General features: G+C 44.6%; 1 long non-coding RNA gene across 2 annotated transcripts; it reads left to right on the top strand.

Annotated features, from left to right (window-relative positions):
• The first annotated feature begins 18,368 nt into the window (after window positions 1–18,368).
• LOC115200405 (uncharacterized) lies at window positions 18,369–71,349 on the top strand. Of its 2 annotated transcripts, XR_003879510.1 has the most exons (4): window positions 18,369–18,486; window positions 20,085–20,168; window positions 55,480–55,603; window positions 71,164–71,349. It is a non-coding gene; the product is annotated as an uncharacterized LOC115200405 (long non-coding RNA). The 2 variants fall into 2 exon arrangements; XR_003879511.1 differs by lacking the exons at window positions 55,480–55,603; window positions 71,164–71,349 and adding an exon at window positions 31,540–31,641.
• The last annotated feature ends 740 nt before the right edge of the window (window positions 71,350–72,089 follow it).

Genomic DNA, 72,089 nt, shown 5'->3' with positions numbered 1-72,089 from the left:
CTCTGCTAGTCACAGCCCTCCAACTCTCAGCTCTCTGCTAGTCACAGCCCTCCAACTCTCAGCTCTCTGCTAGTCACAGCACTTCAAATCGAACCAACTCTCAGCTCTCTGCTAGTCACAGCCCTCCAAGTCTCAGCGAGTCCCAGCCATTCAAATCAAATCAAACCAACTCTCAGTTCTCTGCTAGTCACAGCCCTCCAACTCTCAGCTCTCTGCAAGTCACAGCCCTCCAACTTTCAGCTCTCTGCTAGTCACAGCCCTCCAACTCTCAGCTCTCTGCAAGTCACAGCCCTCCAACTCTCAGCTCTCTGATAGTCACAGCCCTCCAACTCTCAGCTCTCTGCTAGTCACAAATCTCCATCTCTCAGCTCTCTTCTAGTCACAGCCCTCCAACTCTCAGCTCTCTGCTAGTCACAGCCCTCCAAATCAAACTAACTCTCTGCTCTCTGGTAGTCAAAGCTCTCCAACTTTCTCCAACTCTCTCCAGCTCTGCAACTCTCAGCTTTCTGCTAGTCACAGCCCTCCAACTCTCAGCTATCTGCTAGTCACAGCCCTCCAAGTCTCAGCTCTCTGCTAGTCACAGCCCTCCAACTCTCAGCTATCTGCTAGTCACAGCCCTCCAACTCTCAGCTCTCTCTACTTGTCACAGCCTTCTAACTCTCAGCGCTCTGTTAGTCACAGCCATCCAAATCAAATCAAACTAACTCTCAGCTCTCTGCTAGTCAAAGCTCTCCAACTCTCCCCAGCTCTGCAGCTTTCTGCTAGTCACAGCCCTCTAACTCTCAGCTCTCTGCTAGTCACAGCCCTCCAACTCTCAGCTCTCTGCTAGTCACAGCCCTCCAAATCAAACTAACTCTCAGCTCTCTGGTAGTCAAAGCTCTCCAACTTTCTCCAACTCTCTCCAGCTCTGCAACTCTCAGCTTTCTGCTAGTCACAGCCCTCCAACTCTCAGCTATCTGCTAGTCACAGCCCTCCAACTCTCAGCTCTCTGCTAGTCACAGCACTCCAAATCGAACCAACTCTCAGCTCTCTGCTAGTCACAGCCCTCCAAGTCTCAGCCAGTCCCAGCCATTCAAATCAAATCAAACCAACTCTCAGTTCTCTGCTAGTCACAGCCCTCCAACTCTCAGCTCTCTGCAAGTCACAGCCCTCCAACTTTCAGCTCTCTGCTAGTCACAGCCCTCCAACTCTCAGCTCTCTGCAAGTCACAGCCCTCCAACTCTCAGCTCTCTGATAGTCACAGCCCTCCAACTCTCAGCTCTCTGCTAGTCACAGCTCTCCATCTCTCAGCTCTCTGTGAGTCACAGCCCTCCAACTCTCAGCTCTCTGCTAGTCACATCCCTCCAACTCTCAGCTCTCTGCAATTCACAGCCCTCCAACTCTCATCTCTCTGCTAGTCACATCCCTCCAACTCTCAGCTCTCTGCTAGTCACAGCCATCGAAATCAAATCGAACCAACTCTCAGCTCTCTGCTAGTCAAAGCTCTCCAACTCTCTCCAACTCTCTCCAGCTCTCCAACTCTCAGCTTTCTGCTAGTCACAGCCCTCCAACTCTCAGATCTCTGCTAGTCACAGCCCTCCAACTCTCAGCTCTCTGCTAGTCACAGCCCTCCAACTCTCAGCTCTCTGCTAGTTACCGCCCTCCAACTCTCAGCTCTCTGCTAGTCACAGCCCTCCAACTCAGCTCTCTGCTAGTCACAGCCCTCCAACTCTCAGCTCTCTGCTAGTCACAGCCATCGAAATCAAATCGAACCAACTCTCAGCTCTCTGCTAGTCAAAGCTCTCCAACTCTCTCCAACTCTCTCCAGCGCTCCAACTCTCAGCTCTCTGCTAGTCACAGCCCTCCAACTCTCAGCTCTCAGCTAGTCACAGCCCTCCAACTCTCACCTCTCTGCTAGTCACAGCCCTCCAACTCTCAGCTCTTTGCTAGTCACAGCCATCGAAATCAAATCGAACCAACTCTTAGCTCTCTGCTAGTCACAGCTCTCCAACTCTCTCCAACTCTCTCCAGCGCTCCAACTCTCAGATCTCTGCTAGTCACAGCCCTCCAACTCTCACCTCTCTGCAATTCACAGCCCTCCAACTCTCACCTCTCTGCTAGTCACAGCCTTCCAATGTTCAGTTCTCTGCTGTCACAGGTCTCCTACTCCCCCAACCACCTCACAATCAATCTACTCTAATGACTATTCCTAATCACCATGATAACTGATCTTAATTACCTTGTAGTGTTCCATTGTCTGGCAATCCTTACCTCCAGGAATATTCACTTATATGTTGTCTTCATCCCAACCTCGGAATGCGTGACGGTCAGTTGATCAGAGAGTTGTGTTTTCTGACACTCGATTGGCGTGTTTTTTCTGTGTATGATATGTTGGTAACATTGGCAGAATCTGGATCAATCTGAACCTTTTAGATATAGTGTTTTTGCAGTCCTTCACTTGATCCATTACTCTAAGGTTAACAATACATTGTAGTTGAACATGGCTGGAAATAGAAAATGGCAGGCAACAGTTTGGAGACATAATAATAAACAATGACATCCCCACACATCCCAGGAAGGCCAAATGGAATGGGAACTGAGCTGCTGTCTATTTTAGATCACTGTTAGTATGGGTAAGCAGCAAGGTTGTTATAGTAAACTGAAGTTAAAATTAAAAACTAATCCTAAATACAGAATTTAGTAAACAAATAGAAATACAACTAATATAAAAACACAAAACTATAATAACCTTTGTAAGCAATTTAAAAATGTATACAAATAAAAACAAATACAAAAACACAAACTATAATAACCTTGGTAAGCATGCAGTTTGGGGATGAATCTAGGGTGTCATAACAATTCGATAAGGGCCACCCTCGAGAGCCACCCTCCAGATCCACCCTCCAGAGCCACCCTCCAGACCCACCATACAGAGCCACCATACAGAGCCACCATACAGAGCCACCCTCCAGAGCCACCTTACAGAGTCACCATACAGAGCCACCATACAGAGCCACCCTCCAGAGCCACCATACAGAGCCACCATACAGAGCCACCATACAGAGCCACCATACAGAGCCACCCTCCAGAGCCACCCTACAGAGTCACCATACAGAGCCACCATACAGAGCCACCCTCCAGAGCCACCATACAGAGCCACCATACAGAGCCACCATACAGAGCCCCCATACAGAGCCACCATACAGAGCCACCCTCCAGAGCCACCATACAGAGCCACCCTCCAGAGCCACCATACAGAGCCACCCTCCAGAGCCACCATACAGAGCCACCCTCCAGAGCCACGCTCCAGAGCCACCATACAGAGCCACCATACAGAGCCACCATACAGAGCCACCATACAGAGCCCCCATACAGAGCCACCATACAGAGCCACCCTCCAGAGCCACCATACAGAGCCACCCTCCAGAGCCACCATACAGAGCCACCCTCCAGAGCCACGCTCCAGAGCCACCATACAGAGCCACCATACAGAGCCAACCTCCAGAGCCACCATACAGAGCCACCATACAGAGCCACCCTCCAGAGCCACCCTCCAGAGCCACCATACAGAGCCACCCTCCAGAGCCACCCTCCAGAGCCACCCTCCAGAGCCACCATACAGAGCCACCATACAGAGCCACCCTCCAGAGCATTGAATGGACAGCTCATATCCAACGCATTGAGTTCACCTGTGTATTTCACCTATGATTAGATGTGAAAGCTGTTAGATGTGTGCTTGTGAAGGGAAAGGGAACTCACCTCATCAAATGTGTATTATTGTGTTTTCCATAAGCTTTAACTGTCCATCAAATAGCTGAAATTCTAACCCCAAGGCCGGTAACTTAGTTGACTTTAACAAATTGGGGATGCATCAAATTACATCAAATTCAATTTTGAAGGGGGAAAAAAATGCTGGGGGCAAGCCACCATAGATGGATACTTTTTACATTACACTGGCTATTTCTGACTTTTCACCATAAGGCTCAATACACAGAGCTTTAATGTCTAGTATGCACACAATATATACAAAAGTATGTGATACGCCTTCAAATTAGTGGATTCGTCTATTTCAGTCACACACGTTGCTGACGTGTACAAAATCGAGCACACAGCCATGCAATCTCCATAGACAAACATTGGCAATAGAATGGCCTTACTGAAGAGGTCAGTGATTTTCAATGTGGCACCATCGTTTCCAACAAGTCAAATGTTCCAACATCTAGTGGGAATACTTCCCAGAAGAGTAGAGGAAGTTATAGCAGCAAAGGAGGGACCTTCTCCATATCAGTGCCCATGATTTTGGAATGACATGTTTGACGAGCAAGCGTCCACATACGTTTGGACATGTAGTGTATGTGTGTGTTTGAGCTTGTAGCGTGCATCTCTAGTGTCTTTGAGAACTTGGAGTGTTTTTACAAGTGGGGCCAAGGCTATGAAAGGGTTGTGTGTGTGTGTGTGTCTATCTCTCAGGAGTACAAAAGCCTTGCTATGCAGGGAATGGCAGCAGTTATCTAGGCTGTAAAACAGCTATGTGTGGTATCCTCCAACACAATGGCACTTTACTGCCTCAACGCTCACTACATTCTACCCTTCTCTCTCTCTCTCTCTCTCTCTCTCTCTCTCTCTCTCTCTCTCTCTCTCTCTCTCTCTCTCTCTCTCTCTCTCATAATCACCATGGCAAACACATTAACACACAATACTAGATTAATTCGTACACATAAACACACAAACACACTGGCAGACAACGTTAGTATTGAACTAGGAATGCTGACATCTTTTGACAGGTCCACAAACAAAGCAGCACGTTTCATTTCAGTGTCTAAAGCATTGACAAGATCATAACAACTAAAGTGGTTGCTGTAATAGTGCTATCTCCAGACCTAAACCCTGATCGGTCTAACTTCAAAATACATTTCTCAGATAAAAAAAGAGCAAAGTTGTACATTTACCAAGGATTCAAGAATCTTAGCAAGACAAGGACGCCTTGAAATGGGGCGGTAATTATGATCACAAATATCCATGCCTGCACAAGAGCTGATTTATTTTTCTGTAAATAGCCTTAAAGAAAATCATTGACTATAATTCCTATGATCATTCAGCAAGTTTCCCCAATCAGCATCCAGACCATTATCAAGAGATAGCCCGCTGAAATAAAATGGGGATTAAATGTATCAATGATGGCATATTTTTCTGTAATGAGGCCAGTGTCTGCATTAATGTGTTGTGGGAGAGAGGAGGAAGTAGAGCCCTTCAGGGATTTGAAGGTTTTTCAGAATTTAGAGGGGTTCCCATTAAAATCCAAAAGAGCGGTTACATAATAATCAGATTTAGCCTTTGTGATTTGTCTTAAACAATGATTCCTCAGTTGCTTATTAAAAGCTTGCCAGTCCAGGCCTAAGCCTGTGTTGCTGGCCTTGACCCGAGGATCATCTCTTTTATGAATGACTTCTGATAATTCCGGAGTGCAACAGGCATTCGACTCACCTTTAACCCTTCGTTTTTTTTAAAGGAGCATGATTATCCACAATAGTATTGAAGACATCTGAATAAAGGCTGAAAGCTAAGTTAGGTTCAGGGATAGCTGAAGTACAGTCAAGGTCACTAAAATAAAGATCATGTAAAAAATCCTGTTCACTGAAGTTTTCAAAGTTCCTCTTTCTGATGACACGAGGCTGACAGAAACAACTGTGTAATGGTCACTAATATCTTGGGCGAAGCCACCAGTAGAAACATATTTCTCTGGTGTATTCGTTAGAATAAATCAATCTAGAGTTGACTTTGAAGGATCTTTAGGGTTCGGCCGTGTAGGCTTAGTCACCAGCTGGGTTAGGTTTAGATCATTACACATGTATTTTAGATTGTCTGAAGCCTGCATTTTCCACTCATAATTTAGGTCACCCAGGATAACAACTTCTGATTTAGTAAAAGAAGACAACAAACTATACTGAACAAAAATATAAATGCAACATGTAAAGTGTTGGTCCTATTTCATGAGCTGAAATAAAATATCCCAGAAATGTTCCATATGCACACAAAAAACATATTTCTCTCAAATGTTGTGCACACATTTGTTTTCATCCCTGTTAGTGAGCATTTCTCATTTGCCAAGATAATCCATCCACCTGACAGGTGTGTCATATCAAGAAGCTGATTAAACAGCATGATCATTACACAGGTGCATCTTGTGCTGGGGACATTAAAAGGCCACTGTAAAATGTGCAATTTTGTCACACAACACAATGCCACAGGTGTCTCGATGCGTGTAACACAATGCGTGCAATTTCAAAATCAAATCAAATCAAATTGTATTTGTCACATGCTACGAATACAACAGATGTAGACCTTTGTCACGTCCTGACCAGTAAAGGGGTCATTTTGTTATTGTAGTTTGGTCAGGACATGGCAGGGGTGTGTTTGTTTTGTGTGTTTCGGGGGTTTTATGTATGTTCTATATTTTCTATTTCTATGTTCCTGTCTATGTTGTGTATTTCTTGTGTTGGCCTGGTATGGCTTTCAATCAGGGACAGCTGTACATCGTTGTCGCTGATTGGGAGCCATACTTAGGTAGCCCTTTTTCCACCTGTCTTTTGTGGGAAGTTGTTTTTGCATTGCTGTGTGTTGGCCTGCAAAACTGTCTAGCTGTCGTTAGTTTTTTTGTTTAAGTGTTCAATAAAAGTAAAAAATGAGCACTCAACCCGCTGCGCCTTGGTCCATTCACTACGACGGCCATTACAACCTTACAGTGAAATGCTTACTTACAAGCCCCTAACCAACAATGCAGTTTAAAAAATATGAATAAGAATAAGAAATAAAAGGAACAAGTAATTAAAGAGCAGCAGTAAAATAACAATAGCTAGACTATATGTATGCAGGGGGTACCGGTACAGAGTCAATGTGTGGGAGTACCGGTTAGTCGAGGTAACATGTACATGTAAGTAGAGTTATTAAAGTGACTATGCATAGATAATAACAGAGAGCAGCAGCGGCGTAAAAGAGGGGGGCAAATAGTCTGGGTAGCCATTTGATTACATGTTCAGGAGTCTTATGGCTTGGGGGTAGAAGCTGTTTAGAAGCCTCTTGGACCTAGACTTGGTGCTACGGTACCGCTTGCTGTGTGGTAGCAGAGAGAACAGTCTATGACTAGGATGGCTGGAGTCTTTGCCAATTTGTAGGGCCTTCCTCTCGCACCGCCTGGTATAGAGGTCCTGGATGGCAGGAAGTTTGGCCCCAGTGATGTACTGGGCCGTACGCACTACCCTCTGTAGTGCCTTGCGGTCGGATGCTGAGCAGTTGCCATACCAGGCAGTGATGCAACCAGTCAGGATGTTCTCGATGGTGCAGCTGTAGAACCTTTTGAGGATCTGAGGACCATGCCAAATTTTTTCAGTCTCCTGAGGGGGAATAGGTTTTGTCGTGCCCTCTTCACAACTGTCTTGGTGTGCTTGGACCATGTTAGTTTGGTGATGTGAACACCAAGGAACTTGAAGCTCTCAACCTGCTCCAATATAGCCCTGTCGATGAGAATGGGGGGCGTGCTCAGTCCTCCTTTTCCTGTAGTCCACAATCGTCTCCTTTATCTTGATCACATCAAGGGAGAGGTTGTTGTCCTGGCACCACATGGCCAAGTCTCTGACCTCCTCCCTATAGGCAGTTTCGTCGTTGTCGATGATTAGGCCTACCACTGTTGTGCCATCGGCAAACTTAATGATGGTGTTGGAGTCGTGCCTGGCCGTGCAGTCATGAGTGAACAGGGAGTACAGGAGGGGACTGAGCATGCACCCTTGAGGGGCACCTGTGTTGAGGATCAGTGTGGCGGATGTGTTGTTACCTACCCTTACCACCTGGGGGTGGCCTGTCAGGAAGTCCAGGATCCAGCTGCAGAGGGAGGAGTTTAGTCCCAGGATCCTTAGCTTATTGATGAGCTTTGAGGGCACTATGGGGTTGAACGCTGAAATGTAGTCAATGAATAGCATTCTCACATAGGTGTTCCTTTTGTCCAGGTGGGAAATGTGTATGCTGACTGCAGGAATGTCCCCCAGAGCTGTTGCCAGAGAAGTGAATGTGTATTTCTCTACCATATGCCGCTTATAGTGTTGTTTTGGAGAATTTGGCAGTACGTCCAACAGGCCGTAGGGGCGAGGAGAGGGACGGAAGCTAAACTGTTACATATGCATACAATCAAAGTGGTTGAGCAGCAGGATAAAAAAATCAATAGTAGCAGCAACGTATGGTGTGTGTGTTAGGAGAGAGTCATGTGAATGTGCATAGAGGCACTGTAGATAGTCTGGATGACTGGGAACTCGCCCCTAGTGATGAACTGCTCTGTCCTCCCACCATGCATGAACAAGGGAATCTACTATATTCAGAAAGGAGCCCGTTTCTGTCCTGCCCTTGTCTTTGGTGATGTCCATGCCCTCTTTGTTGCAAAACTCCCTGATCTTCTCAAAAATATATGTTTGTCCAGTTGTATCCAGTCTAGGTGGTGATTGTACAGGCAGACCATCTATGGGAGGAAGGACATCAGCGTTGCGCAGCAGCTGAAACCTGGTCCCGAGTGAGTCAAAACGCTCCTTGGCAACAACACCATGCTCCAGAGCATCGCAGCTGTAAAACATGAAAATAGAACAATTACTGAAAATACACATCTAGCTAAGTGGATGGGTCTCTATTGTCTAGACCTGTTCATATGTTCATGAAATACAATAGATGGGTCATGGAATTATCTGGCGAAGTGGAGTCTTTTGTTTACACATGTAAATTAGTTAGCTAGCTAGTTAAACAATGGAAGATAATCCAAACCCATACAGTACTAGCAATACAAACCGATTGTCATAGCTAGCCATCATGCATGAAATGCTGTATTACGAATCTGCAGGTAGCTAAAGCTAATCAACTAAGTTAACATTAGGCTATAACTAGTAATGCAAATTGCTTTCTGAGATACAAATAATATTACTACACAGATCATGTAATCATATGGTGAAGTGAAGTCTTTTGTTTTGACATGTAAGTTATCTAGCTAGCTAAACAATGAACCATAATCCCACCCCATAAAGTACTCGCAATACAAACCGATTGTCATAGCTAGTCACCATGCATGCAATGCTGTAGTATGCTGTAGTATGAATCTGCAGGTAGCTCAAGCTAACCAACTAGGTTCAGTGTTAGCTAACTAGCTAACATTAGACTATAACTAGCCATGCAAATGGATTTCTGCGATACAAATAATATTACTACACAGATTATACACATAACATTAGCTAGCTAGCTAACAGTACGCTTTAACTTTCTGACAAAATTAGAAACGTATAATATCTGAAAATGTAGCTACACTCTTACCTGTATACATGGATGAACGCTTCTCTCTCTGTCACGGATGCCATGGTTGCCCTTAGTTTGAAGATGTAATCCGGAGAGAGGTGTTTTATACAACAGCCTTTTTTTATATCTCTTTTCGACCCCCTCCGCATATTGCAATCAAACTCCAGAATTTTCATACTCTGCTTCGATCGGGCATTCCACTGATTTCAAAACTCTGCCAACTTCTTCTGTGACAACACTGTTGATTGTAGTTTCTTCGCCCATCACTGTCAACAGAAGACTCTACAATGTCTGGTTCACTTAAAATGTTTTTACCTAAATCAGGGATTTCCTTATTGTCTGATTCACTTTCAGAGTCAGAGAGAGTCAGCATGGCACGACCATCCTCCAGAAAATAGTCCATCACAACTTTTTCCCACTGATCTTTGTCGATAGTGCCTGCTAAATTCAGAGCAGCAATGTTGTTGAGAGCAATAGCATCACTTTTGCAGTTCTCCATGATATCTTTCAAAAAAGCCATGGTAACAAGGATAATCAACACATACTGAGCAGCTCATGTTATAGACAGAAGTGTGCTACATGGCAGACCAATCTGAACTCATCTCTTGGCATGTCCAGGCCATCTTTTATCTCAGCCAATCATGGCTAGCGGGAAGGTTTCTGACTTTTCCGTGTTTAAACCAACTAGGCTCGTAATTGAACAATTGTATTCGTACTTAGAGATGGAAAACAAGTTTGTTATTAATGCCCGTGAATGTTCACATGTTCCAAAAGGCATTTCAGCCGCAAAAAAATGCATTTAGATGTTTTTTTAAATGTTTACCTTCAAATGCCTCTCCCGTGAAGTAGTGACGTGCAACATATGACTAGCTTCCTGAAACGGGTCACAAACCGGTCACAGTCAAAGGGAGTCTCCAATTCAAAAAAGCTACATTCAATAGGCAGTTGCAGGCCTTGTCTGATGGTTGATATTGACATAGTTGGTATGGCTATAAGATTGCATAGAACTGCACCATTTGGTCTATCCCTATTTGTAATGAAGAAGAGAGTAGAAATTGGAATTACTTTTCCAAGGTTGGCACCATAGAGCCTGAGGCCACAGCGAATGTCAGTATGAGGAACTCTCAGAGTAACCAATGGTGGGATGTTATAAACTTACCTACATGGGTTTTGGTTGCCATCGTGCACGGGGTATGGTCGTAGGCAGTGGTGGAAAAAGTACCCAACTGTCATAGTTGAGTAAAAGTAAAGATACCTTAATAAAAAATGAGTCAAGTAAAAGTAAGTCAACCAGTAAATATTAATTGAGTAAAACTCTAAAAGTATTTGGTTTAAAATATACTTAAGTATCAAAAGTAAAAGTATAATCATTTCAAATTCCTTATATTAAGCAAACCAGATGTTTTTTATTTATTTACGGAAAGCCAGGGGCACTCTCCAACAATTCAATTAAATTCAAGGGGCTTTACTGGCATGGTAAACATATGTTAACGTTGCCAAAGCAAGTGAAGTAGATAATATACAAAAGTTAAATAAACAATAAAAATGAACAGTAAACATTACACTCACAGTTGTTCCAAAATAATATAGACATTACAAATGTCATTATGTTTACACTCAGACATCACTTACACACGAAGCATTTGTGTTTAGTGAGTACGCCAGATCAGAGGCAGTAGGCATGACCGGGGATGTTCTGTTGATAAGAGCGTGAATTAGACCATTTTCCTGTCCTGCTAAGCATTCAAAATGTAAAGAGTACTTTTGGGTGTCTAGGAAAATTGATGCAGTAAAAAGTACACTATTTTCTTAAAACCTCTTTGGGATCAGTGTCCCTTCCACGGGACGGTTGAGCTAACGTAGGCTAATGCGATTAGCATGAGGTTGTAAGTAACAAGAACATTTCCCAGGACATAGACATATCTGATATTGGCAGAAAGCTTAAATTCTTGTTAGTTTAACTGCACTGTCCAATTTACAGTAGCTATTACAGTAAATAATACCATGCTATTGTTTAAGGAGAGTTCACCATTTTGAATTAGGCACATTTGGGCAGTCTTGATACAACATTCTGAACAGAAATGCAATGGTTCATTGGATAAGTCTAAAGTTTTGCACATACACTGATGCCATCTAGTGTCCAAAATCTAAATTACACCTGGGCTGGAAAAATACATTATGGCCTTTCTCTTGCATTTCAAAGATGATGGATTATCTTTTACCAGATATATTTTGTTATATTCTACCACATTCCTTTCACATTTCCATAAACTTCAAAGTGTTTCCTTTCAAATGGTATCAAGAATATGCATATCCTTGCTTCAGGGCCTGAGCTGCAGGCAGTTAGATTTGGGTATGTCATTTTAGGCGAAAATTGAAAAAAAGGGGCTTATCCTTAAGAGCTTTTTAAGGAATGTAGTGAAGTAAAAGTAAAAGTAGTCAAAAATATACATGGTAAAGTAAAATACAGATACCCCCAAAAAACGTCTTAAGTAGTACTTTCAAGTATTTTTACTTAAGTACTTTACAGTACTGGTAGTAGTAACTGGATATCTTAAGGTGAATGCACCAATTTGTAAGTCGCTCTGGATAAGAGCGTCTGCTAAATGACTTAAATGTAAATGTAAATGTACCAGGCTCATTGGTTTGAATGTCAAGAACAGCAGCGATGCTGGGTTTTTCACTCTCAACAGTTTCCCATGTGTATCAAGAATGGTCCACCGCCCGATGGACATCCAGCCAACTTGACACAACTGTGGGAGTCAACATGGGCCAGCATCCCTGTGGAACGCTTTCAACACCTTGTAAAGTCTATTCCCCGACAAATTGAGGCTGTTCTGAGGGCAAAAGGGGGTGTCACTACAATATTAGGAAGGTGTTCCTTGTTTTGTACACTCGGTGTGTTAGTCTCCAGCATTATTAAGTTATGTGAAAAAATACATCAACTTACAGCGCAGTAAAACCGGAGTTTAAGTTGTTAGAATGTCAGCTTCTATTGCAGTGACCCACCTTCCTGGACAGGTGAGTTTGAATGGGTATAATGGTTTAAAGTGAGTCCAGGGGTTAAATAACAGGTGTTAAAATGTTAAAATATCAGCGGAAGAGTGGATAAAATCAGAAAATGATCGAGGTATACTACAGTGTGTAGTATAGTATTATACAACAGTGTGTAGTATAGTAATCTACAGTATACTACAGTTTACTACAGTGAGGGGAAAAAGTATTTGATCCCCTGATGATTTTGTACTTTTGCCTACTGACAAAGAAATGATCAGTCTATAATTTTAATGCTAGGTTTATTTGAACAGTGAGAGACAAAATAACAACAAAAGAATCCAGAAAAACGCATGTCAAAAATGTTATATATTGATTTGCATTTTAATGAGGGAAATAAGTATTTGACCCCCTCTCAATCAGAATGATTTCTGTCTCCCAGGTGTCTTTTATACAGGTAATGAGCTGAGATTAGGAGCACACTCTTAAAGGGAGAGCTCCTAATCTCAGTTTGTTACCTGTATAAAAGACACCTGTTGTCACGCCCTGACCAGGTGAACTCTGCTATTTTGGTCAGGGTGTGGCATTTCTATGGTTTATTTTCTATGTTTTGGTTATAGCCTTTCTTTGTGTTTTATTTCTATGTTGGGCTCGGGGTGATTTCCCAATCAGACAGCTGTCGCTTGTAAAGTCTGATTGGGAATCACATTTAAGTTCCTTTTCCCCCACGATGTTTGTGGGTTGTTGTCTCTTTGTTTTGAGCACGTAACATATCGACAGTTTTCTTGATTTTGTGTACATGTTTAATTCCAGTGTGTTCAATAAACATGTGTTCGCTCCCAGCTGCGTTTTGGTCCGCTTCTTCGTCACCAGGCGACGATCGTTACAGAACAACCCACCGAACCAGGACCAAGCAGCGGGAGGAAAAGGAGCGCGAGAGATGGGCTCGCGAGGGAAAGGTGTTCTGGACCTGGGAGGAGATCATGTCGGGGAAAGGACCCTGGCGGACGGATTCCCAGGTCGAGGAGGAAAAGCCAGCCGGTAGACGGAGTCGCAGGCGGCGGTCGAGGAGGCCCGGAAAACAGCCCCAAGAAATTTTTTTTGGGGGGCTAATGGGGTGGTCCGGAAGGGCAGAGGAAGAGCCCAGACCACTGCTCTCGTGGGGGATGACGGCGGAGGAAGAGAAGGAGATGAGGCGTTTGATTGAGGACCTGCAGAGGGAAGATCTGGAGGAGGAGCCATGGTATGCGGAGTTGCGCGCTGTGTCGCCAGTGCGCCCGCACAGCCCGGTGCGTCTGGTGGACATGCCCAGCACATGCCGTGCTAGGATGGGTATCCAGCCAGGACGAGTGGCTAAACCGGCTCCACGCTTCAGGTCACCAGTGCGTGTTCACAGTCCTGTCTGGCCCGTTCCTGTTCCCCGCACCAAGCCCACGGTGCATGTCCCCAGTCCTGTCCGGCCCGTCCCTGCTCCCCGCACCAAGCCATGGGAAGCGGAGTTGCGCGCTGTGTCGCCAGTGCGCCCGCACAGCCCGGTGCGTCTGGTGGACATGCCCAGCACATGCCGTGCTAGGATGGGTATCCAGCCAGGACGAGTGGCTAAACCGGCTCCACGCTTCAGGTCACCAGTGCGTGTTCACAGTCCTGTCTGGCCCGTTCCTGTTCCCCGCACCAAGCCCACGGTGCATGTCCCCAGTCCTGTCCGGCCCGTCCCTGCTCCCCGCACCAAGCCATGGGAAGCGGAGTTGCGCGCTGTGTCGCCAGTGCGCCCGCACAGCCCGGTGCGTCCGGTGGACATGCCCAGCACATGCCGTGCTAGGATGGGCATCCAGCCAGGACGAGTGGCTAAACCAGCTCCACGCTTCAGGTCACCAGTACGTGTTCACAGTCCTGTCTGGCCCGTCCCTGCTCCCCGCACCAGGTTAGTGGTGCGTGTCCCCAGTCCTGTCCGGCCCGTCCCTGCTCCCCGCACCAAGCCAGTGGTGCGTGTCCCCAGTCCAGCCCGGCACGTCCCTGCTCCCCGCACCAAGCTAGTGGTGCGTGTCCCCAGTCCTGTCCGGCCCGTCCTTGCTCCCTGCACCAGGTTGGTGGTGCGTGTCCCCAGTCCGGCCCGGCCCGTCCCTGCTCCCCGCACCAGGTTAGTGGTGCGTGTCCCCAGTCCTGTCCGGCCCGTCCCTGCTCCCCGCACCAGGTTAGTGGTGCGTGTCCCCAGTCCGGCCCGGCCCGTCCCTGCTCCCCGCACCAGGTTAGTGGTGCGTGTCCCCAGTCCAGTCCGGCCCGTCCCTGCTCCCCGCACCAGGCCAGTGGTGCGTGTCCCCAGTCCAGTCCGGCCTGTCCCGGCTCCCCGCACCAGGTTAGTGGTGCGTGTCCCCAGTCCTGTCCGGCCCATTCCTGCTCCCCGCACCAAGCCAGTGGTGCGTGTCCCCAGTCCAGTCCGGCCCGTCCCTGCTCCCCGCACCTAGCCAGTTGTGCGTGTCCCCAGTCCAGTCCGGCCCATCCCTGCTCCCCGCACCAGGTTAGTGGTGCGTGTCCCCAGTCCTGTCCGGCCCATTCCTGCTCCCCGCACCAGGTTAGTGGTGCGTGTCCCCAGTCCAGTCCGGCCCGTCCCTGCTCCCCGCACCAAGCCAGTGGTGCGTGTCCCCAGTCCAGTCCGGCCCGTCCCTGCTCCCCACACCAGGTTGGTGGTGCGTGTCCCCAGGCCAGTCCGGCCCGTCCCTGCTCCCCGCACCAGGTTGGTGGTGCGTGTCCCCGGTCCTGTCCGGCCCGTCCCTGTTCCCCGCACCAGGCCCACGGCGCGTGTCCACAGTCCGGCACGGCCTGTGTCCGGTCCACCGGTGACCAGTCCTGTTCCGGTCGGCGGCTCCGCTCCGGAGCCTGAGCATGCCGCTCCACCGTGGTCCAGTCCGGGCCAGAGGGGTAGGGCTAGGGTGGAGGCAGGGGGAGAAACACGCCCGGGGCCAGAGCCTCCACCGAGGGTGAGGCTCCCACCCGGGTCCCCCCCCTAATAGACTTTAGGTTGGTGCGCCGGGAGTACGCACCGTTGGAGGGGGGGTACTGTCACGCCCTGACCAGGTGAACTCTGCTATTTTGGTCAGGGTGTGGCATTTCTATGGTTTATTTTCTATGTTTTGGTTATAGCCTTTCTTTGTGTTTTATTTCTATGTTGGGCTCGTGGTGATTTCCCAATCAGACAGCTGTCGCTTGTGAAGTCTGATTGGGAATCACATTTAAGTTCCTTTTCCCCCACGATGTTTGTGGGTTGTTGTCTCTTTGTTTTGAGCACGTAACATATCGACAGTTTTCTTGATTTTGTGTACATGTTTAATTCCAGTGTGTTCAATAAACATGTGTTGGCTCCCAGCTGCATTTTGGTCCGCTTCTTCGTCACCAGGCGACGATCGTTACACCTGTCCACAGTAGCAATCAATCAGATTCCAAACTCTCCACCATGGCCAAGACCAAAGAGCTCTCCAAGGATGTCAGGGACAAGATTGTAGACCTACACAAGGCTGGAATGGGCTACAAGACCATCGCCAAGCAGCTTGGTGAGAAGGTGACAACAGTTGGTGCGATTATTCGCAAATGGAAGAAACACAAAATAACTGTCAATCTCCATCGGCCTGGGGCTCCATGCAAGATCTCACCTCGTGGAGTTGCAATGATCATGAGAACGGTGAGGAATCAGCCCAGAACTACACGGGAGGATCTTGTCAATTATCTCAAGGCAGCTGGGACCATAGTCACCAAGAAAACAATTCAAATCAAATTTTTTCTTTTCTTTTTTCAAATTTCAAATTTATTTTTTATATAGTCCTTCGTATATCAGCTGAAATCTCAAAGTGCTGTACAGAAACCCAGCCTAAAACCCCAAACAGCAAGCAATGCATGTGAAAGAAGCACGGTGGCTAGGAAAAACTCCCTAGGAAAAACTCCCTAGAAAGGCCAAAAACCTAGGAAGAAACCTAGAGAGGAACCAGGCTATGAGGGGTGGCCAGTCCTCTTCTGGCTGTGCCGGGTGGATATTATAACAGAACATGGCCAAGATGTTAAAATGTTCATAAATGACCAGCATGGTCAAATAATAATAATCATTGTAGTTGTCGAGGGTGCAACAAGCACGTCCGGTGAACAGGTCAGGGTTCCGTAGCCGCAGGCAGAACAGTTGAAACTGGAGCAGCAGCATGGCCAGGTGGACTGGGGACAGCAAGGAGTCATCATGCCAGGTAGTCCCGAGGCATGGTCCTAGGGCTCAGGTCCTCCGAGAGAAAGAAAGAAAGAGAGAAAGAGAGAATTAGAGAGAGCATATTTAAATTCACACAGGACACCGGATAAGACAAGAGAATACTACAGATGTAACAGACTGACCCTAGCCCCCCGGCACATAAACTACTGCAGCATAAATACTGGAGGCTGAGACAGGAGGGATCAGAAGACACTGTGGCCCCATCCGATGATACCCCCAGACAGGGCCAAACAGGCAGGATATAACCCCACCCACTTTGCCAAAGCACAGCCCCCACACCACTAGAGGGATGTCTACAAGAGGGATGTCTACCAAGAAAACAATTGGTAACACATACTCTATTGCTTGCGGGCACCCATACAAAAAATACGCTTTTGTCTACGTGTTCGTCCTCTTTCTTGAACTTTTTTACATTTGTTCTGCTTTGAAGGACTGAAATCCTGCAGCACCCGCAAGGTCCCCCTGCTCAAGAAAGCACATAGACATGCCCGTCTGAAGTTTGCCAATGAACATCTGAATGATTCAGAGGACAACTGGGTGAAAGTGTTGTTGTCACATAAGACCAAAATGGATCTCTTTGGCATCAACTCAACTCGCCGTGTTTGGAGGAGGAGGAATGTTGCCTATGGCCCCAAGAACACCATCCCCACCGTCAAACATGGAGGTGGAAACATTATGCTTTGGGGGTGTTTTTCTGCTAAGGGGATAGGGCAACTTCACCGCATCAAAGGGACGATGGACGGGGCCATGTACTGTCAAATCTTGGGTGAGAACCTCCTTCCCTCAGCCAGGGCATTGAAAATGGGTCGTGGATGGGTATTCCAGCATGACAATGACCCAAAACACACGGCCAAGGCAGCAAAGGAGTGGCTCAAGAAGAAGCACATTAAGGTCCTGGAGTGGCCTAACCAGTCTCCAGACCTTAATCCCATAGAAAATCTGTGGAGGGAGCTGAAGGTTCGAGTTGCCAAACGTCAGCCTCGAAACCTTAATGACTTGGAGAAGATCTGCAAAGAGGAGTGGGACAAAATCCCTCCTGAGATGTGTGCAAACCTGGTAGCCAACTACAAGAAACATCTGACCTCTGTGATTGCCAACAGTCATGTTTTGCAGAGGGGGTCAAATACTTATCTCCCTCATTAAAATGCAAATAATTGTATAATATTTTTGACATGTGTTTTTCAGGATTTATTTGTTGTTATTTTGTCTCACACTGTTCAAATAAACCTACCATTAAAATTATAGACTGATTATTTATTTGTCAGTGGACAAATGTACAAAATCGGCAGGGGATCAAATACTTTTTCCCCTCACTGTACATAATGATATAGTAAATACTGCAGTATTCTATTCTAAACTGTAGCATTTTTTATGTGTGTTTGTGAATACCTTGAGTGTGTGTGTGTGCGTGTGTGTTTGTGGGTGTTAGTGACTTAGTCCTATGTGACGCTCTACACACTGCTTTACGTAATGAGGGGATTTTGCCTCTCCTCCATCTCCTCCTCTAATTTCTTCCTCCCTCCCTTCCTCTTTTTTCTCATTGCTGCTCTCATCCTCTTCTTCCTTCTCCTCCTCCTCTCTCTCACTCCTGTATCTCCGAAGTCAAGCCGTGAGTTTTTGTCAGAAAGGAACAAGTGATCTAGCTTTCTCCTTTCCTCCCTTTCTCTCTGTCTCCCTCCCCTTCCATCTCTCTCTCTCTCGCTCTCTCTCCCTCCCTCTACCTCTCTCTCTCCCTCCCTATCTCTCTCCCTCCCTCCCTCCCTCTCCCTCTCTCTCTCCCTCCCTCTGCTCAACATTCCTCTTTCTCCTGTCCGATCACCCCCCCCCCCTCTCTCTCTCTCTCTCTCTCTCTCTCTGGTTCACACCCTCCTCTCCTCTCCCGATCAGTCTCTATGTGAAGGGAGTTCCGTATGGTTACAGACTCGGCTGGTGGAAGAAGTCAAAGCAAGGTAGGGGCACACACCTCCCCCTCTCTCTTTTCCTCTCTATTTCTTCCCCTATCTCTAGTTACGTCTTTCTTTCTCTCTCTGTCATGTGTCTTTGAGAAACTCAGAGATTAAGTTGTTTCCTCAGCTGTTTGAAAGACATTCTCACACTCTCTCAGCTCAGTTTATTCTCCCTCTCTCTCTCCCTATTGCTATTTCAGCCTTTCTCTCTCTCTTTCTCTCTCTCCCACTTGCTCACTCTCTCTGTCTCTCTTAGTCACCATGCATACATCTGCTGCATGTTATGAGGTGGTGTCTACTGTAGTATATGAGGGGTCAAACCCTGTCTTTATTATCAAGTAATTTGTGATTGTGGTTTGGGTTAAATAGAGATTGTCTGTGATACAGATAGATATACTGTTGCGTGTGTATGAAAGTGTGTGTGAGAGATAGAGCGTGGTAGAGAGGAAGATCTGAATCTTTATCTGGTTTTCTCTTACAGACAGAACACTCCTTACTGAAGGAAAAACTAAATAACTGTCGAAAAAATTTGTCAGTAGGTGTGTATGTGCGCGTTCTGGCGTGTGTGTGTGCGCATGCACTATGAGATATTGATAGATAGAGCTGGCAGTGTGGTAGTTTTAGGTGCTCTTGTCTAAGGCAGTGTGGAAGTATTTAGGTGCTCTTATCTAAGGCAGTGTGGTAGTATTTAGGTGCTCTTGTCTATGGCAGTGTGGCAGTTTTTAGATGCTCTTGTCTAAAGCAGTGTGGTAGTTTTTAGGTGCTCTTGTCTAAGGCAGTATGGTCATTTAGGTGCTCTTGTCTAAGGCAGTGTGGTAAGTTTTAGGTGCTCTTGTCTAAGGCAGTGTGGCAGTATTTATTTGCTATTGTCTTGCTCTTGTCTAAGGCAGTGTGGTAGTTTTAGGTGCTCTTGTCTAAGGCAATGTGGTAGTTTTAGGTGCTCTTGTCTAAGGCAGTGTGGTAGTATTTAGGTGCTCTTGTATATGGCAGTGTGGCAGTTATAGGTGCTCGTCTAAAGCAGTGTGGTAGTTTTTAGGTGTTCTTGTCTAAGGCAGTGTGGTAGTTTTAGGTGCTCTTGTCTAAAGCAGTGTGGAACTTTTTATGTGCTCTTGCCTAAGGCAGTGTGGTAGTTTTTAGGTGTTCTTGTCTAAGGCAGTGTGGTAGTATTAGGTGCTCTTGTCTAAGGCAGTGTGGGAGTTTTTATGTACTCTTGTCTAAGGCAGTGTGGTAGTTTTTCTGTACTCTTGTCTAAGGCGGTGCGGTAGTTTTTAGATGCTCTTGTCTAAGGCAGTGTGGTAGTAGAGCCATGATGTGACCACACTCTGTAGGGACTGATAGGGTTACTTCTGTGGCAAGGACGTCTCGCTGTGCGCCTATACCTCCACCGCTGACTCGCTGTTGGGGCTTGCATGTAAGCAGCCGTGTAGATGTCTGTGTTTGTGCTTGCGTGCAAGTCTGTGTATGTGTGTGTGTGTGTGTGTGTGTGTGTGTGTGTGTGTGTGTCTTTCCACTTAAGCAATGGAAAGTGCGTCTAAAATCTGTTTATAGGTACTAACTCATATCCCTCCCTCCCTCCCATTCTTCCTCCTTTCCCTGGGCAGGTAGTAAAATGGATTGGTGTCAGTCCGAGCGATGGAAAGAGCAGAAAGCGGAAGAGAGCAGAACCCAAAGAAAACTTCAAAGAGGTAGGAGCCCCTTTAAATAGACCTCTATCTCACACTCTCATGGTCTCAGTGTGTTCTGTCTGTCAGACACACTGCTTCCCAGTGGACTCTCTCTCTAAGGCTGTCTGCTCTCTCTCTCTCTCTCTTTCTCTGTCCCTCTCTCTGTGCATGTGTACGTGCGAACATGTGTGCATGCTTGCATATGTGCATGTCTTTACCTAATCTGCATGTCACTGGGTTTTGGGTCAAGGTCAGGTATCAGGATCAGGGATTAGAGGTCAGAGATTAGCTGAGGTCAGAGTGCGTGTTAATGAGGAATTCCCCAAGGACAACACACACACACCTGCATCACTAATGAGCAAGAACCAATCTATAACCCACCGAGGGTTAGAAACCTTCAGCCTATATTTCCTGCCTGAGATAATGAACCTCATGGGTTAGCTGCTACTGACCATTTTAAATGGAGGTTTTAGCTTGTCACAATATAGTATAAAACAATATAGTTTAAAAACGTGTAGCCCTGGTTGTCCTGAAAAGAAAATGGTAAAACTCTTCATTGTGAGGCTAAATACACTGAGTGTACAAAACATTATGAACTGCTCTTTCCATGACAGACTGACCAGGTGAATCCAGATGAAAACTATGATCACTTATTGATGTCACCTATTAAATCCACTTCAATCAGTGTAGATGAAGGAGAGGAGACAGGTTAAAGAAGGATTTTTAAGCCTTGAGACAATTGAGACATGGATGGTGTATGTGTGGAATTCAGAAAGTGAATGGGCAAGACAAAACATGTAAGTGCCTTTGAACGGGGTATGGTAGTAGGTACCAGGCACACAGGTTTGAGTGTGTCAAGAACTGCAATGCTGCTGGGTCAATAGTTTCCTGTTTGTGTCAAGAATGTTCCACCACCCAAAGGACATCCAGCCAACTTGACACAACTGTGGGAAGCATTGGAGTCAACATGAGCCTGCATCCCTGTGGAACACTTTTGACACCTTGTAGAGACCATTCCCCGACAAATTGAGGCTGTTCTGAGGGCAAAAATAAGTGCAACTCAATAGTAGGAAGGTGTTCCTAATGTTTGTACACTCAGTGTTTGTCAATGTGTGTCAAATTTGGACATTGTAAGTTAAAGTCACTTTGTGTGTGTTTAATTAGTTCCACAGCCATTTTTGCAGGTAAGATGCCCAAATAATAATTTATAGTTGAATGAACATATGAGACAATTTGAGCAAACGCATGATTTTAAGTTGACTGAATTTCTGCCTAGGTTTTCTCATGTTGGAGCTAACGTTGGGCCAACTAAAAATGTTAAGTTCAGGTAGCACTTTGACCGAAAAGTTGAGTAAACAAAAAAGAAGCTGTGGAACCAGTTAATTAACAATATTTACAGTTGAAGACAGAAGTTTACATACGCTTAGGTTGGAGTCATTAAAACTCGTTTTTCAACCACTCCACAAATTTCTTGTTAACAAACTATAGTTTTGGCAAGTCAGTTAGGACATCTACTTTGTGTATGACAAGTAATATTTCCAACAATTGTTTACAGACCGATTATTTCACTTATAATTCACTGTATCACAATCCCAGTGGGTAAGAAGTTTACATACACTAAGTTGACTGTGAATTTAAACAGCTTGGACAATTCCAGAAAATGATGTCATGGCTTTAGAAGCTTCTGATAGGCTAATTGACATCATTTAAATCAATTGGAGGTGTACCTGTGGATGTATTTCAAGGCCTACCTTCAAACTCAGTGCCTCTTTGCTTGACATTATGGGAAAATCAAAAGAAATCAGCCAAGACCTCAGAAAATAAAATTGTCGACCTCCACAAGTCTGGTTCATCCTTGGGAACAATTTCCAAATGCCTGAAGGTACCACGTTCATCTGTACAAACAAGTACGCAAGTATAAACACCATGGGACCACGCAGCCCTCATACCCCTCAGGAAGGAGATGTGTTCTGTCTCCTAGAGATGAACGTACTTTGGTGCAAAAAGTGCAAATCAATCCCAGAACAACAGCAAAGGACCTTGTGAAGATGCTGTAGGAAACAAGTAAAAAGTATCTATATCCACAGTAAAACGAGTCCTATATCGAAGTAACCTGAAAGTCCGCTCAGCAAGGAAGAAGCAACTATTGGATATAAGAGCAACGTCAACTTACCAACATTATGACCAGGAATACGACTTTCCCGAAGCGGATCCTCTGTTTGGTCCACCACCCAGGACAATAGATCGGATCCCAGGCAAACCAAAACAACAGCGCCGCAGAAGGGGCAGACGGAGTGGTCTTCTGGTCAGGCTCCATAGATGGGCACATTTCCCACCGCTCCCGAGTATACTACTAGCCAATATCCAGTCTCTTGACAACAAGGTAGACGAAATCCGAGCAAGGGTTGCCTGCCAGAGAGACGTCAGAGATTGTAACGTTCTCTGTTTCACGGAAACATGGCTCACTCGGGATACATTATCAGAGTTGGTACAGCCACCTGGTTTCTTCACGCATCGCGCCGACAGAAACAAACATCTCTCTGGTAAGAAGAAGGGCGGGGGTGTATGCCTTATGATTAATGAGTCGTGGTGTGATCATAACAACATACAGGAACTCAAGTCCTTTTGTTCACTTGACCTAGAATTCCTTACAATCAAATGCCGTCCGCATACAAAGCCCTCTCTTGCCCTCCTTTCGGCAAATCTGACCACTACTCCATTTTGTTGCTCCCAGGCTACAGACAGAAACTAAAACAGGAAACGACCGTGCTCAGGTCTGTTCAACGCTGGTCTGACCAATCTGATTCCACGCTTCAAGATTGCTGCGATCACGTGGACTGGGATATGTTCCAGATAGCGTCAAACAACAACATTGATGTATATGCTGATTCGGTGAGCGAGTTTATTGGCAAGTGCATCGGTGATGTTGTACCCATGGCGACAATTAAAACCTTCCCCAACCAGAAACTGTGGATTGATGGCAGCATTCGCGCAAAACTGAAAGCGCGAACCACCGCTTTTAATCAGGGCAAGGCGACCGGAAACATGACCGAATACAAACAGTGTAGCTATTCCCTCCGCAAAGCAATCAAACATCCTAAGTGTCAGTATAGAGACAAAGTAGAGTCGCAATGCATTGGCTCGGACATGAGAGGTATGTGGCTGGGTCTACAGTCAATCGTGGACTACAAAAAGAAACCAGCCCCGTCGCGGACCCGATGCCTTGCTCCCATACAAACTAAACAACTTCTTTGCTCGCTTTGAGGACAATACAGTGCCACCGACACGGCCCGCTACCAAAACCTGAGGACTCTTCTTGACCACAGCCAACATGAGTAAAACATTTAATTGTGTTAACCCTCGCAAGGCTGCCGGCCCAGACGGCATCAATAGCCGCATCCTCAGAGCATGCGCAGACCAGCTGGCTGGTGTGGTTACGGACATTTTCAATCAATCCCTATCCCAGTCTGCTGTTCCCACATGCTTCAAGAGGGCCACCATTGTTCCTGTTCCCAAGAAAGCTAAGGTAACTGAGCTAAACAACTTTCGCCCCGTAGCACTCACTTCTGTCATCATGAAGTGCTTTGAGAGACTAGTCAAGGATCATATCACCTCCACCCTACCTGACACCCTAGACCCACTCCGATTTGCTTACCGCCCCAATAGGTCCATAGGCGACGCAATAACAATCACACTGCCCTATCCCATCTAGACAAGAGGAATACCTATGTAAGAATGCTGTTCATTGACTACAGCTCAGCATTCAACACCATAGTACCCTCCAAACTCGTCATTAAGCTTGAGACCCTGGGTCTTGATCCCGCCCTGTGCAACTGGGTCCTGGACTTTCTGACGGGCTGCCCCCAAGTGGTGAGGGTAGGAAACAACATCTCCACCCCGCTGATCCTCAATATTGGGGCCCCACAAGGGTGCATTCTCAGCCCTCTCCTGTACTCCTTGTTCACCCATGACTGCGTGGCCATGCACACCTCCAACTCAATGATCAAGTTTGCAGACGCCGCTACAGTGGTAGGCTTGATTACCAACAACGATGAGACGACCTACAGGGAGGAGGTGAGGGCCCTCGGAGTGGGGTGTCAGGAAAATAACCTCACACTCAACAAAACAAAGGAAATGATCATGGACTTCAGGAAACAGCAGAGGGAGCACCCCCCTAGGCACATCGATAGGACAGTAGTGGAGAAGGTGGAAAGCTTTAAGTTCCTCTGCGTGCACATCACGGACAAACTGAAATGGTCCACCCACACAGACAGCTTGGTGAAGAAGGCGCAACAGCGCCTCTTCAACCTCAGGAGGCTGATGAAATGTGGCTTGTCACCAAAAACACTCACAAACCTTTACAGATGCACAATTGAGAGCATCCTGTCGGGCTGTATCACCGCCTGGTACGGCAACTGCTCCGCCCACAACCGCAAGGCTCTCCAAAGGGGCGTGCAATCTGCACAACGCATCACCGGGGGCAAACTACCTGCCCTCCAGGACACCTACACCACCTGGTGTCATAGGAAGGCCAAAAAGATCATCAAGGACAACAACCATCTGAGCCACTGCCTGTTCACCCTGCTATCATCCAGAAGGCGAGGTCAGTACAGGTGCATCAAAGCTTCTATCTCAAGGCCATCAGACTGTTAAACAGCCATCACTAACACTGAGTGGCTGCTGCCAACATACTGACTCAAATCTCTAGCCACTTTAAATAATTAAAAATTGGATGTAATAAATGTATCACTAGTCACTTTAAACAATGCCACTTTATATAATGTTTTCATACCCTACATTACTCTTCACATATGTATATACTGTACTCTATACCATCTACTGCATCTTGCCTATGCCGTTCGGCCTTTGCTCATCAATATATTTATATGTACATATTCTTATTCATTCCTTTACACTTGTGTGTATAAGGTAGTTGAGAAATTATTTGATTATTTGTTAGATATTACTGCATTGTCGGAACTAGAAGCACAAGCATTTCGCTACACTCACATTAACATCTGCTAACCATGTGTATGTGACCAATATAATTTGATTTGAGAAGCCACTGCTCCAATACCGCCATAAAAAAGCCAGACTATGGTTAACAACTGCACATGAAGACAAAGATCTTACTTTTTGGAGAAATGCCCTCTGGTCTGATGAACCAAAAATAGAACTGTTTGGCCATAATTACCATCGTTATGTTTGGAGGAAAAAGGGGAGGCTTGCAAGCCGAAGAACACCATCCCAACAGTGATGCATGGGGGCGGCAGCATCATGTTGTGGGGGTGCTTTGCTGCAGGAGGGACTGGTGCACTTCACAAAATAGATGGCATCATGAGTGAGGAAAATGATGTGGATATATTGAAGCAGCATCTCAAGACATCAGTCAAGAAGTTAAAGCTTGGTCGCAAATGGGTCTTCCAAATGGACAATGGCCCCAAGCATACTTCCAAAGATGTGGCAAAATGACTTAAGGACAACAAAGTCAAGGTATTGGAGTGGCCTCAATCCTATAGAAAATGTGTGGGCAGAACTGAAAAAGCATGTGTTAAAGGAGTGTGCAAGGAGTCCTACAAACCTGACTCAGTTACAGCAGGTCTGTCAGGAGGAATGTGCCAATGTCACGTCCTGACCAGTATAGAGGATATTTTGTTATTGTAGTTTGGTCAGGATGTGGCAGAGGGTAGTTGATTTATGTATTACGGGGTTTGTTGGTCACTGATTTATGTTTGCATTTCTATGGGTATGTCCTAGGTTAGTTTTTCTATGTGTAGGTTGGGTGCTGGACTCTCAATTGGAGGCAGGTGTTTCTAGTTGCCTCTGATTGGGAGTCCTATAAGTAGGTGTGTGTTTTGTTTGTCACTTGTGGGTAGTTATTTGTTAGCACTGCTTTTGTTGAGCCTGCTACTCTGTTCCTGTCGTTAGTTTGTTTATTGTTATTTTGTGGTGTTCTCATTTTTACAATAAAGATGTTGAGCACGCAACCCGCTGCGCCTTGGTCCCATTCTATCTTCCACGACAGCTGTGACAGAACTACCCACCACAACAGGACCAAGCAGCGGAGGAAATCTGGCGAGGACCGGGGAACACGGCTGGTAAGGGAGCCCGAGAGGCAGCCCCAATCATTTTTTGGGGGGGGGGGCACAAGGGCAGTTTGGCGGGGCGAGGATGGAGCCCCAGGCCAGCTCCCCGTACCATTTTTGGGCAGAGACGAACTGGACAGGTCCCTTGCTTTGGGGTGATGGGTACTGTGCGAGGCTGAGCATTTTCAGGCCGGTACGCGCAGTGCCAGCGCCCCGCATGTGTCAGGGGAAAGTGAGCAACCAGCCAGTAGGGGTGATGCCAGTCTTGCGCTCAAGACCGCCAGTGCGCCTCTACGGTCCAGTGCGTCAACCCAGTCCGACTCGGCCTGTTCCCGCTCCCCGCACTAGCCCTGAGGTGCATGTGCCCAGGCTGGCACATCCTGTACCAGCCCCACGCATCAGGCTTCTAGTGAGTCAGACCAGCCTCGCCAGTCTGGTGCCGCCAGAGCCGCCCGCCAGTCAGGAGCCGCCTGAGCCGCCCGCCAGTCAGGAGCCGCCAGAGCCGCCCGCCAGTCAGGAGCCGCCAGAGCCGCCCGCCAGTCGGGAGCCGCCAGTGCCGCCCGCCAGTCGGGAGCCGCCAGAGCCGCCCGCCAGTCGGGAGCCGCCAGAGCCGCCCGCCAGCCGGGCGCAGCCAGAGCCGCCCACCAGCCGGGCACAGCCATCGCCGCCCGCCAGCCGGGCGCAGCCATCGCCGCCCGCCAGCCGGGCGCAGCCAGAGACACCTGCCAGCCGGGCGCAGCAAGAATCGCCCGCCAGCCGGGCGAAGTCAGGGTCAGCCACCAGTCCTCCGACGCGGCCAGGGGCGCCACCTAAGTGGGCGACGCCGAGGGTGGAGTGGGGTCCACGTCCCGCACCTGAGCCGCCTCCGATATAGGTGGGTTGGGGAGGGGGGTGTAGCACAGTGCCGTCGTTGACGGCAGCCACCCTCCCTTCCCTCCCTGTAGTTTAGGGGGATTTTTCTGTTTGTTTTGGGGTTTTGTGTAGGTGCATCCGGAGTCTGCACCTTTGGGGGGGGGGTACTGTCACGTCCTGACCAGTATAGAGGATATTTTGTTATTGTAGTTTGGTCAGGATGTGGCAGAGGGTAGTTGATTTATGTATTACGGGGTTTGTTGGTCACTGGTTTATGTTTGTATTTCTATGGGTATGTTCTAGGTTAGTTTTTCTATGTGTAGGTTGGGTGCTGGACTCTCAATTGGAGGCAGGTGTTTCTAGTTGCCTCTGATTGGGAGTCCTATAAGTAGGTGTGTGTTTTGTTTGTCACTTGTGGGTAGTTATTTGTTAGCACTGCTTTTGTTGAGCCTGCTACTCTGTTCCTGTCGTTAGTTTGTTTATTGTTTTTTTGTGGTGTTCTCATTTTTACAATAAAGATGTTGAGCACGCAACCCGCTGCGCCTTGGTCCCATTCAATCTTCCACGACAGCTGTGACAGAACTACCCACCACAACAGGACCAAGCAGCGGAGGAAATCTGACGAGGACCGGGGAACACGGCTGGTAAGGGAGCCCGAGAGGCAGCCCCAATCATTTTTTTGGGGGGGGGCACAAGGGCAGTTTGGCGGGGCGAGGATGGAGCCCCAGGCCAGCTCCCCGTACCATTTTTGGGCAGAGACGAACTGGACAGGTCCCTTGCTTTGGGGTGATGGGTACTGTGCGAGGCTGAGCGTTTTCAGGCCGGTACGCGCAGTGCCAGCGCCCCGCATGTGCCAGGGAAAAGTGAGCAACCAGCCAGTAGGGGTGATGCCAGTCTTGCGCTCGAGACCGCCAGTGCGCCTCTACGGTCCAGTGCGTCAACCCAGTCCGACTCGGCCTGTTCCCGCTCCCCGCACTAGCCCTGAGGTGCATGTGCCCAGACTGGCACATCCTGTACCAGCCCCACGCATCAGGCTTCTAGTGAGTCAGACCAGCCTCGCCAGTCTGGTGCCGCCAGAGCCGCCCGCCAGTCAGGAGCCGCCTGAGCTGCCCGCCAGTCAGGAGCCGCCAGAGCCGCCCGCCAGTCAGGAGCCGCCAGAGCCGCCTGCCAGTCAGGAGCCGCCAGAGCCGCCCGCCAGTCGGGAGCCGCCAGAGCCGCCCACCAGTCGGGAGCCGCCAGAGCCGCCCGCCAGCCGGGCGCAGCCAGAGCCGCCCGCCAGCCGGGCACAGCCATCGCCGCCCGCCAGCCGGGCGCAGCCATCGCCGCCCACCAGCCGTGCGCAGCCAGAGACACCTGCCAGCCGGGCGCAGCAAGAATCGCCCGCCAGCCGGGCGAAGTCAGGGTCAGCCACCAGTCCTCCGACGCGGCCAGGGGCGCCACCTAAGTGGGCGACGCCGAGGGTGGAGTGGGGTCCACGTCCCACACCTGAGCAGCCTCCGATATAGGTGGGTTGGGGAGGGGGGTGTAGGACAGTGCCATCGTTGACGGCAGCCACCCTCCCTTCCCTCCCTGTAGTTTAGGGGGATTTTTCTGTTTGTTTTGGGGTTTTGTGTAGGTGCATCCGGAGTCTGCACCTTTGGGGGGGGGGTACTGTCACGTCCTGACCAGTATAGAGGATATTTTGTTATTGTAGTTTGGTCAGGATGTGGCAGAGGGTAGTTGATTTATGTATTACGGGGTTTGTTGGTCACTGGTTTATGTTTGTATTTCTATGGGTATGTTCTAGGTTAGTTTTTCTATGTGTAGGTTGGGTGCTGGACTCTCAATTGGAGGCAGGTGTTTCTAGTTGCCTCTGATTGGGAGTCCTATAAGTAGGTGTGTGTTTTGTTTGTCACTTGTGGGTAGTTATTTGTTAGCACTGCTTTTGTTGAGCCTGCTACTCTGTTCCTGTCGTTAGTTTGTTTATTGTTATTTTGTGGTGTTCTCATTTTTACAATAAAGATGTTGAGCATGCAACCCGCTGCGCCTTGGTCCCATTCTATCTTCCACGACAGCTGTGACAGAACTACCCACCACAACAGGACCAAGCAGCGGAGGAAATCTGGCGAGGACCGGGGAACACGGCTGGTAAGGGAGCCCGAGAGGCAGCCCCATACCATCTTGGTCCCATTCTATCTTCCACGACAGCTGTGACAGCCAAATTTCACCCAACTTATTGTGGGAAGCTTGTGAAAGGCTACGTGAAACGTTTGGCCTAAGTTAAACAATTTAAAGGCAATGCTACCAAATACTAATTGAGTGTATGTAAAGTTCTCACCCACTGGGAATGTGATAAAATAAATAATTCTCTCTACTATTATTCTGACATTTCGAATTCTTAAAATAAAGTGGTGATCCTAACTGACCTAAGACAGGGACATTTTACTAGGATTAAATGTCAAGAATTGTGAAAAACTGAGATTAAATATATTTGGCTAAGGTGTATGTAAACTTCTGACTTCAACTGTAGTTGAAACAACTAGATTTGTATTTTTTACAGTGCATACTGAGGGGCAGCGAAAGGGTCTCTTCCTGTGGGAGGGAGAGTGTGGAAATGAGGCCCATGAAAGAATAGCCAATTACTGCCTGCTTGGCAATGCACCTCAGCCCACCCCTTACCACCTCCCTCCCCAGGCCTCTTCCCTGTGGCCCATCATCCCTCCATCCCTGCCTCCCTCTCTTTATCTTTTTGTTTCTGTGTACAGAGGGAGCCCCTGGATGGGCCAGGTGTATTTAATATTAGTCCTTCATGTACTTCAAACGCGCCTGCCCCCATCCTCCATCCTCTCCTCCCCCCATCTGTCTGTCACAGGTTTATAAATCACCAAGCAGACCAGCTCTGAAAAACAGAGGATGATAGGAGAGACGGAGAGGGGGAGGAGGGGAGAAAAAAGGTAGAGGAGAGCAGGAAGTGTAGAGAAGACAGGTGATGAAAGATGGGGAGAGGTGATATTAGAGAGGGTGGTCGAGAAGGAAGAGAAAGGTGAAGGGGCAGAGAAGATAGGAGAGGAGAAGACAGTGGAGAGGAGAGAAGGGGTGTGTGAGAAGTGCCTGGATGGTAGTGGAGTAGGAGGAGAAAAGGATGAGAGAATATTTGACTAGAGGATGACGACAAAGGATGAGAGACAAGAGAATGGAAGAGACAAGATGAGACGAGACATTGGATGTCTATCCATGTCCTGCTAGAGGCAACCGTGAGCTCTATTACCATCAAGTAGGGTTGGGCTTTGCAAGGGGGTTGTGGACAGGGGTTGTAAACAGGGGTTGTAGACAGGGGTGGTGAATGGATGGAATCCGTGACTCCAGATCAGAAGGTTGTGTGTTTGATCCAGTGGTGAACACTTGTTTTGTATTTTTTGGGTTTTAACCCTATTCCAAACCTTAACCCTTACCTTAACCATTCAGAATGAGTGCCTAAATGTAATGTTTTAACCATATCCAAAACCGTAACCCTTAATTTGGAGCTACTTCACAATTTGACATTTTTAGAAATGGAATGAAACTGTGCAGGAGGAGTCAACCCAGGGAGACAAAAATACTTTGGAGCAACTTAGAAATTTTACATTTGAAGAAATGTAGATAAGTGTCTAATTCTGTAGTGAGAGCCTGTTGATTACGTCATAGATGATTAGTAGTCTACACACACACACACACACACACACACACACACACACACACACACACACACACACACACACACACACACACACACACACACACACACAGAGCGTATAGAGAGAGACCTTAAATAAGGGTTGTTTTAATAGAGCCAGAATGCATTACCTCTTTACTTGCTTTTATGTGCTTTTATGTGCCGCGTGTGTGTGTGTGTGTGCATACGTGTGTGTGTACTTATATATGTGTTTGTGTGTCTGTTTCTGTCTGTATGTGTGGGTGTGGGTGTGTGTATCAGGGGTCTGCAGAAGGATATTAGTCATGCTCTCATGGTAATGGGCTTCATTTTGTTCTCATTTTCATCTGTGGTCGCTGTAATGAGGGTCTGTCTGCCCTGCTAATCAGCCCAGGAAACCCTGTAGGCAAAGGCAGTCTGGGTCCGGAGGGCAGCGGCTTTTTTGGCCGTCATCCCAGTCACATACATTCTCCAGATGCTGTGCAGGATTTTGTACTAGCCCAACACTAAAACACCTGACTCAACTTATAGACGGATAGATTATAATCACCAAGCCCTTGATTAGTGAAATCAGGTGTGTGAGAGCTGGGCTGGAACAAAAGCCTGTATCCCATGAATTGGGATGTTCTATTTTGCTTGTCTGTGGAGCGTCTCCTTGCTTACACTGCATGGGGAAATGGGGAAAAAGGGTGAAATGAGTCTCCAAGCAGCACAATATCACACAATATCACCTGATTCACACCAAGGTGATGGCATGTCCTATAACTCACATCACTAATCACAGTTTACAGGTTGCCATAGCAACAGGCACAACGCATATCGGTCCCCTCCCTCGGCTGCCTCCTGAAGTCAAGTCAACAGTGACTGTACCACTTCCTGGGTCTAAAAGTACCAAATTAATGTAAGCCTACCTCTCACTCTGATAGTCTTTCTGGAATTGCCGCATATTGCTTACATCTGTCCAATACAGAGCTACACAGGTGCCTAGGAGGTAGTTGGGGGAATGGGGAGGGGCGTTACACAGTTAAGATGAAATTGGCATGATTTTTTGATAATCAAAGAAAAAAGTGTGACTTGTCATGTCTTCATTCTTGTTGTTGTTTACTTTGACTGCTGATAACCTATATATGACCAAACCCCACCTCTGTAGACTAGGAAATTCCGCCCCCCCCCACCTCATTGCAATTGAGATGCCTGAGAGCAGTCCATCAAACATCTGTTATTCCTTTACTCGTCACCCCCCTCTCTCTTTTCCTCTCAGTCCATCCTAGCTCACCAGGGTCTGGATTAGAGTGTGATTTATTGGGGGGGGGGGGGGGGGAGAGAGTTGCGAGAGAGAGGGGAGCATTTAAGGAAATGGCTGTTTCCGTTCAGACCTCATCACAGATAATGTGGAAGCAGTGGTAGGATTTGGAAATGGAATAGGAGCGAGTGTGTGTGCGAGCGCGTGTGTGCTCCATTAGTCTAACATTGATTCGCCTCTGCATCAGGCAGTGCGGAAGCCTAGTAAAGTGTATGTGGTCTGCTGCTAGGGCCAGTTAGGACCGCTTTCTGGCTAGAAACCTCTGATTAAAATCACTATGATGTCTGCTGGACCTGCAAAAACACACACACACACACACACACACACACACACACTCACTCACACACACACACACACACACACACACAGTTTTATTGGGTTGTGTTGTCAAGGATACATATACCATCTTCATCAACCTGGCCAAGGCAATCAACGTATTCTTATCGGCAGACTCAACAGCCTTGGTTTCTCAAATGACTGCCTCGCCTGGTTCACCAACGACTTCTCAGATAGAGTTCAGTGTGTCAAATCGGAGGGCCTGTTGTCCGAACCTCTGGCAGTCTCTATGGGGTACCACAGGGTTCAATTCTCGGGCCGACTCTCTTCTCTGTATATATCATCGATGTTGCTCTTGCTGCGGGTGATTCCTTGATCCACCTCTACGCAGACGACACCATTCTGTATACATCTGACTCTTCTTTGGACACTGTGTTAACAAACCTCCAAACGAGCTTCAATGCCATACAACTCTCCTTCCGTGGCATCCAACTGCTCTTAAACGGTAGTAAAACTAAATGCATGCTCTTCATTCGATCGCTGCCCACACCCGCCCGCCCGACTAGCATCACTACTCTGGAGAGTTCTGACTTAGAATATGTGGACAACTACAAATACATAGGTCTCTGGTTAGACTGTAAACTCTCCTTCCGGACTCATATTAAGCATCTCCAATCCAAAATTAAATCTAGAATCGACTTCCTATTTCGCAAAACAAAGCCTCCTTCACTCACGCTGCCAAACATACCCTCGTAAAATTGACTATCCTACCGATCCTCGACTTCGGCGATGTCATTTACAAAATAGCCTCCAACACTCTACTCAGCAAACCGGATGCAGTCTATCACAGTGCCATTTTGCCACCAAAGCCCCATATACCACCCACCACTGCGACCTGTATGCTCTCGTCGGCTGGCCCTCGCTACATATTCGACGCCAGGCCCACTGCTCCAGGTCATCTATAAGTCTTTGCTAGGTAAAGCTCCGCGTTATCTCAGCTCACTGGTCATGATATCAACACCCACTCGTAGCACGCGCTCCAGCAGGTATATTTCACTAGTCATCCCCAAAGCCAACACCCCCTTTGGTCGCCTTTCCTTCCAGTTCTCTGCTGCCAATGACTGGAACGTATTGCAAAAATCACTGAAGTTGGAGACTTATATCTCCCTCACTAACTTTAAGCTATCTGAGCAGCTTACCGATTGCTGCAGCTGTACACAGCCCATCTGTAAATAGCCCATCTAACTACCTACCTCATCCCCATATTGTTTTAATTTATTTTTTTTGCTCTTTTGCACACCAGTATTTCTACTTGCACATCATCATCTGCACATCTATCACTCCAGTGTTAATTTGCTAAATTGTAATTACTTCGCTACTATGGCCTATTTATTGCCTTATCTCCTTACTCCATTTGCACACACTGTATATTGATTTTTCTATTGTGTTATTGACTGTACTTTTGTTTATCCCACGTGTAACTCTGTGTTGTTGTTTTTTGTCGTACTGCTTTGCTGTATCTTGGCCAGTTCGCAGTTGTAAATGAGAACTTGTTCTCAACTGGCCTACCTGGTTAAATAAAGATGAAATAAAAAAAATTAAATAAGCATTTACTGGCTTTGGTGGATATCAGTTAAAGCCTGGTGTGTGATTTGGACAATAGAAGCGCAACTTCAACTTCCATACATTACTGTATCATTGTCTCATGTCAGATGGCGTCACTCCTCCCGATGCTCCTCCCTCAACCAATCTGTCTTGTAGGACGTGGAACTCCTATTCAAATTTCAATGTTGAGTATGCTCCATTCAAAAAATGTAAACATAGTTCCTAATTTTGGATATCACTGCGCTCTCGTATGACTCTCAATGAAATTGGCAGAATGACCATCTAACTAAATTATTACAAACATTGTGAAAGTGATTTAATAGTTTACAATTGTGAGAAAATAAAAACAAACCAGTGGCTATCTCCTGCACAAATTCCGTGCCAAGACGTTGGTCGCCAGTGCAGTGACTTAATCAGCTGTTTAGCTAACTGTTATAGCTAGCTAGCTTACTGAGATAACTAGCTAGCTAGTAGGCTAGCTCTTCCTTCATTGACATAAAAAGCATGCTTAGCCCGTTTAAATTACCCTGAAGTTGTAGACATGCGCCCCACAATTAAGAGAAACTGACTGCTATCAGAAATCAGTCCATAGATCAGCATGTTTCTCCATGATCTTATCATTTGGTCAGCTGAGCACAGCAGCTGACTGAGGAGGCTACTGCAATGACTCGTGGGAGAACAGCTGCTTCAGGAAAACTCATAATGTAAGCTTTAGGGGTAGGGGTACTAGCTACAGTAGCTTGCTATATATATTGTTGGAAGATTCAACATTGTGTGCAGCACTAAGTAGGTAGCTGGTTGTTTAGCAGCATCGTTTCAGTCAAAATGCTTTCAGTGACTGGCTCAATGTTCAGCAAATTTATGCTAGCTTTCGTGCTCATAATCAAACTTCAGAAATATAGCTAATTGAAGCACAATAATCCTTAGCTAGATGTAAAATGGTGCGACTAAGACTTCCTCATCAAAAAAAACATACGTTGTTTTAGCTTAGATTAATTCAGACAGTTTTGAAATGGAAATTGACAATTTCACTTAGGGAATATTTTCAGAATGCTACAGCAGCCCATTGTAGCCTGACAACTTTTGAATTATCCCATGACCATTTGGGAGATACGAGAGATCAGTGCAGGTGGAATCGACAAACTATCTGACGTAAGACAATGTTACTGTATATACTGTATCTTGTAGAGGGAAGGTCAAACATCTATGTGTATGTCTGAAAGACAAAGACTAAATCTATTACTAGACATGTTGACCTCTGCATTACCAGACACTGGGTTATCAGACTGGTCTCTGATGGCGTGAGGTAAAGAATTAAAGAATTACATAAAGAATTAAAGAATTACAACTCTACAGTAATTCAGTGGCATGAGGTACGTCCTGACCTTGTCCTTGGTTGGTAGACAGGTCGTGGTATATGGCACGTGGCGTGCCTGCCTCTGTGATCCCATGTTGAATTTCCATGTACACACAGTAGTCTCCAGACTGCACCGTGACCCACCTGACCAGAGCATGTGAAGTGTTACAGTTAGGAGGAGAGGGGGGACACCACCATGAAGTCATGAGCTTTCAATTATACACATGCACACACACACACACACACACACACACACACACACACACACACACAAATACCCTTGCACACACAACCACAAAAGAGTGGATTATCACATTCCACAAAACACTCTAGAGGGAAAGATTCCTCTCAGCTTAGAATCATGAGGTACAGAGCAAGAGAGAGACAAAACAAAGAGAGAATACTACATCTCTTGCCATTGCAGGTATAGTGAAATACACCCACCTTATTAAACATATCAACTCGTCTTTCAGTTCCTCTATACACAGAGCTGTATGGAAACAGATATCGGTCTCGCCTCTCCTTTTAGTTGTCTCTTTCCATTGTAGCAGTGGCCAAAACACTGGCCTATTGACTAGAGAAAACTGTTGTATGAGAAAGAGGGGACAGACGTGTTTCCCTAATGTTAAAACAAGGTCTGTTTCACTCACCTCTCATATATATAATACTGCTAACCAGTAAGTATCTGTTGATTTGACCAAACAATTGATTCCCATTCAAAATCCTATTTTCACTAAACCCTAACCTTAACCTTTACCGCTAACCCTAACCCTAATTCTAACCCTAACCCTAATTCTAACCCTAACCCTCAACCTAACCCCTAAGCCTAAAATAGCCTTTTTTATTGTGGGGACCAGTGAAATTGTCAGAATTGTCCTAGTTTTACTATGCTTGTGAGATATTCTGGTCCCCACAAGGATAGCAAAACCAAAAACACAAACGTACACACACAAACTGTAATCAAACTGTATAGACATATGCTTTATGTAAGCTGGTCATTGGCACCACACTTTCCTCGTTATCACACTCCAGTTAGTTCAGAGTTTGTTCAGAGTTTGTTTTGATATTTTAACCTGCGTGTTGTGATCGCGTTTGGTGTAGGGGTCAAAATAAATTAATGCACGATAAGGCACGATGGCGCACGTGCGCAGTCTGTTTGGGTTCCGTGTAAGTTGACTGTGCCTTTAAGCAGCTTGGAAAATTCCAGAAAATTATGTCATGGCTTTAGAAGCTTCTGATAGGCTAATTGACATCATTTGAGTCAATTGGAGGTGTACCTGTGGATGTATTTCAAGGCCTACCTTCAAACTCAGTGCCTCTTTGCTTGACATCATGGGAAAATGTAAAGAAATCGTCCAAGCTCCTTGGGAGCAATTTCTAAACGCCTGAAGGTACCACGTTCATTTGTACAAACAATAGTATGCAAGTATAAACACCATGGGACCACGCGGCCGCCATACCGCTTAGGAAGGAGACGCGTTCCGTCTCCTAGAGATGAATGTGTAAATCAATCTCAGAACAACAGCAAAGGACCTTGAAGATGCTGGAGGAAACAGGTACAAAAGTGTCTATATCCACAGATAAACGAGTCCTATATCGACATAACCTGAAAGGCCACTCAGCAAGGAAGAAGCCACTGCTCCAATACCGCCATGAAAATGTCAGACTACGGTTTGCAGCTGCACATGGGGACAAAGATCATACTTTTTGGAGAAATGTCCTCTGGTCTGATGAAACAGAAATAGAACTGTTTGGCCATAATGACTATCGTTATGTTTGGAGGAAAAAGGGGGAGGCATGCAAGCCGAAGAACACCATCCCAACCGTGAAGCACGGGGGTGTCAGCATCATGTTGTGGGGGTGCTTTGCTGCAGGAGGGACTGGTGCACTTCACAAAATAGATGGCATCATGAGTGAGGAAAATTATGTGGAGATATTGAAGCAACATCTCAAGACATCAGTCAGGAAGTTAAAGCTTGGTTGCAAATGGGTCTTCCAAATGGACAATGAACCCAAGCATACTTCCAAAGTTGTGGCAAAATGGCTTAAAGATAACAAAGTGAAGGTATTGGAGTGGCCATCACAAAGCCCTGACATCAATCCCATAGAAAATTTGTGGGCAGAACTGAAAAAGCATGTGTGAGCAAGGAGGCCTACAAACCTGACTCAGTTACACCAGCTCTGTCAGGAGGAATGGGCCAAAATTCACACAACTTATTGTGGGAAGCTTGTGGAAGGCTCCAGCGAAACATTTGGCCCAAGTTAAACAATTTAAAGGCAATGCTACCAAATACTAATTGAGTGTATGTAAACTTCTGACCCACTGGGAATGTGATGAAAGAAATAAAAGCTGAAATAAATTACTCTCTCTACAGTTATTTTGACATTTCACATTCTTAAAATAAGGTGGTGATAATAACTGACCTCAGACAGATAATTTTTTACTAGGATTAAATGTCAGGAATTGTGAAACTGAGTTTAAATGTATTTGGCTAAGGTGTATGTAAACTTCTGACTTCAACTGTAGGTAGCTACCTATCTGTGGTGTATTTGTCACATTCATCACTCTGCAGTAGGTCTGTTTCCAGGGTCATTTGAAGCTTACTACCTGTCTCATCACTGTGTGTGTGTGTGTGTGTGTGTGTGTGTGTGTGTGTGTGTGTGTGTGTGTGTGTGTGTGTGTGTGTGTGTGTGTGTGTGTGTGTGTGTGTGTGTGTGTGCGCCTATGGGACTCCCTGTAGTGATGTGTGCCCATCCTGACGAGTCATTTAACGGCTGACAGAGTCGCTCAGTAAAGTGCCACTTTGTGCTTTACGACTCTCCAAGGACAACACACACACACACACACACACACACACACACACACACACACACACACACACACACACACACACACACACACACAAACAGAGAGAGCGAGAGAAAATGCAGAAACATTTCACTGTCATTAAAATGCAGCTGTGTTAGTCTTTCCACCACACCTGGAAAACACATCAGATGGAAACAGAGGTACACACACACACACACACACACGTGGGTCTCTCCAACATCTCATTCACAAGAGTTCATACCAAACACCAACTGACAAATAAGCCATTGTACTGTATATAGGACAGAGAATGGTTGGGTAAATGACGTGGTGTGTTTTGATAGAGTGGTTGGGTAAATGACGTGGTGTGTTTTGATAGAGTGTTTGGGTAAATGACGTGGTGTGTTTTGAGTCATTCTCCCTCTAAAGGACCCAGTATTCTGTGGGAAATTGAGTCAAAACTTTCACATAAAACCTAAAGCGGTGATTCAGGCATCACCTCATTCATAGGCTTTCATGGGTACGGTACTGTGTGTGTTTGAATGGAGCGTACTAAGTGCTAAAACATCTGTCTGTGCTGGTAATGATCGAGGAGCCGACGGGACCTTCAGACTGCAATTAGCCTCCTCAACTCACACACACACACACACACACACACACACACACACACACACACACACACACACACACACACACACACACACACACACACACACACACACACACACACACACACACACACACACACACACACACACACACACACACACACGAGAGCTTTATGTTACCAGGCCCATAGACGCCAGGGATTATGGAAGCGCCCGCACATGAATCCAGTAACTATACGTCTCTGAGATCTATCTTTGTGTTTGTGCTGGTCCTCAGGCGGTTTAACTCATTGATGATGTCTTTGTTAGTTGGACTAGTTAGGACGGACCATTAGGTGGTGGGCTGGGAGGGGGTTGGGGTGGGGGGGATTTCATTTTCTCTCCTTTTGAATAGTAGCTTTAAACAATAAGAACACCTGCTCTTTCCATAACATAGAATTACCAGATGAATCCAGGTGAAAGCTATGATCCCTTATTGATGTCAATCAGAGTAGATGAAGGGGAGGAGACAGGTTAAAGAAGGATTTTTAAGCCTTGAGATATTTGAGACATGGATTGTGTATGTGTACCATTCAGAGGTTGATTGAGCAAGACAAAACACTTAAATGCCTTTGAAAGGGGTATAGTAGTAGACGCACCGGTTTGTGTCAAGAACTCCAAGGCTGCTGGGTTTTCCACACTCAACAGTTTCCTGTGTGTATAAGAATGGCCCACCACCCAAAGGACATCCAGCCAACTTGATACAACTGTGGGAAGCATTGGAGTCAACATGTGCCAGCATCCCTGTGGAACTCTCACTCACTCACTCACTCACTCACTCACTCACTCACTCACTCACTCACTCACTCACTCACTCACTCACTCACTCACACGTGTACACACATTCCAAACCATGACCCAATATGACAGACATGCCACAGAATCCAAGTCTGTATTGAACGCCAGGCTGTTTTGAATATCATGAGTTATTTTCCTCTGTTAAATTGGCTGTGGTTGCATTATGATGTTATACTATGAGAAACTTCGGTATGGATCGCTTCACTAATGAGCTGCCTTCCTCATTTCGAAGTAAACAAGTTTGTTTCACTTACTCAGATTAACAGTCACACACATCACTCTACCAGACAGACTCTGGTAACGTGTACCCATCCACCCTCAAACATGACGTGTACCCATCCACCCTCAAACATGACGTGTACCCATCCACCCTCAAACATGACGTGTACCCATCCACCCTCAAACATGACGTGTACCCATCCACCCTCAAACATGACGTGTACCCATCCACCCTCAAGCATGACGTGTACCCATCCAGCCTCAAACATGACGTGTACCCATCCACCCTCAAACATGACGTGTACCCATCCACCCTCAAACATGACGTCTACCCATCTACCAGACGGCATCCCAATAACCTCACAGACGTGTGAAAGAGTGAATGAAAACATATTTCTGCTAGAATTGCCTCTGTGTTGTGTTTATAATGTACCTGATATCAGGGTTGATCATTCTAAAGGACGTTTTAATGCTGCGGGCAGTCAGACAGACAACTTCGGGATTACACAATTGTTTTTGTCCCGCTGATTTTATAAACAGACATCTTTCTATTCATTTGTCATTATATTCCACATATAAAATCACCTTTATTCACACATAAATCTTGCTTGATCAACTTCATTGTTTATTCATTCCTCTCCTCTCCCAATTTGGGCCATGGGTGTGTTTGTGCTGTGCCGAATGCAGGCTGCATTAATTATAATATGTTTTTAACTATAAATAAATAATAAAGGCATTTCAACTTGTTTTCATTAAAATTAGATGTTTTGGAGTCCAAGTTAATTTTCGCACAGCCCTACAAAAGCAACGAAGGCAAAAACCTAGATACACAGTATGTTGTTTATATAATGAAAGCAAACCTATGCCTATACATTTGCTGCATGCAAATAAAGACAAATGTACCTTTATTTTTATTTAACCAGGTAGTTCCCCTTTATTCAACTAGATCGGTCTAATTGAGATGAAAATTAAATAGATGGAGCAAAAAATGTAATATCATGCAAGCAACATTTAACCTACAGAAATGAACGAAAGGGGTGATTTTCGCTGTACGCCGGCTACAAACACAGCTGCTCTTGTTTCATTCAACTATGTTGGTTCTTTCCATGTTATTGTGAAACATTGTTTGTTAAAACAGTCGAAAACAATTGATCTCAAACAATATATAGCCTAGCCTAACGTGGCAAGAGGCTACAAACACCCATACTAGTGACTACGGCCTGTCCATATTCTTTTAATGATACCAATATATTTCACCTCCAAGTTGCATATTCTTAAGATGCTGGAGGAAACTGCACATGAGGAAGTTATGCAGGCAACCAAAGAGCTCATTATGACTTTGGGCCTTGAGGGCGGAGCCCAGTGATGAAGAGCCAGGACCCTCACAGCCAAAGAGACCAACGGTCACATACTGTAAGTTCTCCGATTGGAGCAGATAACCTTACTCCCGAGACAAGACGACTAGAAAACAAATTAAAAGACTACATATCAGTCAAACTCGATCCCAGTCTAACAACCAGACTTGGCACTGTTTTGTTTTTGTGGCAGGCACAGAGATTTCACTTCCCAACGCTCAGCATACTTGCCCACCACGGCTTCTAGTGCCCCCTCCGAGCGGGCGTTGGTGGGTGTGTGTGAGAGACGCTCCATGCTCAAGCCCTCTGTGAGAAACATCTTCATTCTCCACGGGCATTTAAAGTGATGGATAAAAGGCCTATAGCCTAATTCACTATGTTTGTGTCATTAAGAAGTGCCTTTGTGTTTAGCTCTGTTAGGCATGAGATGTTTTGTTCTGTTTTAACATGTAACCTTTATTTAACTAGGCAAGTTAGTTAAGAACAAATTCTTATTTACAATGACGGCCTACCCCGGCCAACCCTAACCCAGACCCAGACAACACTGGGCTAATTGTGCGCTGCCCTATGGGACTCCCAATCATGGCCAGTTGTGATACAGCCTGGAATCGAACCAGGGTCTGTAGTGATGCCTCTAGCACTGAAATGCAGTGCCTTAGACTGCTGCGCCACTCGGGAGCCTGAAGAAACAAACTTAGACCCATACCATCCCACCACAACCGGACCGCAGATACGCACGCCCCGCCGACGCACGTACACACATCAGCCACTAATACCACCACCTAGATGCATCACAGCCATTGTACACTAATGCAGTACTATTTTCAGAGTGCTACAGAACACGCACACACTGTTAGAAGAGTTCTACAGAACACACACACACTGTTAGAAGAGTTCTACAGAACACACACACACTGTTAGAAGAGTTCTACAGAACACACACACACACTGTTAGAAGAGTTCTACAGAACACACACACACTGTTAAAAGAATTCTGGAGAACAGACACACACTGTTAGATGAGTTCATCAGTACACATACTGAATCATCATGATTGAACAACATCCCATCATCTGAAGCTTAGAATAAAACAGAGAAGGTATAAATAATAGCTAGAAAACTCACTGAGACATAGAACACTGGCTGGTTGCTTCTCAGGGGGGGCTGGCTGGCTTCACTCTGTCAAAGTAGTAGACAGCACAACAATAGACAGCACAGTGAACCAGGAAAGAGAGACCCCATGCATTTGGGAGTAAAGAGAATGCTAAGTAATCAAATTATACCTTATTGGAGGAGCAGTTCTCAGCATCTCACTTTTCTCTAGCTTAGCACAAAGATTCACAGTTGTTTTAGCTACAGATTATACATATAGGAACATAGTGGAGACAATAGATTTATAGTCAGGCTGAATCATCATAAATATAAATAATAAAAGACTCACTAAAGTAAATTGTAGGGCTTCAAACAAACGTTAACCTGTTAAATTTAATGTAAATACAGAGGATTACCAGGCCTTGTACTCCAAGCATGCGCTGTCCAACTGGCAAGTGTCTTCACTGACATTTCCAACCTGTCCCTGTCTGAGTCTGTAATACCAACATGTTTCAAGCAGCCCACCATAGTCCCTGTGGCCAAGAAGACCAAGGTAACCTGCCAAATGTGCACCGTTCCGTAGCACTCACGTCTGTAGTCATGAAGTGCTGTGAAAGGCTGGTCATGGCTCACATCAACACCATCATCCCTGAAACCCTAGACCCACTCCAATTTGCATACCGCCCCAACAGATCCAGAGATGACACAATCTCTATTGCACTCCACACTGCCCTTTCCCACCTGGACAAAAGTAACACCTACGTGAGAATATTATTCATTGACAACAGCTCGGCGTTCAACACCGTAGTGCCCTCAATGCTCATCAATAAGCTAAGGACCCTGGGACTAAACACCTCCCTCTGCAACTGGATCCTGGACTTCCTGACGAGCCTCCCCCAGGTGGTAAGGGTAGGCAGCAACACATCTGCCACACTGATCCTCAACACGGGGGCCCCTCAGGGGTGTGCGCTTAACCCCTCCTGTACTCCCTGGTCACCCATGACTGCGTGGCCAAGCACAACTCCAACACCATCATTTAGTTTGCCGACAACTCAAAGGTGGTAGGCCTGATCACCAACAGCCTATAGGGAGGATGTCAGAGACCTGGAAGTGTGGTGCCATGACAACAACCTCTCCCTCAACGTGATCAAGACAAAGGAGATGATCATGGATTACAGGAAAAGGAGGGCCGAGCATGCCCCCATTCTCATCGACAGGGCTGTAGTGGAGCAGGTTGAAAACTCCTTGGTTCCTTGGTGTCCACATCACCAACAAACTATCATGGTCCGAACACACCAAGGCAGTCGTGATGAGGTCACGACAACGCCTATTGCCCCTCTGAAAAGATTTGGCATGGGTCCTCAGATCCTCAAAAAGTTCTACAGCTGCACCAATCGAGAGCGTCCTGACTGGTTGCATCACCGCCTGTTATGGCAACTGCTCGGCCTCCGACCGCAAGGCACTACAGAGGGTAGTGCATACGGCCCAGTACATCACTGGGGCCAAACTTCCTGCCATCCAGGATCTCTATACCAGACGGTGTCAGAGGAAGGCCCTAAAAATTGGTAAAGACTCCAGCCACCCTAGTCATAGACTGTTTTCTCTGCTACCACACGCAAGCGGTACCAGAGCACCAAGTCTAGGTCCAAAAGGATTCTAAACAGCTTCTACCCCCAAGCCATGAGACTGTTGAACAGCTAATCAAATGACTACCCGGACTATTTTGCATTGACCCCCCCCCCACCCCCCCACCTTGACCCCCCTCTTTTTTTTACTATTCAGCTACTCGCTTTTTATCTATTACAGTGAGGGGGAAAAGTATTTGATCCCTTGCTGATTTTGTACATTTGCCCACTGACAAAGAAATGATCAGTCTATCATTTTAATGGTAGGTTTATTTGAACAGTGAGAGACAGAATAACAACAAAAATATCCTGAAAAACGCATGTCAAAAATGTTATAAAATGATTTGCATTTTAATGAGGGAAATAAGTATTTGACCCCCTCTGCAAAACATGACTTAGTACCTGGTGGCAAAACCCTTGTTGGCAATCACAGAGGTCAGTCGTTTCTTGTAGTTGGCTACCAGGTTTGCACACATCTCAGGAGGGATTTTGTCACACTCCTCTTTGCAGATCTTCTCCAAGTCATTAAGGTTTCGAGGCTGACGTTTGGCAACTCGAACCTTCAGCTCTCTCCACAGATTTTCTATGGGATTAAGGTCTCGAGACTGGCTAGGCCACTCCGGGACCTTAATGTGCTTCTTCTTGAGCCACTCCTTTGCTGCCTTGGCCGTGTGTTTTGGGTCATTGTCATGCTGGAATACCCATCCACGACCCATTTTCAATGCCCTGGCTGAGGGAAGGAGGTTCTCACCCAAGATTTGACGGTACATGGCCCCGTCCATCGTCCCTTTGATGCGGTGATGTTGTCCTATCCCCTTAGCAGAAAAACACCCCCAAGGTATAATGTTTCCACCTCCATGTTTGACGGTGGGGATGGTGTTCTTGGGGTCATAGGCAGCATTCCTCCTCCTCCAAACACGGCGAGTTGAGTTGATGCCAAAGAGCTCCATTTTGGTCTCATTTGACCACGACACTTTCACCCAGTTGTCCTCTGAATCATTCAGGTGTTCATTGGCAAACTTCAGACGGGAATGTCTATGTGCTTTCTTGAGCAGGGGGACCTTGCCGGCGCTGCAGGATTTCAGTCCTTCACGGCATAGTGTGTTACCAATTGTTTTTTTGGTGACTATGGTCCCAGCTGCCTTGAGATCATTGACAAGATCCTCCCGTGTAGTTCTGGGCTGATTCCTCACCGTTCTCATGATCATTGCAACTCCACGAGGTGAGATCTTGCATGGAGCCCCAGGCCGAGGGAGATTGACAGTTCTTTTGTGTTTCTTCCATTTGCGAATAATCGCACCAACTGTTGTCACCTTCTCACCAAGCTGCTTGGCGATAGTCTTGTAGCCCATTCCAGCCTTGTGTAGGTCTACAATCTTGTCCCTGACATCCTTGGAGAGCTCTTTGGTCTTGGCCATGGTGGAGAGTTTGGAATCTGATTGATTGCTTCTGTGGACAGGTGTCTTTTATACAGGTAACAAGCTGAGATTAGGAGCACTCCCTTTAAGAGTGTGCTCCTAATCTCAGCTCGTTACCTGTATAAAAGACACCTGGGAGCCAGAAATCATTCTGATTGAGAGGGGGTAAAATACTTATTTCCCTCATTATAATGCAAATCAATTTTTAACATTTTTGACATGCGTTTTTCTGGATTCTTTTGTTGTTATTCTGTCTCTCACTGTTCAAATAAACCTACCATTAAAATTATAGACTGATCATTTCTTTGTCAGTGGGCAAACGTACAAAATCAGCAGGGGATCAAATACTTTTTCCCCTCACTGTAGCTATGCAGTCACTTTACCCCTACCTACATGTACATATTACCTCAATGACCTGGACTAACCTGTACCCCCGCACATTGACTCTATACTGGTGCCCCCTGTATATAGCCTCATTATTGCTATTTTATTGTTACTTTTTATTTTATTTTTTATTTCAGTTTATTTTGTAAATATTTAAATTTTCTTAAAATTGCATTGTTGGTTAAGGGCTTGTAAGTAAGCATTTACACCTGTTGTATTTGGCGCATGTGACAAACACAAATCAAATCAAATTGTAAATATATATTTCTGCCTAAATAGACATAACCAAAGTAATGATTTATCATGAGGGGGCCATAAACAATAACTAGTAATGATGCATACTCCAAGAAAGATAAAAATCTCACCTTTCTGGTAAAAATGTTTAGAAATTGCTGAGGTATACTCACTTTTGAGGAAGATAAGGAGAGCCACACACTCTAGGAGCTCAGATGCAATAATTGAATTACCAACGTTTGGACAGACATGCTGTCTTCATCAGGGTATAATGACAAACGCTGCGGGTCACTAGTTTATATAGTGTCACACACAGTTGTCTGTAATCATGGCCGGGTGTGGCTTGATGTCATTGGTTAATTTACAGAATAGAACATATAAAAAACATGATTGGATAGCATGCGATCATAGATACATTTTGGCTACATAGGCCTTAACATTTACAATGAATAGCAAAATCACAATAATCACAAGAATGGCTGAAGATCAAAGTCTACGTTGAGACCAAAGGGAGCAAGGGTCTTTAAATTAAAGATCCAGGCAGCCTCTCGTTTTAACAAAAAATTGTCGCGGTCACCCACACTCCTAGGGAGGATGAGGTGTTCAATGCCAATATAATGTAGGGACGAAATCGAGTGGTTCACTTCCAAAAAGTGGGCCGCAGCTGGGTATGTCGAATTTTTGCACCTAATGATGCTTGGAGACTCGTACTTTTAACCCACGCTTTAACCCACGCTTTAACTAGCCTTTTCTTTTTCAAGTGATCTACTCCGCTAGCCAGCACCTCGCCTAAACAGGTGTGTGTTTCTTTCGCCTCCAGAATTCTCACTTTTGAGGACACACACTCAAGTACATAATAAAAATACGACGAAAATATGAAATATCCTATATGATGTAGTTCCTATGAGATCAAGAGTGGCAATTGTCTGTCTCTCTCCATGACCCTGTATACATAAACAAATCATCATCACAGTGTCCAGTGTGTGTAGAGAGGGCCAGTAAAGCAGTACCAGAACGGTGATGATGAAAGGTTATGTGCTATAGCTGTACAGGGTCATGGAGAGACAGACTTTTTCCATATGGCGTCATACTAGTTAGAATTGCAGAACCACTGGAGTGTAGTGCCTGTCACGGCTGTCAAAAGGATCAGACCAAAATGCAGCATGGTTGTAGTTCCACATATTTATTTATCCGTGAAACGTAATGCCATACACCAAATACTTGAAATAATAAAACAACAAACCGTGACGCAGAGAATAAACACACTACTCAAAATATAATCACCCACAAAACCCAGGAAGAAAAACCCCTACTTAAATATGATCTCCAATCAGAGGTAACGAGGACCAGCTGCCTCCAATTGGAGATCAACCCCCAAAAAACAACATAGAAATAGAAAAACTAGAACTTAAACATAGAAATAGAAAACATAGAAAAACACAAAACACCCCCTGTCACGCCCTGACCTACTCTACTATAGAAAATGGTCAGGACGTGACAGTGCCAGTACAGTAGACTGCAGTAACTGGTATTCTTTGGTTCTTCTATAACTATTGAACTATTCACACTATTTGTTATCTTTAGCTAGCCTAATATACTGTCACTACTGTTCTATGCTACTGTATTATTTTGCAATAATACATGCTGTTGCATTAGTGTCGATACGCATGTAAAATGAAACAGTCAGTCCTCAAGTGTTAGCGGTTAGAGCGTTGGGCCAGTAATCGAAAATCTCCTGTTTTGAATACCCGAGCCGACAAGGTTAAAATCTGCCCACGTGCCCTTGAGCAAGGCACTTAATGCTAATTTGCTCCAGGGGTGTCGTACTTCTATGGCTGACCCTGTAAAACAACCCATTTCACTGCACCTGTCCATTGCATGTTTTCTGTTATAGTGGAAGGTTTGTGTTGGTCCTCCATTGTTTGTTATTGGTAGATATGTCCTATAAGAGATGAGCCAACATGGGCAGGGCCAGTCCTGAACATTTAGAACTTAATGAATTTGAACCAGAATGAATCAGACTTTCACAGGTCATGCAGCCTGAGGTGTTAGACATGTTCAATAGTTCCACTATGAGCTAGGAGCTAGGAGGTGACCAGAATAGAAAGGCTGTGGCTCCATGTATAGGATCGACTAGTCACTTTTTTCAATACATTTATAAAAAATGTAATAAAAATAAGATAATAATAAAAAATACATTTTATTTTACACATTCAGGCATTCGCACAATCACACGTTTAACAAGGTGTAAGTAAAGGCGTCTGCATGCTTCCCATCCGAAACAGTTTGGAACACTTTGTGCATATATTATGACAACATTTTGTGACGTTTTTGTTCGTTTTGGTCTTTGGCAAGGGTTTTATAGGGATTCTTCAGTTAAGTGTTTGTTGTCATTCAACAGGAGATGACTCGTTTTCTTGCACATTTCTTCTGCACCAAAGATCTTATATAATGTAAAATTACGCTACTAAGAGCTCCTCTGCAAAAACATCAAAATGAATGACAGATTTATTGAGTTATCTTAGATTAATTCAGACTATTTTGAGGAAGTGTATACTGGCTACGGTGTCTCAATATGGACAAAGAGTACTATTACTGATCTTTTCTCATTTTTCAAGCAAAGGTCTTATAAGGGAGTATGCGAGCACATTCGCTTGAGTTCGGCTAGGCGCCATACAAAGTGAAATATGCTGACGCTTTAATACGTGTGATGGTATGGTGTGATGTATATGGAATGGATTGACAGTTTATAGTTCATGTTGTGAATGTCCCATTTACTGAGAGCAGTCATCTATCTGCTAGTCACTCATTGTCTGTCCCTCCATGCAAAATAAATCAAGAAGCATTGTCTGTGGATGAGACAGTGTGTGTGTGTGTGTCTCGTAATCAGGCTTAGCATACCTCGTAATCAAGATTAACATTTTACACACACACACAAACAAAAGGACATCTTGCTGAGAGGGGCCAGAGAAATAAGAGGGTGGGGAGGTATGGAGGGAGGAGAATGACAAACATTAAACAGGGTAATGGAAAGAGAGAGAGAGAGAGTAACCCTAGTACCTGTAGCAGGGGCTGAGGCGTTTAGCTGGTGCCAGAGAGCTTTTACCAGTCTGTGGTCAGACAGAAATTAAAGGCAATGGAGTGATTGAATGGTCAGTCACACACACACACACACACACACACACACACACACGAACACACACACACACACGGTTGAGTGGACTATGAGAAATCACAGTTAGATTTTATAATGTCACAGTGATTCCACGTCTCCATCACCCATAATGCAGAGTGAATGAACGAGCATTCTGACACACACACACCGCTGGAAAGGAGGAAGGGAGGGATGGAGGGATGGAGGGAAGGGGAGAGAAACACACAGCTCATTAAAATACAGATGTTACTTATACCTATACGGATATTTTGGGAGGTGTTTGTAGCAAAAGCATTGATAACAACCAGATCAGTAAACATTACACGCTTTGGTACTACAGATGCATACCATGATAGCAGTGATTAGTAGAAGGTAGGGTTTACTGTAAGTCTCTCTCAATTAGCTTTTTTTGGGGGGAGAGAAATATTGAGAGAGGGGTGGAGAGAGAGAGAACAGGTCAAAGATAAATAAGCTCTCACTGTCTGTCTGTCCTTCTCGCTCTCTATGACCCTCTCTGTCTCTGTTTCTCTCTGTTTTTTTTGTTGTAATTTCTATAGTGAAATAACAGGCAGGTCACCCGTGGTACAAGTCAGTTTTCGACGTCCATCCAGGTCTGAGAGTGTCGTGAGATTACGTGGAAATTGACCACTATGGGCAACAGTGAGCACTATCACCTTCAAGTAGGCTTCAGTTTCGGTTTTGCTAGGGCTTTGGGGATGGGGATGGTGGATGTGTGTAAGCATCTCTCTCTGATTCAAATGGTTGCATGTTCATATCTGGTGATAAAAAGTAGCATTTTGAGATTTTTGTTTTAAAAGTTCATCCATGTTTCTCAAATGTCAAATTTCAAAGTTGTTCCAACTGTCAAATTTCAAATTGTTTAAGGCAGCGTTTCCTAAACTCATTCCTCGGGACCCCAAGGGGAGCACATTTTTGTTTTTGCTGTAACACTACACAGCTGATTCAAATGATCAAACGTTGATGATTATTTGAATCAGATGTGTAGTGCTAGGGCAAAAAAACAAAACATGCACCCCTTGGGGTCCCGAGGAATGAGTTTGGGAAACCCTGGTATAAGGTCTAAGATGAAGTTTGAATCCAGCGATAGAAAGTCAGAATTAAACGTTCATCCATGTTTCTCAAATTTCAAAGTTGTTCCAAAAGTCAAATTTGGCATTTACTCCAAATTGTTAAGGTTAGGGTTAAGTTCAGTTATTATATAAAATATCAGAAACAACTTTCTATTGCTGGATAGGAACTTGCAACCTTTGGAATCAGAGGAAGACGCTTACGCCCATCCCCCGTCCACAACTCCCTAGCAAAACCCAAACCGACTTGAAGGTAACAGCTCTCATTGTTGCCCCTAGTAGCCGGTTTCCGTGTCATCTCCCGACGTCCTCAGACATGGATGAACATCGAATACTGACTTGTATCATGGGTGACCTGGCTGCGCACACATACACAAACGCACACATACATGTACACACACACCCAAATAATGAAACCATGAAACTGTATACCAAATCTATTAATTTTAAATGTGGATTATTTCTACTTGCCATTATCATTCACCTGATGATAAGACAATACGTGATTTTTAAACATTTTTCCTTTCATATAATGGGGGGCATTGGGATGCCGGTTTGCCTGGTTGGGGTCCCTGGGTAGGATCCCTGGGCAGGATCCCTGGGCAAGAAAAGTTTGAAAAAACGCCTGCCTCAGAGGACCTTAGGGAAATATGCTGGTGATATAAGAAAAATCCAACAACCCTGATACAATTGTGAGTTATACTTTTACATTACCGTGATCTATTGATAGCCCCTCCCACAGATACACACACAGACACACACACAGACACACAGACACAGACACAGACACACACACACACACACACACACACACACACACACACACACACACACACACACACACACACACGTCATCAAGGGACAGCTAACAGCACAATACCAAAGGAAGCTTATGACATGTTTAGCAAACACAGGAAATTAATGTAGTTTCCCTAAAGTTTCCTGTGTGTGTGTGTGTGTGTGTGTGTGTGTGTGTGCGTGTGTGTGTGTGTGTGTGTGTGTGTGTGTGTGTGTGTGTGTGTGTGTGTGTGTGTGTCTGTGTGTGTGTGTGTGTGTGTGTGTGTGTGTGTGTATCTGTGGGAGGCGCATTCAATAGATCACGGTAATGTAAAAGTAAAACTCACAATTGTATTAGGGTTGTTGGATTTTTTGATATCAGTGGATATTAAATCATGTTTCACTAATGTCCCAAACATCAAATCACACTACAGAATAAATGTTGATGGTTCCCCTAGTCCAGCTGTTTTGGGCTGATGAGGCTGAAACCCACTTTTAGACAAGGCTAGAGGGCTACACGATGGGACTAACTAACCACTTTGGAGGGGGACAGAAACAGGGGGGGGGGGGGGGTCATCTTAAATGACCATTACTCTCCAAACTACTCTGAGAAGTGTTTATTTGTGTTCATTTCGGAGTAGGAGTTGTGGAGTGTTGAGAGATGCAGGATATATGGAATGGAAGGATGGATGAAATGTCTCTTTCATGTAGAGGAGTTGAAGCAGACCACAAAGTGCGCACGCACCCTCACTCACGCACACTCACGCACCCACGCACACCCACACACGCAACACATGCACACACACACACAAACACACGCAGTGTTTGATTTCATGACTCGGTCAGGGTTGAGACTAACAATAGCCCCAATATTCTTGTGTTGAAAGCATTAGAGTGGGAAACCTATCCCCTGTCTTGACCCTACACATAAGCTCACGTGAACCACTCACACATACTGTGTGTGTGTGTTCGTGCGTATGCTTGACTTGAGAGAGAGAGAGAGAGAGAGAGAGAGAGAGAGAGAGAGAGAGAGAGAGAGAGAGATATTAGGGGTTTTATGACCGGATTCCTCTGGCTTTTCAAAGGTTCCCTGGCAGAGAAGAGGATAATGGGTGGGCCTCTCAGAGACCTTTAAATATGGAGGGACTTAACAGTCACCTCTCACAAAATGGAGGGACTTAACAGTCAGCTCTCACAAAATGGAGGAGTGGTGAGGTGAGGAGAGCAAGACAGAAAAACAGACAGACAGAGATGTTAAATTGTCTTTTTACCAAATTACCGTACAACAGACCATATATTCACCCTGCACCCCCTAATGAACAAATAAACAAAACAAAACAAAGGCAAAGGCAAAGTCTTTTGATGTTTATTTGACATCAAAAAAGCTTTTGATTAAATTTGTAATGAGGGTCTGCTATACAAATTGACGGAAGTGGTGTTGGGGGAAAAACATACAACATTATAAAATCCATGTACACAAACAACAAGTGTGTGTTTAGAATTGGCTAAAAACACACACATTTCTTTCCACAGGGCCATGGGGTGAGACAGGGATGCAGCGTAAGCCCCACCCTGCTAGAATCTGAAGTCAAATGTCTACTGTTTGCTGATGATCTGATGCTTCTGTCCCCAACCAAGGAGGGCCTACAGCAGCACCGAGATCTTCTGCACAGATTTGGTCAGACCTGGGCACTGACAGTAAATCTCAGTGAAAATAATATAATGGTGTTGCAAAAAAGGTCCAATTGCCAAGACCAAAAATATAAATTCCATCTAGACAACGTTGCCCTAGAGAACACAAAAAACTATACATACCTCGGCCGAAACGTCAGCGCCACAGGTAACTTCCACAAAGCTGTAAATAATCTGAGAGACAAGGCAAGAAGGGCCTTCTATGCCATCGAAAGGAACATAACATTTGACTAAACAATTAGGATCTGGCTAAAAATACTTGAATCAGTTATAGAACTCATTGCCCTTTATGGTTGTGAGGTCTGGGGTCCACTCACCAACCAACAATTCACAAAATGGGACAAACAACAAGTTGAGACTCTGCATGCAGAATTCTGCAAAAATATCCTCTGTGTACAATGTAAAACACAAAATAATTAATGCAGAAAATATTAGGCCGATACACTCTATCAAAATCCAGAAAAGAGGCATTAAATTCTACAACCACCTAAAATTCCCAAACCTTCCATAACAAAGCCATTACCTAGAGAGAGATGAACTTGGAAAAGAGTCCCCTAAGCAAGTTGGTCCTGGGGCTCTGTTCACAAACACAACCAGACCCCACAGAGCCCCAGGACAACAACACAATTAGACCCAACCAAATCATGAGAAAACAGAAAGATAATTACTTGACACATTGGAAAGAATTAACAAAAAAAACTGAGCAAACTAGAATGCTATTTGGCCCTAAACAGATAGTACACAGTGGCAGAATACCTGACCACTGTGACTGACCCAAAATCAAGGAAAGCTTTGACTATGTACTGACTCAGTGAGCATATCCTTGCTATTGAGAAAAGTCACCATACAGACCTGGCTCTCAAGAGAAGACAGGCTATGTGCACACTGCCCACAAAATGAGGTGGAAACTTAGCTGCACTTCCTAACCTCCTGACAAATGTATGGCTATATTAGAGACACACATTTCCCTTAGATTACACAGACCCACAAAGAATTTGAAAACAAATCAATTTTGATAAACTCCTATGAGCAGCTCGCGACATGTTGTGTTTAGCTCTCATGCTAGAAAAGTTTGGAGATCCCTGTTCTGAGGCCATGTCAATGCATAAATCAGATGAGAAGACATTTTTTTTAGTTCTGGAAGAAAACTAACACATTTACATTTTTTTTGTGTAAATCCTCTTTAATAGTGCATCTGGCCTTTAATTGCGAATCTAGTGAGTGAGAAATGTGCCTTCTAACATGTTGATTTAGCGATGGTTCTATACTGCTGCTGTTGCATGTACTTTCAGAATTGTTTGGCGAGCTACTCATAGGTGGGCTACGAGCTGCTGATAACTCTCGATCGACCTGATGGGGAACCCTGGTGTAGGCTATACTGTAGTTGTTTGACTTGAGGTTTTGCCAGCCTCTGGTTGTGGATACCATTGTTGGAGGAGTGCAAAATAGGAACAAGACAGGAGAAATGTATTAGAAAAGTTGCATGTCTAGGTGTGTGTGTGTGTGTGTGTGTGTGTGTGTGTGTGTGTGTGTGTGTGTGTGTGTGTGTGTGTGTGTGTGTGTGTGTGTGTGTACAAATACACACACAGTGGCTAACCAGTATATACAAATACACACACAGACACAGATCAATTTTCATACCAGTCTCTATGGAGCCTATTTGAGAGAACAAGAGCTGGGAAATATGTGTTTCGTCTATCCCAGGGAGAGGCAGGCAAGGCTGGGCACAGCTCACAGCACCGTGGGGGCATCACTCTGGAGGCCCTTTTTGTATATTAACACATACTACCACATCTCATCATAACACATCATTAATCAACACTATCCCAACAGAGCAAACTTAGAACTGAACATATCTGACATATTCTTTCTTTAATTGTCTCTTTCCAATCTTCCCTATCTTCCGCTGTTCTAGAACTTATTTAGCCATGTATGGAAATACCTGCTCTCTTTTTCCATTGAATAATATTTCCTAGTCATAAGGCTTTGGGCATCAGCAGAGAATAACTTTAATCAAAGGTGGTCCTTCTTTCACTTGTGGCTGTGTGCTGTTGTTAGATTTAGAAGACTCATCATCTCCCCAAGGTGTGGTGTTTTAATGAGCGCTGTTTTCACTGTCTCTTTCACTCAGTCTACGGAATAACTCCTCCGCCTTCCTCCATCACCTCTCGGCTTCAAAATATAACATTCCCCAAAAGTTTCCCTAACATTTCCCTAACATTCCCTCAACGTTTCCCTAACATTCCCCCAACGTTTAACTAAATTCCTTCAACATTTCCCTAACATTCCCTCAATGTTTACCTAACATTCCCCCAACCTTTCCCTAACACACCCCCAACCTTTCCCTAACATTCCACCAATCTTTTCCTCTAGTATTTTAATAGCGTTCTAGCTGGACCCGAAGACTTTCAGTCTTTGTGCTAAGCTAGTTAGCATTGGCTCATGAAACTACATCTAACTTCCTTCATACTGGACGCAGATAAAAACATGTTCATCTGACTCTGGGGAAGTAGATAAAGGGCGCTGCCAAAATCCATAATCAATGTTTTTCATAAAATACCCCTCAAACAAAATGAAATGTTTCCCGATATGGGTATTGTACTGGAATTGTAATACTGTATGTTGTGGAGGTTGACTTGATGTGTATGGCACGTTTTCCCTTGAATACTGTAGTCGGGATCATGATTATTACAGGTGTTTGTTAGCTGTACACTTAATGCTTCCCTGTTTGTGTGTGTGTGTGTGTGTGTGTGTGTGTGTGTGTGTGTGTGTGTGTGTGTGTGTGTGTGTGTGTGTGTGTGTGCGAGTGCGAGTGCGTGTGGTCAAGTAAATCATATTGATGTTGTTGATCATGTTGAGACCCAGAAATAACTCTTCCCTTCTATTTACAGTGCCTAGGTGATGCCGGAGCAGCTGATGTTGCTATTGGAGCTTCTGCTGACGGAGGCGGAGCTAAGTGTGACATCATTGCATACAATCCAGAGAACCTATGATGTACAGAACAAGGACGCTGAGGTAAGACACACACACACACACCTTAGTTTTCATTTGTTCTCACCTCCTATGCAGTGTTTGGTGCTGTGTTATGTTACGTGCACTATACTGTCTAGTATCTACATGATCAATTTCATTTTAGTTGAACTGAAGTGAGCATCTTTTGTAGTGATCAATGTAAAAAGACAAACAATCTTAAAGCAGGAATGAAAGACATTTGTATCATAGGATGGGTAAGTGCACTCTGCTCATAATATAACTTCCTATACTGAGAATGTACTTCACTTCTAAGAATAAAAGACCGTAAAGGATGCGATTGTGTTGACCCAGTCTGGCCTTCGGTGGTCCAGCACGAGAATTTCTTTGCAAAGGCCTGTATAGCCTGCCTGGAGGTAGCAGACCAACAGAGAAACTGCAAAACGACAGTACAAGGACAAATTGGAGTCTCAATTCAACGGCTCAGACACAAGACACATGTGGCAGGAACTCCCGACAATCACGGATTATAAAGGGCAAAGCCAGCCACATCGAGGACACTGACGCCGCGCTTCTGGAGAAGCTAAACTGGGTGCTCTCGATCTCCGTGGCCGATGTGAGTAAGACATTCAAGTATGTTAATTCTCGTAAAGGCTGCTGGCCCAGACGGCATTTCAAGCCGAGCCCTCAGAGCACGTGCAGACCAGCTGGCTGGAGTGTTTAGGGACATTTTCAATCTCTCCCTATCCCAGTCTGTTGTCCCCACTTGCTTCAAGATGTCCACCATTGTCCCTGTACCCAAGAAAGCGAAGGTAACTGAACAAAATGACTATCGCCCCGTTGCATTCACTTCTGTCATCATGAAGTGCTTTGAGAAGCTAGTTAAAGATCATATCACCTCCACCTTACCCGACACCCTCTACGCACTACAATTTACATACCGCTAAAGATCCACGGATGATGCAATCGCCATTACATTGCACACTGCCCTATCCCACCCGAACAAGAAGAATACCTATGTAAGAATGCTGTTCATCAACTACAACTCAACCTTCAAAACCATAGTGACCTCCAAGCTTATCACGAAGCTCAGGGACCTGGGTCTGAACCCCTCCCTGTGCAACTGTGTCCTAGACTTCCTGGCGGGCCAACCCCAGGTGGTGAAGGTAGGCAAAATACTTCTGCGGCGCTGATCGTCAACAAGGGGGCCCCACAGGGGTGCATCATCAATCATTAAGTTTGCCGGATTACTAACAATGACAAGACAGCCTACAGGGAGCCCTGGTGGAGTGGTGCAGGAAAAATAACCTCTCACTAAACGTAAACAAAAAGAAGGAGCTGATCGTGGACTGAAGAATGCGGGAGGCTGAAGAAATTTGTCTTGACCCCTAAGATCCTCACAAACCTCTGTAGATGCACCATTGAGAGCATTCTGTCAGGCTGTATCACCGCCTGGTACATCAACTGCACCGCCCGCCCTCCAGGACATCTGCCTGCCCTCCAGGACATCTACAGCAGTTGGTATCTTAGAAAGTCAAGAAGATCATCAAGGACCTCCACCCCCCGAGCCACGACCTGTTCCCTCTGCTACCATCTAGAAGTCGGAGACAGTACAGGTGCATCAAAACTGGGATCAGGAGACTCATAAACAGCTTCTATTTCCAGGCCACTAGACTGTTAAACAGTCATCACTAGCCGGCCTCTGCTCAGTACCCTGCCCTGAACCTTAGACACTGCCACTAGCCGGCAACTACCGGTACTCTACACTGCAGAGACTGCTGCTATGTACATTGTCATTGAACACTGGTCACTTTAATAATGTTTATATACAATTTCACCCATTTTATATGTATATACTGTATCCTAGTCATGGCTCATCCTATATAGCTACTGCTGTACACACCACGCTTGTCAAATCAAATGATATTTGTTGCGTGCTTCGTAAACAACAGGTGTAGACTAATCGGTGAAATGCTTAATTACGGGCCTTTCCCAACCAGCCAATGTTATGGTTAGTGCTCTGTCCTTCCATGTAAGTGTTGTAGAATGTGTGTGAGATATTTGTGAGCATTTAATGTGCTGTGAAGGACAGTGTGTGAGCACTGGTTTAAACGCAAGCGTGTGTGATAGTGTTTGGAAGTGTGTGAGTGATCATGAATATGTGTGTGTGAATGCATGTGGAAGTGTATGTCTGTGCCTACGAATGAGTGTGTTTGCATGTAATGAGAGTGAATGCGTGACTGTGGCTAGCTTCCTTTCATGTGGGTCTCATGTGATGTGTGTGTGTGTATGTGTAACGGCCATTTGTCGGTCAAGCACATAGGGCACATTGTACCACAGAAGGCCTTGAAGCCCATGCTAGGTTGAAGGGTCTAGAGAGGAAATGAGTATGTTACACCATACCACACCAAGGACACTCCTCGTGTGTAGGAGGAAAGGAGAAGAGAGAGAGAGACCTGCAGGGTCGTTTTAGAATCAAATCAAATTTTATTTGTCACATGCGCTGAAATACAACAGCTGTAGACCTTACAGTAAAATGCTTGCTTACAAGCCCCTAACCAACAAAACAGTTCAAGAAATAGAGCTAAGAAGATATTTACTAAATAAACCAATGTTAAAATAAAATTAAAACATTTAAAAAGTTACAATAAAATAACAACAATAAGGCTATATACAGGGGATACCAGTACTGAGTCAATGTGCGGGGGTACAGGTTAGTCCAGGTAATTTGTACATGTTATTAGGGGTCACTGGGGGGAGGTCAATGTAAATAGTCTGGGTGGCCATTTGATTAATTGTTCATCAGCCTTATTGCTTTGGGAGTAGAAGCTGTTATTAAGGAGCCTTTTGGTCCTAGACTTGGCGCTCCGGTACCGCTTACTGTGCGGTAGCAGAGAGAACAGTCTGTGACTTGGGTGACTGTAGTCTTTGACAATTTTTGGGGCCTTCCTCTAACACGCCTAGTATGGATGGCAGGAAGCTTGGCCCCAGTGTTGTAACTGGCCATACGCACTACCCTCTGTAGTGCCTTACGGTCAGATGCCATGCAGTTGCCATACCAGGCTGTGATGCAACCGGTCAGGATGCTCTCGATGGTTCAGCTGTAGAACCTTTTGAGGATCTGAGGACCTCAAAAGATCCCCCTGAGGATCTTTTCAATCTCCTGAGGGGGAAAAGTTGTTGTCGTGCCCTCTTCATGACTGTCTTGGTGTGTTTGGAGCATGATAGTTTGTTGGTGATGTGGACACCAAGGAACTTGAAACTCTCGACCCTGTCGATGTTAATGGAGGCCTGTTCAGCTCGCCTTTTCCTGTAGTCCACGATCAACTCCTTTGTCTTGCTCACATTGAGGGAGAGGTTGTTGTCCTGGCACCACACTTCCAGGTATTTGACCTCCTCCCTACAGGCTGTCTCGTCGTTATTGATGATCAGGCCTAACACTGTTGTGTCATCAGAAAATTGAATGATGGTGTTGGAGTCGTGTTTGGCCACGCAGTTGTGGGTGAACAGGGATTACAGAAGGGGACTAACCACTCACCCCTGAGGGACCCCAGTGTTACGGATCAGCGTAGCAGATGTGTTGTTGCCTACCCTTACCACCTGGTGGCGGCCAATCAGGAAGTCCAGGATCCAGTTGCAGAGTGAGGTGTTTAAGTCTCAAGGTCCTAAGTTAAGTGATGAGCTTTGTGGGCACCATGGTGTTGAACATTGAGCTGTAGTCAATGAACAGCATTCTCACATAGGTGTTCCTTTTGTCCAGGTTTGGAAAGGGCAGTGTCGAGTGAGATTGAAGTGGCTTCATCTGTGGATCTGTTGGGGAGGTATGCAAATTGGAGTGGGTCTAGGGTTTCTGGGATGATGGTGTTGATGTGAGCCATGACCAGCCTTTCAAAGCACCTCATGGCTACCGACATAGAAGGATGTAGAGTACTGTGCAGTCCGGTCACATGTGATACAAGTCAGTATTCAACGTCCATCCATGTCTTAGGACGTTGGCAGATGACATGGAAACCAGCCACTATGGGAAATAGTGAGCGCTGTTACCTAAATCTTAAGGCCTCTGGTGCCAAAGGTTGCATGTTTGAATCCTGCGATAGAAAGCTGTTTTTGATATTTTTGTTTTAAGCCTATCCCAAACCTTAACCCTTAGATTAACCATTCAGTGTTAATGCCCTTACCTTAAGATTTCTGAGTTAATGTCTAGATTTAACCTTAAACACTTTGAAATTTGACGTGTGACAAACATGGATGAACGTCTAATTCAGACGTGAGACTGCGATAGATGGTTTCACTGTGACCTTTACCAGTTTAAGCTAGGGAAAGAACATGTTCAGCATTTTTTGTCGAGTTAAGACCAACAGTTATTGTATTTAGTGGTACTTGTCTATGTATCTGTTTGAATGCCGTCCAGGCACCCTGCTCTGATGCCCTGAGTAACCCCGGCAGCTGGTCCATGTGCTGGGTTGCATTCCTGGGGAGAGCCCTGGAGCTCCCTCTTACCCCTCTCTTACCCCCCCCCATCAGGCTTACAGGTGTGTGTGTTCATGCTAGTGTGAGCGCATGTGTGTATTGAAAGTGAGGTAAAAAAGATAAAGGAAAACGAGAGAAATATAGAATTGAAATGGCATGTTAGTAAGTGATGTGGTATTACACCTGGTTGCTAAGAAAGATATAATCCTGTTATAAGGGATGTGGTATTACACCTGGTTGCTAAGATAGATAGACTCCTGTTATAAGGGATGTGGTATTATACCTGGTTGCTAAGATAGCCTCCTGTTATAAGGAATGTGGTATGACAACTGGTTGCTATGAAAGCTTCGGGTTATAAGGGATGTGGTATTAAACCTGGTTGCTAAGATAGATAGCCTCCTGATATAAGTGATGTAGTATTACACCTGGTTGCTAAGACAGATAGCCTCCTGTTATAAGTGATGGGGTATTACACCTGGTTGCTATGATAGATATATTCCTGTAATAAGGGATGTGGTATGACAACTGGTTGCTATGAAAGCTTCGGGTTATAAGGGATGTGGTATTAAACCTGGTTGCTAAGATAGATAGCCTCCTGATATAAGTGATGTAGTATTACACCTGGTTGCTAAGACAGATAGCCTCCTGTTATAAGTGATGGGGTATTACACCTGGTTGCTATGATAGATATCTTCCTGTAATAAGGGATGTGGTATTATACCCGGTTGCTAAGATAGATAAACTCCTGTTATACGGGATGTGGTGTTACACCTGGTTGATAAGATTGATAGACTCCTGAATAAGGGATGTGGTATTACACCTGGTTGCTAAGATAGATAGACTCCTGTTATAAGGGATGTGGTATTACACCCGGTTGCTAAGATAGATAGACTCCTGTTATAAGGGATGTGGTATTACACCCGGTTGCTAAGATAGATAGACTCCTGAATAAGGGATGTGGTATTACACCTGGTTGCTAAGATAGATAGACTCCTGTTATAAGAGATGTGGTATTACACCTGGTTGCTAAGATAGATTGACTCCTGTATTAAGGGATGGAGTATTACAGCGGGTTGCTAAGATAGACTCCTGTTATAAGGGATTTGGGTTTACACCTGGTTGCTACGATTGCTTCCTGTTATAAGGGATGTGGTATTATACTTGGTTGCAAAGATAGATATACTCCTGTTATAAGGGATGTGGTATTACACCTGGTTGCTAAGATAGCCTCCTGTTATAAGGGATGTGGTATTACACCTGGTTGCTAACATAGCCTCCTGTTATAAGGGATGTGGTATTACACCTGGTTGCTAACATAGCCTCCTGTTATAAGGGATGTGGTATTACACCTGGTTGTTAAGATAGACTCCTGTTATAAGGGATGTGGTATTACACCTGGTTGCCTAGATAGATATACTCCTGTTATAAGGGATTGGGTATTACACCTGGTTGCTAAGATAGATAGACTCCTGTTATAAGGGATGTGGTATTACACTTGGTTGCTAAGATAGATCAACTTCTGTTCTAAGGGATGAGGCATTACACCCAGTTGCTAAGATAGATAGACTCCTGAATAAGGGATGTGGTATTACACCTGGTTGCTAAGAAAGCCTCCTGTTATAAGGGATGTGGTATTACAGCTGGTTGCTATGATATATAGCTTCCTTTTAAAATTGATGTAGCATTACGCCTGGTTCCTAAGATAGACTCCTGTTATAAGGGATGTGGTATTACACCTGGTTGCTAAGAAAGCCTCCTGTTATAAGGGATGTGGTATTACACCCGGTTGCTAAGATGGATAGCCTCCTTTTATCAGTGATGCGGTATTACACCTCATTGCTAAGATATCCTCCTCTTATAAATGATGTGGTACTACACATGTTTGCTAAGATAGCCCCTTGTTATAAGTGATGTGGTATTACACCTGATTGCTATCATCGTTAGCCTCATGTTATAAGTGATGGAGTATTACACCTGATTGCTATCATCGTTAGCCTCATGTTATAAGTGATGGAGTATTACACCTGATTGCTATCATCGTTAGCCTCATGTTATAAGTGATGGAGTATTACACCTGATTGCTATCATAGTTAGCCTCATGTTATAAGTGATTGGGTATTATTCCTGGATGGTATGATTGATAGCCTCCTGTTATTAGTGATGTGGCATCACACCTGTTTGCTTAGATAGATAGCTTCCAGTTTTAAGTGATGGAGTATTACACCTGGTTGCAATGATAGATAGCTTCCTGTTATAAGTGATGGGGTATTACACCTGGTTGCTAAGATAGATAGCCTCCTGTTATAAGGGATGGGGTATTTTACCTCGTTGCTAAGATAGATAGCCTCATTTTATATGTGATGTGGCATTACACCTGCTTGTTAGATCGATATCCTCCTGTTATACATGATGGGGTATTACCCTTGGTTGCTATGAACGATGGCCTCATGTTGTAAGTTATGTGGCATTACACCTGGTTGCTTTGATAGATAGCAATGTTTATTTTTATGTTTATTTTTATTTATTTTTTATTTCACCTTTATTTAACCAGGTAGGCTAGTTGAGAACAAGTTATCATTTACAACTGCGACCTGGCCAAGATAAAGCAAAGCAGTGCGACACAAACAACAACACAGAGTTACACATGGAACAAACAAACATACAGTCAATAACACAATAGAAAAAGTCTATATACAGCATGTGCAAATGAGGTAAGATAAGGGAGGTAAGGCAATAAATAGGCCATAGTGGCAAAATAATTACAATTTGGCAATTAAACACTGGAGTGATAGATGTGCAGAAGATGAATGTGCAAGTAGAGATACTGGGGTGCAAAGGAGCAAAAAAATTAAAATAAAAAATAACAGTATGGAGATGCGGTAGTTGGATGGGCTATTTACAGATGGGCTATGTACAGGTGCAGTGATCTGTGAGCTGCTCTGACAGCTGGTGCATGAAGTTAATGAGGGAGATATGAGTCTCCAGCTTCAGTGATTTTTCAAATTCGTTCCAGTCATTGGCAGCAGAGAACTGGAAGGAAAGGCGGCCAAACGAAGAATTGGCTTTCGGGGTGACCAGTGAAACATACCTGCAGGAGCGCGTGCTACGGGTGGGTACTGCTATGGTGACCAGTGAGCTGAGATAAGATGGAGCTTTACCTAGCAAAGACTTATAGATGACCTGGAGCCAGTGGACTTTGGTGACAAAACGGATGGCACTGTGATAGACTGAATCCAATTTGCTGAGTAGAGTGTTGGAGGCTATTTTGTACATCGCCAGTGCAGTGGTAAGCTGGGAGGAGGTGCTCTTATTCTCCATGGACTTTACAGTGCCCCAGAACTTTTGGGAGTTTGTGCTACAGGATGCACATTTCTGTTTGAAAAAGCTAGCCTTTGCTTTCCCAACTGCCTGTGTATATTGGTTCCTAACTTCCCTGAAAAGTTGCATATCGCGGGGGCTATTTGATGCTAATGCAGTACGCCACAGGATGTTTTGTGCTGGTCAAGGGCAGTCAGGTCTGGAGTGAACCAAGGGCTATATCTGTTCCTGGTTCTACATTTTTTGAATGGGGCATGCTTATTTAAGATGGTGAGGAAAGCACTTTTAAAGAATAACCAGGCATCCTCTACTGACGGAAGAGGTCAATATCCTTCCAGGATACCCAGGCCAGGTCGATTAGAAAGGCCTGCTTGCTGAAGTGTTTTAGGGAGCGTTTGACAGTGATAAGGGGTGGTCGTTTGACCGCAGACCCATTACGGACGCAGGCAATGAGGCAGTGATCGCTGAGATCCTGGTTGAAGACAGTAGAGATGTATTTGGAGGGCAGGTTGGTTAGGATGATATCTATGAGGGTGCCCGTGCTTACGGATTTGAGGTTGTACCTGGTAGGTTCATTGATCATTTGTGTGAGATTGAGGGCATCAAGCTTAGATTGTAGGACGGCTGGGGTGTTAAGCATGTCCCAGTTTAGGTCACCTAACAACACATGCTCTGTTGTTAGGGCACAGCTGGGGGCAGAAGGTGGTCTATAGCAAGCGGCAACGGTGAGGGACTTGTTTCTGGAAAGGTGGATTTTTAAAAGTAGAAGCTCAAATTGTTTGAGCACAGACCTGGATAGTAAGACAGAACTCTGCAGGCTATCTCTGCAGTAGATTGCAACTCCGCCCCCTTTGGCAGTTCTATCTTGTCGGAAAAGCTATAGTTAGGGATGGAAATTTCAGGGTTTTTGGAGGCCTTCCTAAGCCAAGATTCAGACACGGCTAGGACATCAGAGTTGGCAGATTGTGCTAAAGCAGTGAATAAAATAAACTTAGGGAGGAGGAACTTATTCAAGAAAGATCCCGTGTAATATATTATACAAATAAAGTGAACTGGATGGAATATGGGGAAAAATGCACCAATTTTTTTTTCAATCTTCAATATAGAGTCACGCATGATTCACCGAATTATATTTTGAAAGAGGAAGAAAAGTACTTTAAGAATATGTTTTCGTTTCAGTCTCCTTCATCTCCACTAACTGAAACTAATTTTATGGATTTTTATTCCTAATAATAATGTAAAATTAACATCTGTACAGAAAGACTCATGTGAAGGCCAAATTACAGAGGAGGAACTTCTTGATGCAATTGGGGCCTTTAAGGATGGGAAAACTCCAGGGCTGGATGGCATACCAGTGGAAATATACAAAAGTTTTTTGATATACTCAGAGGACCATTATTAACATGTTTTAACCACTCGTACATAAATGGTAGATTATCAGACACGCAACAAGAAGGTCTGATATCATTATTACTGAAACAGGACCCAAATGGTATATATAAAGATTCAGTCCATTTAAAAAACTGGAGACCTCTTACACTTCAGTGTTGTGATGCAAAAATCTTAGCAAAATGCTTGGCGCATAGAATTAAAAAAAGTATTGTCAGATATTATTCATCCTAATCAGACAGGTTTTTTACATGGACGATACATTGGAGATAATATAAGACAAATACTGGAAACAATAGAATACTATGAAATATCGGGGACACCAGGCCTGGTTTTCATAGCTGATTTTGAAAAGGCTTTTGATAAAGTACGACTGGAGTTTATATATAAATGCCTAGAATATTTTAATTTTGGGGAATCTCTTGTAAAATGGGTTAAAATGATGTATAGTAACCCTAGGTGTAAAATAGTAAATAATTGCTACATCTCAGAAAGTTTTAAACTATCTAGAGGAGAAAACAAGGTTGTCCATTATCGGCATATCTATTTATTATTTCCATCGAAATGTTAGCTGTTAACATTAGATTAAACAATAATATTAAGGGTCTTCAAAAAGAAAGGAGGACCAAGGCACTCTTCATATAATTGATTAAAATGCCTTTATTAGTATGGCATGTTCAATTTTGCTCAATTGCCCTCAGCTATGTTTAGACTCTTGTTGTTCATGTTTTGCTGTGTTCTAGTGTACTGTGGAATATATTGCTTTCTTATTCTTGACACTTCGCCCAGACATATTTAGGGTTAGAACTACCTTTCTAAGTGTTCTGATACTTCTAGTTTGGAGTTACATTTTTATGATAACATAGCTACAGCATTTTACTTTAAAGTGTGTATACTATTGCTTACTAGGTGTGTCCAATCAATTTTAACCACTCCCCCTTCAAATTAAGGTTAATTGGAAAAGCTGTTAAACAGAGAACATTGTATTATTTCTTTGTACACCCTGATGAAGGCCATGCAGCCGAAACACGTCGGTTTTTTAAAAACATTGTTCCCATTGAACATGCCATACTAATAAAGGCATTTTAATGAATTATATGAAGAGTGCCTTGGTCCTCCTTTCTTTTTGAAGACCAACTCAACCCTTTTACCAAAGAGCACCTTCTGTCTACCAACATTTACTATTGTGTACCTTAGTAGCGCTTCCCTTCCTCCTCTTTCTAATAATATTAAGGGATAGAAATCCGTGGCTTAAAAACTAAGGTGTCATTGTACACGGATGATTCATGTTTTCTTTTAAAACCACAATTAGAATCTCTCCATGGCCTCATAGAGGATCTAGATACTTTTGCTATCCTCTCTGGATTAAAACCAAATTATGATAAGTGATATGATATTACGTATTGGATCACAAAAAAAATTCAAATTTTACATCACCATGTAGTTTACCAATTAATTGGTCTGACGTAGATGTGGACATACTCAGTATACAAATCCCAAAATAAATAAATGATCTCACTCCAATAAATGTTTATAGAAAGTTAGCATTAATAGATAAGGTCTTGCTACCATGGAAAGGAAAATACCTGTCTGTTTGTGGAAAATCACCCTGATTAACTCTTTCGTCATATCACAGTTTACCTACTTGCATATGGTTTTGCCTACACCTAGTGACATGCTTTTTAAATTATATGAACAAAAAATATTCATTTTTATTTGGAACGGCAAACCAGACAAAATTAAAAAGGACTATTTATATAATGAATATGAATTCAGAGGGCAGAAATTATTAAATATTAAAGCATTAGACCTCTCACTAAAGGCATCAGTCATACAAAAGTTATACTTAAATCCAAACTGGTTCTCTAGTAAATTGGTAAGAATGTCTCATCCTATGTTCAAGAAGGGCCTTTTTCCCTTTATTCAGATTACACCTGCTCACTTTCGGTTGTTTGAAAAGGAAATCATCTCCAAAATATTGTTATTTTTTAAACAAGCCTTAGAAAGTTCGTTGCAATTTCAGTTTAATCCACCTGAAAAGACAGAACAAATAATACAACAAATATTGTGGTTAAACTCAACTATACTAATTGATAAAAAAAAACATATTTTTCGAAGAAATGTTTTAAAAAGGTATCATTTTAGTGAATGATATAAATAGGACTGGTGGAGTTATGTCACACATACAGCTAACACAGACATATGGAAATGAGGTATGTTGCTCTGTCTGTATGCTACATCTTGCTTGTCCTATGTTGCTCTGTCTTTATACTATGTCTTGCTTGTCCTATGTTACTCTGCGTGTGCTCACTGTTCTATGATTGTCTATATTGTAATTGTTTTTAATAACCTGCCCAGGGACTGCGGTTGAAAATTAGCCGGCTGGCTAAAACTGGCACTTTTACTGAAACGTTGATTAATGTGCACTGTCCCTGTAAAAATAAAATAAACTCAAACTCAAATATTAAAGAACATAAATGGTTAAAGAAAAGTGTGATAAATAAAAACATATACCAATTTCATTTAAGGAACAAAAAACTGACAGCTGTGCAATATAAATTGCAAAATAGTTGTGAAGAGATTTTCAAAGTACCCATTCCATGGCACATGGTTTATGAATTGATACGCCAAACAACGCCGGATTCAAAACTTTGAATTTTTCAATTTAAATTACTATTTCAAAATTCTTGCAACCAATAAAATGTTATATATATATATATGGGTGATACAATCTTCCCAGCTCTGCATATTCTGCTGTGAGGAGGTAGAGTCATTAGATCATTTATTTTGGTATTGTCCATATGTAGCTTGTTTTTGGTCACAGGTCCAGGAATGGCTGAAGAATTGCAACATTTGCCTAGAACTAACGCTGCAGATAGCAATACTGGGTGATTTGAAAAGCCATAGTCAATCAATCCAAAATATAATAATTATTTTAGCAAAACATTTTATTTTTAATTTACAATCTGTAGAAGCTGTGAGAATAGCATCACTGCACAGTTGAAAAACATATGGCAAGTAGAAATCCAAAATGGATGATGTTGAGAGATAGATGGGAGGGGGTGCATGGAGCTGAAGGGTGGGACTAATAACAAGATAACCAATGTAAAACATATGGGGTCTGTAAAATGTATATAGGTTCAGAACTTTTGTGAAATAGCACAGTTACAAATAGAAATCAAACTGGATGGACATTAGAAATAGAGGAAGGACTAAAAACAAACAAAATATAACTATTGTAAAATAGATTGTGTCTGTAAAATGTGTATAAGATATATAAACTGAAGGTAGAAGCCTAAATGTTATTGTTTATTAGTTTACTCCAATTGGGGGAAGGGTGGTATGGTTTGCGGGGAATAATAATAAAGGTATATTCTAAAAAAAGTATGTATGTATTTATAGGTATGTGTATGTATGTATGTGTATATGTATGCATGCGTGTATGTATATGGATATATCTATTTACCCAAAAAATATATGGGGGAGTGGAAATGATGCAGACAATTACATTGATGGAAGCAACATTCTTTCCGCAATATTAAGCTGATCCACCCCTTAAATTAAAAAAAAATTAAAATCATAAAAATAATAATAATAAATTAATTAATTAATAAAACAAACTTAGGGAGGAGGCTTCTAATGTTAATATGCATGAAACCAAGGATATTACGGTTACAGAAGTCAACAAATGAGAGCGCCTGAGGAATGGGAATGGAGCTAGGCACTGCAGGGCCTGGATTAACCTCTACATCACCAGAGGAACAGAGGAGGAGTAGGCTAAGGGTACGGCTAAAAGCTAACAGAACTGGTCGTCTAGTACGTTCGGAACAGAGAGTAAAAGGAGCAGGTTTCTGGGCGCGGTAGAATAGATTCAAGGCATAATGTACAGACAAAGGTATGGTAGGAATGTGAATACAGTGGAGGTAAACCTATGCATTCAGTGTTGATGAGAGAGGTATTGTCTCTAGAGACACCATTTAAACCAGGTGAGGTCACCGCATGTGTGGGAGGTGGAACCAAATGGTTAGCTAAGGCATATTGAGCAGGGCTGGAGGCTCTACAGTGAAACAAGACAATAATCACTAACCAAAACAGCAATGAACAAGGCATATTGACATTAGGGAGAGGCATGTGTAGCCGAGTGATCATAGGCGGTCTGGAGACACGGCGATTCAGACAGCTAGTGGGCCGGGGCTAGCAGGCTAGCAGAAGGGCCTTAGAGAGACATCGCGATGGAAGAAGTCTGTTGTAGCCCCCCCGTGCGGTAATGTCGGCAGACCAGTCGTGATGGATCAGCAGGGCTCCGTGTAGTAAAAGGGTCCAGGCCAATTGGCAAAATAGATATAGTAGCCCAAGAAATTGGCTGATGGACCTCTTCAGCTAACAGTCCGGTATGCTCTAGACAGCTAGCAGGCTAGCAGATGGGCATTCAGGGGACGTCACGACAGAGGAGCCTGTTGAAAAAAAACCTAGGGCGGATTATGTCGGTAGTCCAGTCGTGATGAATTGGCGGGGCTCCGTATCGACAGTAAAAGGGGTCCAGGCCAATTGGCAAAATAGGTATTGTAGCCCAAGGAGTGGCTGATGGACCTCTTCAGCTACCCGGGAGATGGGCCTAGCATAGGTTAGCCCCAGGCTAATTGGTGCTTGCTTTGGGACAGAGACGTTAGCCAGGAGTAGCCACTCGGATAGCAGCTAGCTAGATGCGATGATCCAGGTGGAAAGGTTCAGAGCTTGCGGTAGGAATCCGGAGATATGATAAGGAAGAAGTCCGATATGCTCTGGGTTGAATCGCGCTGTGCAGACTGGAAAGAGTTGTCCGGGCTAAAGGTTAGCTGATGACCGCTAGCAGTGGCTAGCTGACTAGTAGCTAGTTAGCTGCCTAGCTTCTGTTGGGGGTAAAGAAAAGTAAAGAAAATAGCAGATCCATACCACATTGGGTGAGGCGGGTTGCAGGAGAGTATGTTGAAGTTGAGGTTAAGAAAAATATTTTTTTAATATATGCAAAGAAAAAATATATAAAAAGATAAATACAGGGGACACGACAAGACGAAGACAAAGACGCCTGACTGCTACGCCATCTTGGATAAGTAATGTGGCATTACTCCTGGTTGCTAAGAGAGATAGCCTCCTGTTATAAGTGATGTAGCATTACACCTGGTTGCTAGTGTGCTAGTAAAGTTTCTGAGGTGTACTGTAGAACTAATGATAGATAGGAATGGAAAGAGAAGGTAGAGAATTGGAAAATAAAGAAGAGCGGAAAGATAGTGGATGATATGTCAGATGGACGGATGTTGACAGACAGAGCGTGAAGGAAAGAAGAAGGGAGAGGGGACATTGACAGAGGGAAGAGGGAAAAGAGTTAAGCGATAGAGAGGAAAGAGAGGGAAGAGAGAGAGAGGCCATCTGAGGCCTAATTAAGCTCATGTTTATTTACGAGGCTCCAGAGGTAAAGGGTGCTTTCAGAGACACTGCCATCAATGGAGTGTTACCCAGCTCTGTTTCTCACTGTTTCTCACGCCCCCACACACAGGTGGAAGGGAAAACAGAGTGTGTGTGAGCGTGTGTGTGTGTTTGCACTCGTTTGTCTGTGCATACATCTGTGTGGGCGTGTGTGGAACATCAATCAAGACATGAGAAGAAAAATAATCCTCCTCAGTATTGCTGCTTCCATCGAGGAGAAAGTATCATCTAGTATCTCACAAATCACTCCCATCACACTCGCACACACACACACACACACACACACACACACACACACACACACACACACACACACACACACACACACACACACACACACACACACACACACACACACACACACACACACACACACACACACTAACAAGATCTCACAGTTTGACTTCAGTATTCAACGTTTGTCCAGGGGAGCCAAACACTGGGAGCCGGAGCTCGCAGTTTACGCCCATCCTACATCTCCGTCCACAACACCCTAGCAAGCCTTCTTGATGACATTAGCGCTCATCATTGCACCTAGTGGCCTGTTTTGAAAGTATCTCCCAACGTCTTGGGGACCTGGATGAACATTGAATATCGCCTTGGATCCGGAGTGACCTGGCTGCGCACACACACACACACACACACACACACACACACACACACACACACACACACATAGAGAGGATGAGGAGGGATGATGAGGGAGGCGGGGAAAGGGCCAGTCTCTGAGCTCTCTGGTGACCGTGGTAACAGAGCTGCCATTGATCCTCTGGGAGAAAGGCCAGGCCTTTTCTTACACACACACAAACACACACACACATGGACGGACGACACAGAGAGAGAGAGCAAGATTGTTGGCCTAAAATGTTATGTATGGTATTGTTCTTAGTAAATGATTCTCCGTGTCATACTATGACCCTCATGAGCTCTTCCATGTATCTGCATGCGTGTTGTTTTTCTTTCAGGTGAGGCGTTGCTGGTGTGAGCTGCTGGTCAAACACAAACACTCTCAGGCTTATGGAGATGTGGAGCACTTCCTCATTCACCACTAGGTAACGCACACACACTCACACACACAGTCACATGCATAACATGCAACGCTGACCCTTGTGCAAAAACATGTTGTGTGTGTTTCTGTATGTTCTGTATGTATACTGTACATGTGTGTGTGTGTGTTTCTGTATGTTCTGTATGTATACTGTACATGTATGTGTGTTTCTGTATGTTCTGTATGTATACTGTACATGTGTGTGTGTGTGTGTGTTTCTGTATGTTCTGTATGTATACTGTACATGTGTGTGTGTTTCTGTATGTTCTGTATGTATACTGTACATGTATGTTCTCTCCAGGCCATGGGTGTTTATCTGTATGGGGAGCTGATGGTTCAGGAGGACTCTAGGCAGCAGGCTCTGGCCAGGCGCTATCTCTCATTGGTCCAGGATGAGAAGGACCAATCAGCTCGCAGAGTGGTGGAGGAGATGGTCGTATGAGCTGGCACACAACTGGTACTGACCCGCCTTCTCATAACTATAGGTACTATATGTTTCTGAACATTATTTTGTACAAAGTGATGATGGTACCTTTTCTATTATGTAAAGAACTGGCTGATGTGAGCTCATATTGCTCTGAAACTATTCTGTATGATCTCGTCAATACAGTAGATGGGCAGACATGTACTGCCTCTTCATTGCCATGTTTTCTCTAGTTCCTCTGCCACATGTAGATGTTTGTAATGGGTCTTGTTTCATCATTTTGCTCTGAGAGTGATACTGTAAAAAAGTATTTGTGTTGGGTGTATTTTACCCAGCCTGAAGTGACTTGGCCATCTCTCTCTCACACATTCCTCCTCAAGCGCTGTTAATGTGTACGTACACTACCATTCAAACGTTTG

This window comes from Salmo trutta, chromosome 9, assembly GCF_901001165.1.
Source record: "Salmo trutta chromosome 9, fSalTru1.1, whole genome shotgun sequence".
Lineage (NCBI taxonomy): Eukaryota > Metazoa > Chordata > Actinopteri > Salmoniformes > Salmonidae > Salmo > Salmo trutta.
Note: the sequence above shows the minus strand (reverse complement) of the source record. Positions and strands in the feature narration are given on the sequence as shown.